At 31.4% G+C, this 60,948-nt stretch overlaps 7 protein-coding genes across 9 annotated transcripts in view; 4 read left to right on the top strand and 3 right to left on the bottom strand.

Moving 5' to 3' along the window:
• The first annotated feature begins 18,168 nt into the window (after window positions 1–18,168).
• LOC125849534 (probable methyltransferase PMT27) lies at window positions 18,169–21,742 on the top strand. Its single transcript, XM_049529621.1, has 8 exons — window positions 18,169–19,478; window positions 19,564–19,713; window positions 19,865–20,135; window positions 20,251–20,361; window positions 20,453–20,627; window positions 20,791–21,063; window positions 21,143–21,337; window positions 21,428–21,742. The coding sequence occupies exons 1-8, from the start codon at window positions 18,204–18,206 to the stop codon at window positions 21,642–21,644; spliced, it is 2,667 nt and encodes an 888-aa protein (XP_049385578.1). The 5' UTR covers window positions 18,169–18,203; the 3' UTR covers window positions 21,645–21,742.
• An 852-nt stretch (window positions 21,743–22,594) lies between these two features.
• On the bottom strand, window positions 22,595–25,339 carry LOC125849557 (glutaredoxin-C3-like). Its single transcript, XM_049529657.1, has 4 exons — window positions 24,820–25,339; window positions 23,274–23,347; window positions 22,952–23,050; window positions 22,595–22,836 (listed from the first exon to the last, which is right to left on the bottom strand). Exons 1-4 carry the CDS (start codon window positions 25,266–25,268, stop codon window positions 22,781–22,783), a joined length of 678 nt encoding a protein of 225 aa, XP_049385614.1. The 5' UTR covers window positions 25,269–25,339; the 3' UTR covers window positions 22,595–22,780.
• Window positions 25,340–28,808: 3,469 nt separating this feature from the next.
• Window positions 28,809–29,463, bottom strand: LOC125849560 (uncharacterized). The gene has a single exon (XM_049529661.1). The coding sequence runs from the start codon at window positions 29,384–29,386 to the stop codon at window positions 28,913–28,915; it is 474 nt and encodes a 157-aa protein (XP_049385618.1). The 5' UTR covers window positions 29,387–29,463; the 3' UTR covers window positions 28,809–28,912.
• Window positions 29,464–31,673: 2,210 nt separating this feature from the next.
• Window positions 31,674–36,008, bottom strand: LOC125849554 (aldehyde dehydrogenase family 3 member F1). Its single transcript, XM_049529654.1, has 10 exons — window positions 35,756–36,008; window positions 35,027–35,095; window positions 34,168–34,264; window positions 33,760–33,966; window positions 33,421–33,545; window positions 33,032–33,136; window positions 32,728–32,900; window positions 32,560–32,650; window positions 32,250–32,399; window positions 31,674–32,141 (listed from the first exon to the last, which is right to left on the bottom strand). The coding sequence occupies exons 1-10, from the start codon at window positions 35,945–35,947 to the stop codon at window positions 31,881–31,883; spliced, it is 1,470 nt and encodes a 489-aa protein (XP_049385611.1). The 5' UTR covers window positions 35,948–36,008; the 3' UTR covers window positions 31,674–31,880.
• Window positions 36,009–42,854: 6,846 nt separating this feature from the next.
• Window positions 42,855–60,948, top strand: part of LOC125848255 (PHAF1 protein At3g51130) — a 135,275-nt gene continuing 117,181 nt past the window's right edge. Inside the window, exon 1 of the mRNA XM_049528091.1 lies at window positions 42,855–42,858. The gene's annotated coding sequence lies outside the window, so the exon portion shown is untranslated. The remainder of the gene's footprint in view (window positions 42,859–60,948) is intronic.
• On the top strand, window positions 48,364–52,148 carry LOC125848259 (agamous-like MADS-box protein TM6). The gene is made up of 7 exons (XM_049528095.1): window positions 48,364–48,725; window positions 48,806–48,872; window positions 48,967–49,028; window positions 49,390–49,489; window positions 51,396–51,437; window positions 51,552–51,596; window positions 51,705–52,148. The coding sequence occupies exons 1-7, from the start codon at window positions 48,538–48,540 to the stop codon at window positions 51,876–51,878; spliced, it is 678 nt and encodes a 225-aa protein (XP_049384052.1). The 5' UTR covers window positions 48,364–48,537; the 3' UTR covers window positions 51,879–52,148.
• The window catches only part of LOC125848249 (uncharacterized), an 11,384-nt gene continuing 3,856 nt past the window's right edge, over window positions 53,421–60,948 (top strand). For all 3 annotated transcript variants that reach the window (XM_049528082.1, XM_049528083.1, XM_049528081.1), the window contains exons 1-8: window positions 53,421–53,706; window positions 55,556–56,441; window positions 56,627–57,462; window positions 57,557–57,718; window positions 57,813–57,867; window positions 58,248–58,396; window positions 58,940–59,026; window positions 59,712–59,840. In XM_049528082.1, coding sequence (XP_049384039.1) covers window positions 53,635–53,706; window positions 55,556–56,441; window positions 56,627–57,462; window positions 57,557–57,718; window positions 57,813–57,867; window positions 58,248–58,396; window positions 58,940–59,026; window positions 59,712–59,840 — 2,376 coding nt within the window. In that variant the 5' untranslated portion in view covers window positions 53,421–53,634. The remainder of the gene's footprint in view (window positions 53,707–55,555; window positions 56,442–56,626; window positions 57,463–57,556; window positions 57,719–57,812; window positions 57,868–58,247; window positions 58,397–58,939; window positions 59,027–59,711; window positions 59,841–60,948) is intronic.

The following is a 60,948-nucleotide window of genomic DNA, read 5'->3' as shown; positions in this document are numbered from 1 at the left end:
TTTTGCCATGTGATTCTCAATCCAAAGGATTCTAAGGATATTTAATAATGAATATTAATTTAAATATTTTTATAAAAATATAATAAAATACAATTCCAATTCTATAAATGTTAAATAAAATAAAATAAATATTTAGAATCATTGGCCAAATACGCCTCCTAAGACTGGATCCTAGGTTAAGATAAAATAATATTGTTAGTGCAACTAATTATTATTATATACCGAATAAGGATATGGTTCCATTTAATTAGTTGGGACAAATTGCGATACGTCTTTAAATAATTATTTTATGTGCCTCTATAAATAATTGATCATATGGAATATATTTTCATGCTTAGTGCCAACTTTGAATTCTTTTAAATGATTTTGGCCCCTTTATTTATTTCCAGTAGGTCATTGTTATTTCATTCAAGCTAGAGTATTATTGGTGATACCCTAAATATAAAACAAAATAGTAGCCTATATAATAGATTGCTACTTAACATTATATATACGTTTAAATAGTTGGTGCCTCTGCAAATTAACTGTCAATAATTATACTAATATAATAAAGGGCCAATCCTAATTCCTAAACAATATCGAAAAGGAAAAAAAAAAAAAGATTGCAAAGGAAATGACAATGACTGTTTATTTGAACAAATACATTTTTTGTTTGTTTGTTTGTATAAACGTTTTGTGTGTGTATAATTAGTCTATTCTTGGGTTGATCGATAATAAATGACTAAACGTTTCGCAAAATATATAAGAAATTATTAATTATGAATTACTGTAAAATGAACGTGCTACTGATCTCTAATGATGGTGCCAAATGAGGAATTTTCATAAATAGAGCTATTAGCATCCGTTTTGGCAAAATATAACCAATTTTTTTTTAAGGCATGACAAAATACGTTGTACCTGTGCCCATACAAAATCTTATTCTAACTTAAATCGTGTGGATATTGTATCTGATTGTAATTGTATGTGTGACAAACTGTTTTAAGTAAAAATTGGATGTACGCCAACAATATTAGTATGCAATGGCATAGCCAGAAATTTTATAAAAGGGGTCCAAACTTTGAATAGTAATTTTTTTTAAAACACGTTGATTTATAGAGATTCTATTTTTAATAATATTGTGATATAATTTGGGTAAATGTGTCTCATATGTATAGAGAAAGAAAACCATATTCCAAAAGAAAAATGTATTAAAATTTAAGAAAATCTTATTCCACAAAGGAAAAAGGTATTAAAATATAAGAAAATCTTATTCCACAAGGAAAATGTATTAAATTATAAGGAAATCTTATTCCACAAGGAAAATGTATTAAAATATAAGGAAATCTTATTCCACAAGGAAAATGTATTAAAATATAAGAAATCTTATTCCACAAGAAAAAGGTATTAAAATTTAAGGATTTTTTTTCAATTAAAACCTTATTCCAAAAGGAAAATGTATTAAAATTTAAGAAAAAAGGTATTAAAATATAAGGAAACAATTCAATTTTAATTGAAAAAAATATCCTTATTGGATGTGAGATTCGAACTTGGGTCACTAAAGGCAAACATAACACTATTTACTACTAAACTACTAAATATTTATGTTAAACTTATGCATGTTTATTTACTTACAAGCTTCAAAAAGACAAAATAATTATAGAAAATTGAAAACACTCATGCTGGGAATCGAATTGGGGTAGAGAGTGTGCTAGCGACAACTCTAACCATATCCACTACGGGTTACTTTGTTATTTCAGCATGTCCAAAATATCATAAATACCAATATAAGTCAAAACTTTATGTGTATATATCGTATAATTTTTTGACGAAGGGTGTTCAATTGGACACCCTGGGGACAAGGTGGCTCCGCCCCTGTGTGTATGTATGTATTTTCAAAACATAAGTTATATGCATGTGTATATATATATTTGAAGACATCAACTATAGTCTATATGTGTGGCCAACAGAATCCAACCTACGTGTTTTCAAATTGTACGTGCCCATCACTGGCTGGCTAACTGTATGTGATCGGAGGTTGTACGTTGTATTGATTCAGAATGCGACACTGAAAAGGTGAACGTAATAGCAGCCCCCACCATACTGTGTCACATCTCAAGACGATTGGAGCTCAAAATTATATTTAAAGTCAGGTGAAATCAGATGACTTTGAATGAATATTTAATTCAAAACTTTGTTAGTACTGTTGACGATATTCATATTCATAATATGGAATACATTACCAATTTCTACATCACTTAGCAGGTGAATTCAATATTTAAAATTAGTATTTTATTCTTGTAAGTATACACTTTAAATTATTTTTTTATTATATTAAACCCACAAAATTCATTCTAGATTCGTCTTTGACTCCGTCTCCAATCCGCTGCGTATATGCAACTTGAACTTGGACACATCCTCCACAGGCTGATTAGTCTTCCCTAAAACAATAGCCCTTTAGTCAGTAGCTGTCGAAACTTCTCAGAAAAAACTGACTACATTAATTTTTCTTGCCAATAAAAAGTTTGAAAGCTATTGATCTCATAAGATTTTGAGAAACTTGTATGGTAAATAGTCAATGCAATAAAACGTCCTATCACGAACCTTTTTTTAATGTTGTTATCAAACTTTTTTAGATTTGTATAGTAACTATCCAACAAAGGTTATGACGGAGTGGTCAGTACACCATTTTTAATCAGAAGTCTCAAATTCGAATCTCCTGAATACAAAGTCTCCTTTGTTAGGAAGCGTTTTACTTCCCAATATGGGACTTCCCAACACGAATTCAGATTTAGTCGGGTTTTAAAGTGAGTACCAAACACCGGTGGAAACCAAAAAAAAAAAAAAAGTAACTAGAACCACAAAACTCTTGCTCGTTACTTTTGCTCTGCTTTCTCAATATTAGTCAATTAGAACCACAAATCTGTGGTCCATTATTAATTAAATAAGTTGTTGACTTAAGAACACATCCAGGTGTGGAGATCAAAGGGTCAAAGTCCCTCAAATCTTCTTATTTAATTTTGTATCTATATATATAAACCCTAATAGATTGTCCATAAGTTATTTTGTGGACCTCTTTTTTGCCTTGATGCGCAAAAGTAACAATAGTGGTACACTAGATGAATTAAGCAAATGTTACGAGATGTCATACATATTGTGTTGGTCAATTTTTATTACTTATCCCTTAGCTCCTTGTTTTTTCCTAAATCTCCTCTTGTGTGATAGAGAAAGATAAAGAATATATAGGCTTTGTTTTCGATGAAATGCAATAGCTTTTTATAGATAATCATGGATATGTATATACATATGTATCCTCCCTACGATCGAAACTATTAATTAGGTATGCTCGAATTAGTTGTCATGTATGTTACGCTATATTAAAAATTATTTTTAACGGCAGCTTGTAATTAATTAACGACAATTAATTGTCTTTGTAAATGTCCTTAAAGCTTATAGCAATATTGGACCAAATGATAATAAACTAATGTCGATAAGAGTTTTAGTACTTTTTGTTAATAGATATATTTATTGTCATTAAAAATTATTATTATCAAAATATTAGTCAATAATACTAATTAGTAACCCAACTAATCAAACAAACACCATGTTCCATCATACTTCGATGCATTCACGAACCATCACTTGGGACTCATCATTACCCAACATTAAAGAATATGAATTTTTGAAAATAATAAATGTTGTACAATGTACAACCTTATTATATGTGTGGAATAAATAATATTAAAATATTTTTTTGACATGCTAGCGTAGAAAAGGTATGCTAGAATGATATCAAATTTTGTCTAGTATTTCTCGAGCCGTGTGTGTATTTGTTCCCTCTCGGGTTCACAGCACCTCTTTCCCCCTATTGTTTCTCTTCCTTCCTTTTTCTTTTTAGGTCATTCCTTAATATTTATCGTATTTTTTAAAAAATTATTACCTAAAATGAATGTTTTATTACTTTATTTTTATTTAAGTATATCTTAAGAAATGATCTTTGTTCATTTAATATTTCATTCATTTATATTATAATTGAGGTGTTTATATTCTTCAAAAATAATTACTTTCAAGAATAAAAAAAACTATCTTGCACATCTACAACGATAAATATTTTGAGACACGTATTTTTTTAATAGCTAAAGACGAACGTATTTTGAGGCCGAAAGATATACGATACTAATCCCCATTTTTCTTCATTCATCAAGAATTACTCAGTTAACTTTTCCCACTAATGTTTTTTAAGTATCTATTTAAAATCATATATTTTGAGTAACTTTCACATATAACAAACATAAAAATCATATTTGTATGTTATAGCTATAGTTTGCATAATTGAGCTCCATAGCAAATTTTATGTTTGCTATGAAACTTTTGATTTGTATAATTCTCTAAATACATCCAATTTTATATAAATTGTTCAGTTTTGTACATTATAATTTTTATAATAAGATTTGTATGTGTATAATTATAAGTGTATATGATGAAAATATATGTATTTATATTTGTATATACACTTTTCTCTCGCTTTATACAAACACAAACACATTTTATACAGAAATATATAAAATGACTAATAGTATATCGAATCAGATGACAAAAAAATAGGATGTTTTTTGCGAATTACAAATAAAATAAACTATGACAATAACATTTAATTTGAATTAATAATTTGCTATTTCATACAATTTTCCCTATTTTATATACGTGTTATTTTTAAACAAATATTAAGAAATTAATGTTGAATTCACACATATTTTAATTTTCTTGCTTGAATCTTGTCACACAACTTGAAATTAGTGAGAGAATATTGCTGCTATGAATATTGCTCCTAAGAATAACTGTTTATTTTCACAAGCACTTCTGTAAAATCGTTTTTAGAAAAGTATTTTTGTAAATAAATAATTTGTGTTTGGCTAATTCGTTTGATAAGTATTTTTTATAAGTAAATTGTAATTGACTAATCTTTTAAAAAAAAATCTTTTGAAACTCAAATTGCAATAAATGGCAAGTATTAATGTACTTTTAATATTAAAATTCTTTATAGAGAGAAACTAGTTTAAACATTTATTACAAAAAAATAAATTAATATTTTTATTAAATTAAAATATTCATATTCAAATTTTCAATCAATATAATACATATTTTGGTGGGTTGAAATCTTTAATAGTTTCTTTTTCTAATCTTGCAGCAATATTGTTGTTGTCTTTTTTGTAATTTTGCAAAATAATACGCAAAATAATAAATACATAATAATACATAACGTAAAATAAAATATATAATTTATTATATAAAAATAAAAAATAAAATTATTAAATTGAACTTACCCAAACATGTGAGTTATGTTAATTAATTAATAAAGCGATATGTTGATAAATATATATAAATCAAAGGGATATTTTAGTTTGAAAAAAATAATTATCTGCGCTTCTGCTTTTTATTAAGAATCAATTTTTTTTTAGCTTTTTCCCAAAACAGAAAAATTGCTCCTACTTTTATTTAAAAAAAGTTTTATAAATTTATCAAACACTAATAATATTTTTTTCTCAAAATAAATATTTCTGAATTTACACTAACAATGTCAAACAAGCTCAATTTCTCTCCCAAATAAGGAAGCGTCGGTGGCATATTCTGTTCCATTTTCTAAATATAGTACACATAACAGAACACGATAAGCCATTCACAAACGAACAGGCCAGATGAGACTTTGGGTGCCACATCTAGTAAATGGAAACACTATTAAAAAGTGATGACATATTAAAATTTTGAATATTAATTATAGGTACAACTTCGAAATTTTATCATAACTCATTTTATTTATACAGTTCGAACTCAATTATTTGCTCCTTTTTTTCTGAATATATGAATATGCTTATAAAGTTTAAACCCAAGCCAAACCTACTAACATCAGATGAACTCTAAAGTCCTTTAAATCCATCTACCACGTAGATAAGAGATAGAGGCGCAGGGCATCAGAAATTGAAATTTATGAATTTAAAATTTTAATTTAAAAAAAAAATTAATAGTTCATGCATAATCAGTGGCATAGCCACAACCATTCAAGGGTGTCTAACTTTGTTGGAAAATTACATAAAATAGTATATAATGACAAACTATTAATTTAAATTAAATGTTATAACTACAGTTTGATTTAATTGTTCCCCGTAGCAAACTGTTGTCAGTCGCCTCTCTCCCTTAAACTCTCGCTCGCCACTCTCTCCCTCGCCTCTCTCGCCTTATACAAACATAAATATATAAATTGTGTTTTTGTTTGTATAAAGCGAGAGAAAATTGTATATACACATGCAAAAAACATATATCTTCGTCCTATACACTTAGAATTATACAATACAAATATTCCCCTACCCAATTTTTTTTTGCCTTTCTTTCTTTTTCGCTTTATACAAACACAGATTATACAAAATATAAATGTATAATTTATGTTTGTATAAAGCGAGAGAGAGAGAGAGATTTTATATATAAACGTTTTATTTCGATTCAATTGTATACAAATTCAAAATTTATACAGCTATACAAACACATAAAATTGAATTGAGAGGATGCCAATGATTTATACCAACGAGAGGTAGACAACAATTTATACAAATGATTTGCCAGCGAAATTATACAAATCTGAAGAGGAGCCAACAACTTATACAATTGTTTCTTTTGTATATATGTATAGTGAAATAGCCACTGCCTTTTGTATATATGTATAGCGAAATAGCATAGCAAAGTTTGCTATTGAGCGCAATTATGCAAACTATAACTATAACATACAAATATAATTTTTGTGTTTGTTATATGCGAAAATTGTTCTTTTATATGTGTGAAATTCGACATTTAAAGGATATATATTTAAAGTTAGACACTCTTGACAAAAGCAGTGGGTAATGAGTGTCCATTCAAATAAAGGAGTTTTGGGTTTGAATCCCAAACAACACAATATTTTTTTATTTTATTTTGACAGTCACACACTATTATTCTTGAATACCCTTAGTAAAATTTCTGACTCCTGCCACTATGTATAACTTATAAATTTATTAAAATAAATATAAAATTTGAATCAAAATTATGATGAACCGATAATCTATACTCTAGCGCTCTGACCCTTAATTAGAATGAAACAATTAGCCAAAATAATTGAAGCAAAATAATTGGTGTTGATGGAGGTGTAAGTCGGTGTCGGTCACAAATAAGAGGACTTTGATATTGATTTGCATGTGAAAAGGTAAAAAGTTTATTTAAGTAGGTGGTCTCCAAGCTAGCTAAAAGAAAAATGCATGCCCATTCATCAAATAAAAGGGGCTAAATTTTCTAATCATAAAAAATTATGACCAACTCAATTAAAAAATTATACATAAAATAAATTCAATTGGGTATCATATCTAAGCTAAGGTATAATATCTAAGCTAAAGTCACATGCAAGGTTCAATAATGGACCCACTAAATCCTACTTTATTTTCTCAGATTTTAAGTCACTTAAATTATAATGTCTGCTTGCTGGCAAAAAGCAGTAAAACTACTACAGTACAAGCAGTTGGAATTAATAATCATATAATATAATATATATATATATATATATATATACTCAAGTACGGTTAAGTAATAAAAGTAGCAGCCGCAGTTTTAATTCAATTTGGTACCATATTATTTGGTACAAAATCCACGAACTTTTCTGCCATTTCATAGTTGATTCTTCACATCCTGGCTTATCAACTGTCCTACATAAATTCACATAGGCTATATTTTTTCTGAAAAACAAATCTTAGATATTTATAAAGCGCTATTAATCCTTTCACTAATGATGTAAAAGAAATTTTCAAATTAAATTTTCTCATTATAGAAAAATGACATATTTTAGATAAATGAAAAGAAAATATGTCTCATATAAGTTACGTAAAACAATGGGAGTATTATATTGAAATGTCATTGCAGAAACATTAGGAAATGTTATATTTTTGAAGATCGTATAAGAAAATAACAATACACGTACATTATGTCTATCAATATAAGATACTTACTATTTCTCGCATGTCTAAAATTGATGATTCAGAAATGTAAATGGATTTAATACTAACAACTTGTTAGTAAAGTTTACTTTGAACCTAACGCAACTCTCATCCTATAAAATACTTAATTCACGAGTCGAAAATTGTCAAAATGATATTAGGAGACAACAACTCGTTCTTTGGACGTCAACTCAGAACTGCCTTCTTTCTACCCTGGTTTAATGATATTATGCTAAAGGCATGATACATGATAACATGACCTTTAACTTGGCATCAGTTGATAACTATGACCTTTAACTTTGGGTGTGCATGAGTAGGCACTTAAACTTATATAAAATTGAACAAATAGACACATTCGTCCAACATGGCACCCTACATGGCAAGTTTATGTCCTACGTGGCGTCCTACATGTATTATGCCATGTCGGACGCATGTGTCTACTTGTTCAATTTTATACAAGTTTAAGTGTCTACTTGTTCAATTTTATCCAAGTTTAAGTGTCTACTTGTGCACACTCAAAGTTGGAGGGCATAGTTATCCGCTGAAACCAAGTAAAGGATCATCTTTATGTATTATTTCTTATACCTAATTTATGCAACACCTCTCATCTAAATGAAGTGCCTAACTAATTATATTAGGAAGAGATATGTTGTACACCGAATAATTAAAATTAGGAAGAGATATGTTGTACTACCGAATAATTAAAATTAGGCAAGGACCAAGTACGTATTATTGTTAATCAACTCTTAGCTATATTCGTAGGATATTAATCAAATCAAAAAAGCACATGTAACTTAATAGGATTTAGTTTCCAATTGCCAATGGGATAGTTGGGATTGTAATGAAATTTTCCCTAAAATGAATAATTTTAGTTATTCCAAAACTCATTGAATTGGGATTAAGAAAATCATCTGCAAGCATTCAACTACAACAATTACATATTTGATATAATTTTACAAGTGTAATTTGAAGAGGATAAAATATACACAGATCTTAATATGATATAATTTTACAAGTGGAATTCGAAGAGGATAAAATATACACAGATCTTACCTCTATTTTTATGGGATAGAAAGGTTATTTATGATTATAGACCCTCAACTTAGAAGATCAATATATAATCGAAGCAGAATTAAAAGAAAAATAATGATATCAAAATAGAAAGATAAACAAAATAAATAAAGCAACATGGAGTAGTAAAAATGAAGATTAAGATACTACACAGATGCTAAATAATACTTTATCCCTCCCAATTTATGTGCATATATTTATTTTTGTTCATCTAAAAAAATGTCACATTTCTAATTAAAAGTAATTTAATTTAAAATTTTATTTATAATTTACAGTGACACAAATAGTCAAGAAGTATTTTAGCCCACAAATCTCAAAATTATTTTTTTTTCCTTAAATATTTTATGAAATTAAACGATATCACACAAAATGAGATACATAAAGTCTACTAAATAAGGAGAAGATGAGAAGAGGAGACTAACCCGGCCCCTGCCTCTCTCATATAAGAGTAGCACAACACTTAACTACTTACTATTCCATTTTAATCATTGATAAAGTTGGCCTAGTGTTCACATAACCTCACATATACAAATTGTCTTATGTTAGACTGGTCTTATTCTAGCAGTAACCATCCTACAAGGAGACCATAAAGATATATACATACAACAAATAAATGCTAATAATATTATTTAAAAAGAATCTCAATAATATTTTGGACAGGTCAAACAAGCTGTTGAAGTTTAATTAACCAAAATTTCGACCTATGTATTAAAAATGAAAGAAAATACAAATATGGAAAACCAAAACCGTATGCATATTCCTCAACCTAGAAACTAGAAAGCGATTAACCAAAAACAAAGGGCCTACTATATATACATTGTGTTATTTTAAAATTTTGTTTTTTATATACTAAAAGCATCCCTAGTAATGAATGCAATATATAGCTTCTTATTTTCCTTCTCAGTCAAGCTTTCAAAAAAAAAATCCTTAAATAGCGAAGAGGGATTTTATAAACATAATAAATATATTCATTTTTATTTTCTATTACTTGTGGCAGTGAGATATATTTTCTTTTATGATACTATATTGAATTTGTGTATCATCTCATCGAAATGCCTAAGTTGATAATTAGAATAAAGACGTTTTTATTTATTTAAGTATACTCTCAACTGTTGATATATGTATATATTTGAGTCAAGTTTTGAATGTTACTAACGTTAAATAAAGAAATAAATTGCTCGGTAATTTATCAACCTTTTAACTTTACTATGTCTTCAACTTTATACTCTACAAATCTTTCCTCCTAACATTGGCACAACTTACTACCAATTACTAATACATAAAATTGGACTAACAATATATCACTTTTAAGTCAACATTTCATTAATGAACATCGTGTCGTTATCAAAGCAATAAACTATTCAAAGGTTCTTATAATATTCTAATTTCAACACAATAATTCAGTACTTTGTTAATCATAACATGACTAGATACACTATATGAATTAGGACTAAATAAAGATTAATTAATTGATAGGTGAATGATTATATGCTATTGCATTATTTGTGAGAGTTTAGCCAATTTGAAAAATAATAAAAAGATTATACGAAGTGCTCCTAATGCAGTACGTGATGTTGACAAGTTGAAGTGCGTAGTTGAGATGAAACTTATTGCAACTATGCTAATCGCAAATGGAGTGTTCAAGCACTGAGTTTATTTGAATGGAGTACTTTTGACGCAGGAAAAAATTGTGTAGTTATCGATTAAAATTACAAATAGCATGTTTGAATGATTATAAAAACATACAATATGTTTGAACTTTTAACTCATAAAATTGAAATCTTGTATCTAAGTACCGAACCAATTGAAATATACTGGTGAAAGAGAGATTAGTGCGAGAGGGGGATTTAGTAATTTACTTATTACTTTCAGCATAATTTGCCTTCCATAATATAAGTAAAATACCATGGAAATTAGATAGTTGTGCAATAAAGGTGATGGTCCACCCAAACGAGTAACCCGGCCCAATTTTTCACTTTATTTTATGATTTTTAAAAAAATATAATGCCTTATCTATTACTAATTTATTTGTCTGGTTTAATTTTGACACGAGTTTTTAAACACTAAAAAAAAATAAAATTGAATTTTGTGGTATTAAATAAAGGTAAGTGAAATGTATGAAAATGTCTTTTTAATGTTGTGGTTCTAAACATATTATGTAGAAAGTTAGAATTAACGAGCTATAAAAAATAATAATAATTTTGATAAAAGTAAAGCAAACAAATTGAAACGATAATTTAGAAGGATCAAAAGCACACAGACTTTATACATTGCCTAACTTGACCCTTCATAACTATTTTTAAGGCAGTACTTAATTAAGTGCTTAATAAATGGTAATTTTAGAACTTCCATCATATTTTTGTTTTTTTTTAAAAAAATATACAGAATACTATTTTGGGATCGCTTGGTTATCTCTTTACAAATTTTTATATTAAATTTATCTCATATTTAATTAAAGATACTAGCTAAAAATCAATATTATTTTTAAATGAAATAATTGTTATAAAGTATGAAGAAATTAGTGAGATCTTTAATAAGTGTTGAGAAAACAAACCTTAGCACAAGTGGACATTTTGTTTTATACTGCACTTGTGAGTTGTGTCTAACAATAGTCGATATCTTTTTTTCTAAATTTTTCAGACAAAAGTCAATAACCAAATGATTACTACTATGGTTTTATGTCTTTTATAAAAATATAAAGTGATAACTACTCATCCTATAGAAGAAATTATCAAAATGGTAACACACTTTTCGTTTCTTTTTGAGCAATTGATTCACTTTTAATTTCTTTTTGTGACCCATTAAACTCCAGTGGGACTTTATTTTTTTGGGATAAATGGGGTCAAGTTATAAGGAAAAAGCAGATTAATATGCTACTAAAATAACAAGTACGAAACCGGAGACAAAAATGTTTTCAACATAACTATGATGATGGCATTGACGTATTTTTTTAAAAAAAGGAATACAATTTGGAAGGTTCTAATCTTTATAGGATTTTAATTAAAGTTTTTTTTCTTTTTTTTCATGTTTATACTTTCTTTTTTTTATTATTCTTAAGATGTTCTCACTTTCGGTCTCAAAGAAACACTTTTGAACACATTGGCCCATTACATTTATGTTTTGTCAAATTGCACTTTTGGAAGATAATTTCCAATTGTCTATTCGTAATCTTTCTATCTACATCAGACAACTGGCCATCACTTCGAGTGGAATTATTTTGTTTCAAATTATAAAAAAAAAACAAGAAAAAAAAAGAATTTGAAGAAAACAAAAAATTGAGCCAACAAGAGGCGAATTTTTAGGGGATACTTCCAACATTTTGATGATTGTTGCCTTTTTTAAAAAAAAAAATTAATATAAGGACGAATCTTAGGATTTTAATATAATTTTGTAGTTGTGGTAATGTGGAGTACAACTGCTTACTTTTTTTTTTTTTTCTATAACAATTGATAAGTTATGTTAGATCTGTTAAAGAATGATAAAAGTCCCACATTGGTGGTTAATAAGATGAGTGGACTCCTTATAAGGCTTGGGCAATCCTCCTCCCTTTGAGCTAGCTTTTGGGGTGTGAGTTAGGCTTAAGACCTAATTTAACATGGTATCAGAGCCGGGCCCGTCTCACCCGATGTTGGGGACCCAAAAATAAAAAATTGTCCACGCACCAGATGCTAAGCACTGGACGTGAGGTGGGCTGTTAAAGAATGACAAAAGTCCCACATCGGTGGTTAATGAGATGAGTGGACTCCTTATAAGGCTTGGGCAATCCTCCTACCTTTGACCTAGCTTTTGGGGTGTGAGTTAGGCTTAAGACCTAATTTAACAAGATCGATCTTGTAAAAAAAAATTACGCTGATAATGTAGATTGCCGTTGATAATATGTGAAACTAATAATATATAATTAATTTGTTACAACTAATTAACAATAGTGAGATTTTTTTACTGTATATGGATAGACCAATATCTCTCTATATAAAGTACTAGTGATCACATGAATTGGAATTAGTTCTTGGATAGGGGTAACTCAATTAATGGATTTGCAAAATATATACACTTCGATCGTTTTAATTTATGTACTATTTCTATTCTTTTACGTTAGTCTAAAAATATGATAAGTATATATATTTCCTTATTATTAATAATTTGAATTGAAACTATTTAAATTATTCCTAATGAGACAAATTGTAATTAATTTTTTTAAAAAAAGTTTTATATTCAATCAAATAAATTCATATAAATTAAGGGGATAGAGTATATGAGGCAAGGGCATAGCTACTGTGTTGATTACGGATTTGAATGAACCTAATCACTTTGATTCAATTTTGAAATTTATATTAAGAAAATATTATAAAATATATAAAAATTACTCTCTCTCTCAATTTATGTGATACTTTTCGTTTTTCGAGAGTCAAACAATTTAAGTTTGATCGGAAATTTGCGCATGAAATCTTCAATTTTTTTGAAATTAAATTTATATATTTGTAAACTACGTAAAAAAATCTATGAAAATATTACGATCAAATATAGACTTGTTTGAATTTTGAAATCTAAAAAATATCACATAAAATAGGATGAAAAAAATATTAATTTAAAATTTAATAACTTAAGAAATATATATTAATATTTTATATAAACTTCAAATTCTAGTTTCGAGTTTGAATTACGAAGAAGGGAAACACGAGAAATGATTTGGGAAGCTAAGTTGGTTGGGATTTGGGAGAACAGTTAGAAACAAAGATTGATTATGCTAAAACCTCAGCCACATATTATATATATATGTGTGTGTGTGTGTGTGTTGACAAAAAGAACCGACCATACATTTGGATGAGAATCATCATATAAAAATCATACTAGTAGCTAATTAATCATCATCATCATATATCTGCAAAAATGGGAGTATATATTTATTGTAGATGTCCAAATCATATACTATATGTTAGTAATAATATAGTATACTTTTAATTAATTAAAGGGACCCATGAAAAAATGTAACATTCGATCTGCTGTCACCTTCTTGTGCATGTGGCGGGGCCTCTCTATTTTATTTTGTTTTATAGACACTATTATTTGATTTTAATTTTACAAGCCAATCAAATAATACTAAATATTATAAATATATTAGGGTTTTTCTCATTTAGAAAGCTCACTCATTATTGTACTCCTAGTTAGCTGACAGTCTTCACATTTTAGAATTATACTCACGTGAGAGCCCCCCTAACCTCAAAAAAAATTAAAATATATTGTACAACTTTTTATCATTTCCCACTTGTTAAACCAACCATATGTAATTAAACTTTATATTATTTTTTTAATATTAAGTAGTATTTATTATGGCTCTAATTTTTTGCTAACTTTATAAATGTCGTCGTCATGAGAGACAGTATGCATTACGAACGCACAACAAATTATTTTAATCTTCTTCTTTTTTTCTATTCTCTCTGAACAATAATTAATAACAATAATAATCAAGCATGGGTTGGTTCAATAAAAGAACAATATTTGTGTTTTTTTGTACTCATATTTATTTTTCTTATTAATTATGAATAAATAGTGAAAGACGTGTGGGTGAACACAAAATAATACTGCTTTTGTCCCCATTTAAAGTGATGTCCTTTTTTTAAAATATATCCGTCTAATAAAAATGTTAATTTTATAATTAGAAATAATTCTATTTTAAAATTCTCCTCTTATAACCCTTTTAGCACGTTTAGTACTATATAAATAAGGGATAACTAATTCTGAGCTTAATTTCATAACTAATTTTCCTCACATTTGGTTAGGATCAAATCAGCGGGATAACTTATTCCGAGATTACAGTGTTGGAATAATAGTCATGTGATACTAATCCAAAAATAGCTTGTTCCTCAACTATAATGAAAAAATTCATAACACAAATATCTAAGAATTTTCTCAAAAACTTAAACTATTGCAATTTCAAAGATCTTTTATTTTTTTAATTAAATTTTACTAATTTATCAAGTAAAAAAATGTCAGATAAATTGAAGCGGAGCGAGTATATAAGTTAGTCCAGCTTCCTCCCTAAGATCGAATTAAGTGCATAAAAAAGTCGTAAAGAATTAGGCAACGAAGAGTACCAATTCATTAAAAAAGAACGAAGATCACTCTCTCTTTTTTTTTTGTCCATTTTTTTTTTTCATTATGACATTACTTCTCAATTGACTTTGAAATAGGGATTTATTTTTTTTTATAAAAAAAGAAACATAATTGGTAGTACATACGTGTGTTATGAATTTCAGAGTAGAGATTCTTTGTGTGTTGCTCAGTTTGATGTTGAAACAAGTACAGAAGATTAGACTTATGGAGACAAAAATATATTTCAAGAATTACAGATTAGACACATTGGACTGTTGCTGGCTGGGACATGGCATGTTAAAAAAACTTTATGCATATTGGATTGACAGATGTGAAATATGGGTATGTACAAAGTTTCAATAGTCAGGCAAATGAAGACTTGAATTTTTTCACGAGCATTTACCTACCTAGCTAGCCTACATGATACTTAATTAAAGAAGCTTTGGCTGCCTAACTTCTTTTACGACTTTCAGACGTCTGGAATACATAAATACCAATTATTGTAATTGATTGAGCATTTTTTATCATCGATTAAGGATTCGAATCATGCTAGGTAGTCAATGAAAACACTATTGATCCTCATGATTAAATGGGGTAGAAAAAAAAGTTTTTATAGTTTACTTATAGTTTATTCTAGATTATTACAGTTGATACTTATTAAATAGAATCATTTGCAATTACCTAATTAATCTTATTATGTAAATAATTTTGAGTTTAAGTTTTATGCATCTGATCTGATGATGCTATTTACTATATAATTAGGTCACTTAAGTAAATATCTTTGATAAAAGTATTAGTAACTAGTAACCTGATATAAATGACAAGTTATGTGTGTGTTATTATGAGATGTTAAATTATATATAAAAAAATAGCATTAAAACCAGTAGATAATTGAGAATTTGATAATATTTCTGAATTACTATAAGATCCAGCAGATGAGCGGAAGAGTTGGATCTGGCCCAGTCATTTCCATCAGAACAAGTCAATAACATCCTTTTGTCTTGCCATTTTTGGGCCTAATAACAGAGAGGGCCCTCTTTCACAATAACCAAAAACATAGGGCAAATTCATTAGCTCATCTTTTTTCTTTCATCATCTAATACTTTTTTGTTTCACATACCGTAATTATGAAAAATATAAGGAAAATTGTATATAATAGCAAACTATTAATTCAAATTAAATTCTATAAATATAGTTTGATTTAATTGTACCCCATAGCAAACTATTGCTATTTAACCTCACTCCTGGTGAATCTCGCTCGCCACTCTCGTTCTCTCCCTCGCCTCTCTCGTTTTTTAAAAACCGCAAATTGTATAAAATGTGTTTGTGTTTGTATAAAGCGAGAGAAAATTATATATATATACATATATTTTCGTTCCCCTCTCCTAGATCTCACTGGCCACTCTCTCAGATCTCGCTCTCTCACTTCCCTCTGTCACTTTATACAAAAATGCAAATGTATAAAATGCGTGAAAATTGTATATTATACATATATTTTCGTTCTCCTCTCTCCCCTCTCCCAGATCTCACTCTCCACTCTCCCAGATCTTGCTCGCTCACTCGCCTCTCTCACTTTATACAATTGATCTTTTTGTATATGTATACCAAAGCAGATTATACAACTGCTTTCTTTGGTATATGTATAGCGAAATATACATATTTATATTTGCTATGGAGCGCAATTATGCAAAGTTTGCTATAGCATACAAATATGAATTTTGTGTTTGCTATATGTGAAAGTTGCTCAAAAATATAATTGTCCCAAGATCAACTCCCTTTAGCCAAAGGTATAACGTTTTTCTTTTTTTGAATTAAACTTGTACGTACTATTGAGTAAATAATATATTTTTCTACATCATCAGCGTAATTTTATTCGGTTATGATATGTTAGTATTACTTTATTGTTCAGGTTACTACCGTCATGATAGATACGGAGAGACCGAGAGAGTGAAAATTTCTACAATATCAGCGAAATTTAACCAGCTATAATAAATTATTCCGTCTTTTATCTGATCAGATTGCGTGTTATTCTTTATCAACTTCATCCGATAGTGTAAAAGAATATAAACACAACTTTTAAAATGTTTATACAATTATCTACTTTTTCGTTTGATAAAACATAAAATTCTTTTTGTTTTTCATTTTAAATGAATAAGCTTCCTCTCGTGTCGTCATATGAAGCTGAACGAGCAGTACAAATTTTCAGAAAATTCTACTCAATAATCTTAAAAATGAGTGGTATTAAATTTGAGACTCCTACTTAAGGGGAAAAATTTTCAAGGTTACAAGTCAAAATTACTGTCCAAAAAAGCAAATCAGAACAATATGTGGCAAAACTTATTAAACTTTGAAGAAGCTGAGATCATTCTTATATATCACCCAACAGATTTATGCGCTATCCTATTTTAATTTTTCCACGTTAATCCACTTCAAAATAACTTCATATATATGTATATATTATGTGAAATTCCCCATTGGCTTGTTTTGAGTTATTTGGACGGCAATCTTGGGCCATGCTAGATTTTCCATTTATAACTCATCAATTGTTTCACTTGTCATTCTAAGTATAACTCAAATTCAAATATCCCCTTATTTATCTTTTCAAATAAAAAAATTCCCCAAACCCCGTTCAAGGAGTTAAATGAGGAATTCATATATTAAACAACCTAACAAAATCAATACAAATTTTTAAAAAAGTAACTAAAATATTTTTGTTTGACTGCTGCCAGCACCAAAGAAAATTATTCTGATTACTTATAAAAATTTGTTAAGTTGTTTAGTATTTATATTATGTTGGTTAAAAAAAGTTAAATGAGTGTAACATGTTGTTTCCTTTTCCTACTCTGTTGGATCATTGATAACAAACCAGGTTGGACTATTTCTCTCTTTCTTTGGCTTTCATCTCCCTCCACAAAACAAACTGAATCCTCTCATCTCATTTTTTTTCACTTATTTCTTTTACCAACTTCAACATAAAGGCTAATGCAGAACCAAAAGTAGCTTAAGTTACAAACAAAAAAAAATATATTGAATGTAAACGAAAAAATCAACAAAAATATGCCAACAACAAGAGCTCGTTTGGGCAGAAGACCATCCTCTTCTTCCTATTCATCAACTATTACTACTATAGTCTTTGTGTCATTATGTGTGTTGGGAGTATGGCTTCTCACCTCCACCTCTGTTGTTCCTCCCAAATCCACCACTCGAACGTCCACGACCGATTCAACCCCTTCTACTACTTCTTCTTTTACATCCACAATTATGAATGCACACAAGACCATTTCTAACACTGTAAAACCAACTCCTGTTTTCAAAGACTCACAAGGAGACCTTCCTGATGATGCCCTTAAAACTGGTGACACTAACCGGCTTCAGGATACTAGCGAAATTGACAAGCTACAGACAGATGTCTCATCAGATATTACGAAGGATTCTGGAGGTGGAGGAGATGCTTTGAATGTGAACGTTGATCAATCATTGCAAGGTAATGAAAATGTAAAACCAAAGGAGGAGAAGAAAAATGTGAATCCAGTTGTGGCAGAGAACGCTCAGGGATTGCATGGAACCGAATCTGTTGACGAGCAAGAGAAGCAGAAACAATTGGAGACACAAACGTCTGAGGAAAGTTCCATCACTCACAAGCAAGAAGCTGAGCAAATAACTGCAGCAACAGGAAAGACAACAACCGGAAAAGAAAAGGCTGAAGAGGACGTTTCTTTAGATTCAGGAAATGATGCCCATGGAGTTGCAACAGATAACACGAAGAACATATTGTCAGATCACGAGCAACAAAAACGACTTGAGCAGCATCAACAACAAGAAGATGACCAAATGCAACAGAAACAGAAACAACCAGAAGAACATACTCAAGGGGTAACGAGTAAAGATCAAATCAAACATGATGAAGCACCTTTAGTAAAAGATATTAAGATTCAAAATGATCACAAGGCTCCTGTAAACTTAACTAATAACACACCTGTTCTGAAGAATGAAAATCACAAGACCGAAATCATTGTACCAAAAGAATCTAAAGAATCAAAGAAGGCCTGGTCGACACAAGCTGATCAGTCAGTGAACCAGAAAGAAAGACGAACAGTAGGTAAAAATAACCAAGACAGCAGCATCCCGGAACAGAATTGGCAGCTATGCAAGGTGGAAGCCCTTGCAGACTACATACCATGTTTAGACAACGAAGATGCAATAAAGAAGCTAAAAACCACAAAACATTATGAACATCGTGAAAGACATTGTCCTCAGGAACCTCCTACCTGTCTCGTCCCCTTGCCTCAGGGATACAAGACACCAATTGAGTGGCCTAAAAGCAGAGATAAGGTAGTTGTCTACTTAAACTACTTTGTTAGTACTTAATATGGATTGGGAGAATGTTTATCTTATGAGAATTTCTGCTTTTATCCAGATATGGTACCATAATGTGCCTCATACATTGTTAGCAGAGGTGAAGGGGCACCAAAACTGGGTGAAGGTTTCTGGTGAATTCCTTACTTTCCCAGGTGGAGGTACTCAGTTTATCCATGGAGCATTGCATTACCTGGATTTTGTACAAGAGGTATGTTATCCATCACCAACGACTACAAAAACAACATCATAGAATGATCAACCCGAAAAATACAAGAACATTTTAGAACTAATTACTATACTATATACTACATTAGACTATTCATTGCTGCTGCTGATTTATGTAAATCAACTGGTTGTAGGCAGTTCCAGAAATAGCATGGGGAAAGCGCACTAGAACAGTATTAGATGTTGGCTGTGGAGTCGCTAGTTTTGGTGGTTATCTTTTCGAGAGAGATGTTCTTGCAATGTCTTTCGCACCTAAAGATGAACATGAGGCACAAGTTCAATTCGCACTGGAAAGGGGAATACCTGCAATATCTGCTGTGATGGGTACTCAGAGATTGCCATTTCCAAGTGGAGTTTTTGACCTTGTGCATTGTGCACGCTGCAGAGTCCCTTGGCATGAGGAAGGTGTTTCCTAGAAATAATATATTTTAGAACTATTTAAACATTCAAGTCCTCATTTTGACTTTGCCTTTGAGTTGTGCATATGAATTCCTTAATAAAGTTTAAATTTGCAATGAAGGTGGTGCTCTTCTCCTGGAACTGAATCGTGTCCTTCGCCCCGGAGGTTACTTTGCCTGGTCTGCAACTCCCGTCTACCAAACTCTGGAAGAAGATGTCGAGATATGGAAGGGTAAGGCCTCATTTGTTTCTATCCTTTAATGCCATTAGAGTAAAATTGACACGTTTTTTTTCCTTCCCCTTCTTCGGTTATCTATTACCAGAAATGTCTAGCTTGACGGTGGCCATGTGCTGGGAGCTTATCACAATAAAGAAGGATAAACTAAACTCTGCTGGTGTTGCCATATACCACAAATCAGACACAAATGAATGCTACGAACAAAGAAAACAAAACAAACCTCCAATGTGTAAACAAGACGATGATCCCAATGCTGCCTGGTAAGCTCATTGTTCTCTGGCAATTTTTTTGTTTACTCAGTGAAATCTGCCTGCCAATGCCATTTGCAACATCTACAAAGAAATAACTGTAATTCCCACATATTTATTCGTTAGAAATACTTACCAACTTTTAATGAGATCGGAAATATTACACGTGTTTCAGGTATGTCCCCTTCAATTCATGTATGCATAGGGTGCCAAGTAAAGAAACGGAAAGAGGATATCGGTGGCCTGTAGAGTGGCCTGAGCGACTGCAGACACCTCCATACTGGCTAAACCGATCACAAGTTGGAATTTATGGAAAACCAGCACCAGATGACTTCGCAGCAGATTTAGAACATTGGAAACGTTTGATAAGCAAGGTGTATATGAAAGGACTAGGAATTAGCTGGTCAAATGTGAGAAATGCCATGGACATGAGAGCAGTATATGGAGGGTGATTAACTTCTCTCTTGTACCTTTGCTTATGCACCAAAAAAGAATACTAACAAAAGGCTCCTCCTATTAATTAACAGGTTTGCTGCAGCACTTAGAGATCTCAAAATGTGGGTTGTGAATGTGGTGAATGTCAATGCACCAGATACACTTCCCATAATATATGAACGTGGTCTTTTTGGGATTTATCATGATTGGTGTGAATCATTTAGTACATACCCAAGGACGTACGATCTTCTACATGCTGATCATCTTTTCTCCCAGTTGAAGAAGAGGTATATAATACTACAGTAGTTTTGTTTACTTATGGAGTAGAACCATTGTAGTCAGTGGACTAACTAATGACTTTCATGTGGCATTTGTAGGTGCAAAATTGTTGCTGTAATGGCAGAGGTTGACAGAATAGTTAGACCTGGAGGTAAATTGATTGTCCGCGATGACTCTGCTACAACTAAGGAAGTAGAAAACTTACTCAAGTCTCTGCATTGGGAAATCCGGAAGACCATCTCCCAGAACCAAGTTGGAATACTAAGTGCACAGAAGACTTTCTGGCGGCCAAACGCTACTGCTGCACCTACATGACTACACACTCAACTCATCTAAATCTGTAGCAACCAATTCTTACTTCGTAGCCTAAAGGTCTTCATGTACTGCTTTCAGCAGGCAAAGAAGCAGTTGTCGTAGCTCTTGTTATTTATTTTTCATTTCTAGTTAATTTATTTATTTTTTTGATAGATAAAGAAGGCAAAGTGCTGCAGGGGTAAATGCCGTAGCTGTTGTTATTGATTAATTACACAATTACTATGACAGAGATCTGAAGTTCACTATCTCCATCTCTTCATCAAGCATGTCCCCCAGCCCTTTCATTTTTCTCTCTCTTCTTTGCCATTTTTACTTTTTTCTGCGCGGATTGTTCGTATTTTTATTTTTCGACTCACGAACTTCATATTTGTCCAAGACAACTACTTGACAAAGATAGATTAAAAGACACAACAAAAAATTCTTTAATAAGGATAGATTAAAAATCTGACATATTTGAGTTAACTAGGCATGACACTTTCAGTCGATCCTAAGACTTAATCTACCCTTTACAAATCATTCTATTCACATGTGAATGGTTCTGCATCAGTGCAGAGCTCATGAAAAAAAGGTATTAATCAAATGCAACAGATTAGGTCAACTGGATATTTCGTTAAATGATTGAGTTATCAGGTCTCCTTATGTGCCATTCATGGCATCTCTTCATTCTTATTTCTCTATACACAATTTGGATCTACACAAGTTTTTCATCATGCCATTTGCTCAGAAGATCTATCCACCGGTTCTAGAATTTAGATGCGCACTTAAAATTGCATACCAAATTTTGAAATTTGAACATAACTGAAACAGGAGCAAAGTGTGTACTAAACAATTTCTCTAGTTCAACGCTTCTGTGTTATCCCATTCCATTTTACTTTGTTCATTTGTAAACAACCTATTAGCACTGCACGCTGAAAGTTATAGCAAGTGAAGGTTATAAGCTCTGGAATGAAGTTCAGATCCCTTGTTTTTTGTCCAAATACCATATTTTCAGCATAAGAAACAAACAAACAGCATATCAGCATACAAATATTTAGCTTACACCTGGACCTACCAAACTTAACTAAGCTATCCATGAGCGCATTGCAGCTTCAGAACTTCAGGAAAGATGCTTCAATCTCTTGACTTTCAGTACAACTTTACTCTTTCTTAAGAAGACTTTGCAAACGCCCACTCTCAACAGCATTTCGGAGATCTAATAAGAAGCCAACACACAGATGAAAACAATTAAAAACAAGAAGAATCAAGTGTTACAAGCTGATAAATATTTCAGAGAACAGGAATCGGACAACTGAAATCGCAAAGCCTACCATCTGAACCACCAATATGCTTCCCATTCACAAACACTTGAGGGACTGTGCTGCGACCCACCAGATCTAGAAGGACATCTTGTATACGAGCGCCATCATCTGAACTGATATATCGTTAGTTTGAAACAATTCCATAAACTTCCATCACTAGATGTCACAATCAATGTAGACTAAGTATAGCTCTTACGAGGAGGAAACACAGATAGGCAATGAAATAGTCAATGAAAATTGTATGTACCTCCATGAATAGTTTTCAAGTACTGTACTTTATTTTTATTTCTTTCTACAGGTATCAGGGGAGGGGTTATAGACAATAAATTACCTCTAAGATCAAGCTCCACCACAAATGGTTGTTCTTGAAGTTCATTAAAGATGCCTTTGGCACGCTTGCAGTACCTATTGTCGAAAGATAATACAATTTAAATGATAGCATGAGAAGGAACAAACTTCAAAACATTAACATGCACTTAAAGCTTTTGTGATTCTCAGATGCAAGGTATTTTATGATTCTTCTTCTTTTTTTATAACCGTGGTGTCCGAACCAGTTTGTGCGCACCAAGACTAATTCCATGGGATACCAACCAGGCTACCACCTCCCACCAGCAACAAGTAGCAATCAATTTGCGTCCACCTCGACTAATTCCATGGGATACCTACCAGGCTGCCACCTACCACTAGCAACAAGTATCATATAACTATGTCCACCAAGGTTAGAACAGATGGGAAGAAATCACCTAGTGTTTTTCTTTGCTAGGAATTGAACGAGACCTCATGGTACTCAATCCACATAATTGACCACTAAGCCACACCCTTGAGTGCTTCTTTCTTTTTATGGTCAAGATAAATGTGTGATCCAGCTGAGAATTAAATAAAAGGATGCATGGCATAAAAATCTGATGGGATACAGAGCACCGCCACATTCTATGATGCTTCAAATCCATTATCTTAAATCTTATTCATGGATATATATATATATGTATATATATATACATATATATATATATATATATACTATATCTTAGCCTTACATAATGTTTATTCCAAGCAGCACAGAGAACATAAGAAATTAAATGCTCAGCTATTACATAGGTTGGTTTCTCAATAGCTTCCTCCTTTGCCAAAATGAAAGGTCTGGTTTTAAGACCCTTTGGACTCATAACTATTATCTAACGCAGATGGAAAATGATGTAAACTTCTAATTGTGGTGTGGGATCTTCATATATGCATACCAATTATTTTCAAATTTCGATAATGAAGAGGAATAAAAAGAACTTGATCTCTAGAAGATTTGTCTACGGCTACAAACACTTGATGTGATACCAAATTATAGTGGAAATGATATGGAATTGATCAATTAAAATAAAGAAAGCAATGTTATCAGTCATCCTCTTTAGGCAACCAATAGAAACATACATAATATCTCCTACTTGGAACCAAGATGAAACCAATGTTATCAGTCACCCTCAAGTAGAAAGCAAGCCACGGTGAATTCAAATGCAACCAAGGGGTTTAAACCTTCAATCCTCATAAAAGTTTCATTAAAATCATCCAATCTCCTGTAAATAACTAACAACTTACAATGAGCTAATCCCATGTAAATGACTAAATTGGCCAAAGTCTAAATGCAGTAAATTAGGCTGGAAATAGAGAAACTAACCCCTAAAACTCTTAGTGATATTTCTAAAATTAACATGAAAGAAGATAAAACGCGGCAGAGAGAAAATCAGTACAGTTAACAAGCAAAGCAGAACAGAAACCCTAGAAAGCAAAGAAAAGATGAACTCTTTCCTCAGCAAGCTTTGCAATATGCTGCGAAAGTTCACAATTTTCTAATCAATCCTTAGTTTTGATCATACAGAGATACTTACGGACAATAGGATTTGGAAAAGATGGCGATCTTGTTAGAGTAGATGACATTTTGGACAAAAGCAGAAGGAGAACTAGAAGCTAGGGCTTCAGTTGGACCTTTCACTATCGCCATTACTCCAAATACAGTAAGCATCAGAAGAAGATTACGCTTGAAACAACCATTGACCTCCATTTTCTCCCTTTCTATTACACGAACAGTGGATCGCTCAAAAAACTGTTGAGTTTTGGACAAAAACGAGAGGAACACGGGTTTTAATGTCTCGACATAAACCCGAAGATTGATACTGCCAATTTTCACTAGACGATTACAAATTAACAGCGGAAATTTTGGAGAGATCACTGTTTTGGAAGAGGAGAACCGGAAACCGGATTTAGAAGAAAGATTGTAATATTGTCCAAAGCGACGGTTTCCTATTTTGGTTAAACGACCCGCCGGGTTGATCTGCATCGTCACGGAGGAGTTGACTACTATTTTCACCGTAGAATCGAAAGCGACACCACAAGATTAACCATTGGACTTTTTGGATAAACAAAGTACACATTTTACCGTAGAAACTTTTCTATTTAGAGTTAAAACTTTTCATTATATTGATATTAAAAAAATTAGTACAATTTATAGTTAGTATAATTAAATATCTATATTTTTTTTGTTTAAATTATCAAATTAATGTAATTTAGTTTAACTTTGAAAATTAATTAATTAGTTAAATTGGCTTTCAAAAAACAACAAATAAAAGTGGACGGAGAGTGATAATTATGTAGTATTAATGACTCATTATTTGAGTTATTTTCGATCTTCATATTTATCTTTTTATGATTGAACTTCTTGTTATACACGTAATATTTGTCTTGGCTTTTGTTATAAAACGGCATCAAATATAGGCATAATACATAAATATGATCTTTAACTTGATGTCAGCGGACAACTATGACCTTTAACTCTGGGTATGCATAAATAGATACTTAAACTTGTATAAAATTGAACAAATAGACACATTCGTCCTACATGACACGTTACATGACAATTTTGTGTCCTATGTGTATTATACCGTAGGACACGTGTCTCTATGTGTTCAATTTTATACAAGTTTAAGTGTCTACTTTGGCACACTCAAAGTTGGAGGGCATAGTTGTCCGCTAAAGTAAAGTTAAAAGTCATGTTTATGTATTATGACAATTTTAATCTTTGTTAAACAAGATCTCAAAATAATTTACAAGTTGCTTTCGTATCTTTGCGAGTTTTTGGCTAAAATTATCTCTGAAGTATGTTTTAAACTAAAGTACATCCTTCTGTTATATAAGTGAACAAAAAATACCCTTGCACTATCTAAAAAGTTACAAAATTCATCCTTTTGTCTACTTTTTAAGAAACTCACGCCACCAACAAAAAAATGTGTCAAGTCGAATGAATATATGTACACGTGGTTAAGCTAGTCTAGTTGGGTGATTTTTCAAATTTTTAGAAATTGAAGGTTTAAATCATATTCAGAAAAAAAAATTCAAATTCTAAATATTTTTTGTAAAAAGTATGGCCAAATACTACTCCAAATACAAAATTTTCAAATAGAGTAATTACTTTTTTATATTCATAACTAAACATCTACGTATTTTCACTAAATTTCCAACATTTCTGTACATTATATAAAATGTGAATTGCATTGTATATAATGTACATACATACTAAATATTTTATTAAGGGCTAACCCATCGGTGACCACCTAAAGTTGGCATCAATTTTCACTTGGACACCTTAACTAGACTTTATTCATTTTAGACACCTCATGTCATCCCCAACTGTGTCATTTTGACACTTTTTCGACAATCTGCCAAATTTGTAAGGTGTGTGTAACACACTCGCTGGTGACATGTCAAAGTGGCGAATTAAATAAAGACACGTGGCATATATAGAAAAAAAAATTATTAAATGATGAATCTTGAATAGGAAAAAAAACTACCAATGACTCATTGACATGTGTCATTTCTTTAACTAAATAATTTTAAAAAAAACACTTTTCATAAAAAGAAAATTATACGCACACCACCCCAAATTGTCTTCTCTACTACCCACCCCCACCTCAAACCCCAACCCATCTCTCTCACCCAGATTTTCTTTTCCACCCACTAGCCGCCACCACCCCCGACCCTCCCTCACCCAAATGTGTCAAAAGAATAAGCTTTTTTTGTTTGTTTTTGTCACTTTGTGAATATTGTGAAATAAGAACGTCTTTCTTCTAATAGATTGATGTTTGAATGCTTGATTTGGTGAATGTGGTAATGCATTTGCTTGACCTTTTTGGGATTTNTATAACGTAAATACATACTAAATATTTTATCAAGAGCTAACCCATCGGTGACCACCTAAAGTTGGCATCAATTTTCACTTGGACACCTTATTTAGGCTTTGTTCATTTTAGACACATCATGTCATCCCCAACTGTGTCATTTTGACACTTTTTCGACAATCTGTCAAATTTGTAAGGTGTGTGTAACACACTCGCTGATGGCATGTCAAAGTGACGAATTAAATAAAGACATGTGGCATATATAGAAAAAATAATTATTAAATGATGAATCTTGAATAGGAAAAAAAACTACCAATGACTCATTGACATGTGTCATTTCTTTAACTAAATAATTTTAAAAAAAACACTTTTCATAAAAAGAAAATTATACGCACACCACCCCAAATTGTCTTCTCTACTACCCACCCCCACCTCAAACCCCAACCCCTCTCTCTCACCTAGATTTTCTTCTCCACCCACCAGCCACCACCACCCCCGACCCTCCCTCACCTAAATGTGTCAAAAGAATAAGCTTTTTTTTGTTTGTTTTTGTCACTTTGTGAATATTGTGAGATAAGAACGTCTTTCTTCTAATAGATTGATGTTTGAATGCTTGATTTGGTGAATGTGGTAATGCATTTGCTTGACCTTTCTGGGTTTTTTTTTCTTCCTTTTTTTTGGATTTCTGGGTCAATGCAAGTCAAAAATTGGGTCTTTGGTACATAAATATGGAGTCCCAAACTTTCTACTAAAAATTATATAGCTTATCTATTTGATTTGGACTTTTAATGTGATTATGATGTGAGAAGGCATACAAATGGATTGGAACGCTAAAATTGTTTGTTGTGAATGTAGGATTTGATAATTGAAAATATGATTTCTTGCCATTTCTGAGTGTTTTTTTCTTCTTGAAATTTCTGTTGATTTTCTCAAATTATTTTGAGGAGGAAGAAGGACAACAAAATAAGTGAAAGTACTTAAGCTTAAAATTCATGGGTGCTAGAATTCACTTTTTGTTTGTGGCATCGTCAAATTTATTTCACCATGGAAAGAGTTTAAGCTTGGAAAATGGTAGCCAAAAAATGGGGAAGAAGAAGAAGAAAAAAAAATTAAAATTTGGTAAAATGAGGCTCTCATGCGCGTCCAGTGAGTGTATCACACTTGCTATGCCATCTCAGCAGAAAGTGTCAAATTGACACAGCAAGACATGACATGAGGTGTCTAAAATGAACGAAGTTTAGTTAAGGTGTTTAAGTGAAAATTAGTGCCACCGATGGGTTTGCCCTTTTATTAAAGAAAATCTCTAAATAGTAATTGGGCGTAATATTTTTAAAATGATTTTTTTTACATAATCTTTCTAATGATGAGAACCTATTGTATAAATATTTCAAGACTTGTGTATTGTTGCAACTTGCAAGTCAATTTACTTGATGATGCAAAAAATATATAAACTAACAACACACAAAATTTAAATTCTAAGAATCAGTTCTTGATGATTAATTTTTTTTTTTATTGGTTCAATCAGTTTTTTAACAAAAATAGACTTAAAGGATGGTTCTTGTTATTTTTTGAATAGTATAAGAATGTTTTTTTGCTCACTTAGATAGTATGCATTAGATTTGAACGATATGATTTTAGCCAAAAACTCGATCTTTGCTTGCATTATTTGCCAAAAATAACAACGGTGAAGTTTACAAAGAATCGGTCTGCTCGTAAATCTGTCTTGAATAATTTAATCATGAATATAATATAACAAACAATAATTCATATGAACACAGATGAATATATGAATTCTAGATTCTAAACAAATCTAAGAAGGCTTAACATCTGGATCGCTCGGGTAAAGCTTATTGTATTCCTCGAGTTCTTCATAATACATGTCCCAAACGCATCTAACACATCCACTCCCGCAACAATCGTCCGGCAGCGGCTTCTCCGGCGGCGGCGGTGGTATGGTAACCTTTGATTCTTCCTGTTTCTTCTCAGATTCCGTTTTGTTATTCGTCGTTGACTCTACGGTGATCTTGTTATCCATCGTTGACTCTACGGTGCTTTTGAGATTCGCTTCCTCGGCCATCGGACTTTTGAGTGCAGCAAAATTACGGCTCGATGGAAATCTAAGGTGATGAAATCGGATCAGATTGACAGTATGGATTCGTCCAAAAGTCAAATTTTTTATAGGCATGAGAAAAGCAGAGACGCGTTGGACATTTTCCGGTGGCCGATGAGGAAGATTGGTCCTCAATGGCGTCGTTTTGGACAAGGAGAGGCCAGAAAGGGTCATTCCTCATATAACCAATCTCCGCGTGCACCGTTTGTGCCAGTCACGTGATGAATAATGTGTCTGATTTTTAATTATAGAAAAACAAAGGCAATTGTCTGGCTGCGGACAGCTCTTTTCGCCTCCAAGCCTTTTTCGTCAACTTGACAACTTTTCTTCTGTGCCAAATTGCACTAAATATTTTTATTTATTTTTCCAAAAAAAGTATACTTCCTATTTCAAATTATTTTTTGTATTTCTCTTTAAATTACTTTTCGTGTTTCTCTCTTTACCTGTTTTATAAAAAAATAAAATTAACTAGAAGTAGATCTTATCCTTATTTATATTTGAGATATATTTTTATTTTTCATTAAATATTTACTTTATAATTAATTTATTATAGTCTTCAAGAACATTTACGGCTTAATGATAAATAAAAAGAAACAATTATTTTTATATCAACTTTCTAACAAATAATCTGAGATAATTATTTGTAAAAATTACGATAAATAATTTGAGTCAAAGAGAATATAATACTATCCGTGATTAGAATAGAATGTACTTATTCACCTGTTCAAAAAAATATTTTATCAATGATGTGTTTTGGACAATTAATTGGTGAATTACCTTTAGCGAGCTTGAGAAATGATTTGAACAGAGGGTATCTTTTTACTTAGTACGCGTTCGACCATGCGATATCATATCACGATATAGTATCGTGAGATGAAAGCAGTGTTTGCAGTGGCGGATCCAGGATTTAGAGTCCGTGGGTGCCAAATAGATTTATCGATTAAATTAATATTATATTTGATTGAATTATTCGTCTTTTCGATATATATCATAAATCAATCAATAAAATATAAATAATAAGATATTACACTTTTATTGAGTATTTAATCAAATAAAAGAAAAGTCAAAAGAGTAATAATGTAATTAGTTTAATTTAAGTCAATAACAATTATAAATATATATATATATATATTGTGCCAGCTGTTTTTCCTTAAAAAAACGTCCTTGGAGCTTTTTTTTTTCTTAAAAAACGTATGCAGCAATTTTCTCAAAAAAATAGGTACAAATGGGATTCAAACCCGCAACATCAGCCTTCTAAAGTTGCCCTCCTACCGTGGCACCAGAAACCAATTTTGTTCTGTGGGTGGCACACTTTATATTTATATAACTATTATATATATATATATATATATATATATATATATATATATACCTATGTATATATAGAGTTTCCGTCGAAGTTCGGGGGTGGCGTGGCACCCCCACAACCCTTCATAGATCCGCCACTGAGTGTTTGGACATGTGATTTTATGCTGATTCCATCTCATGATTCCATATCATGAGTTGTGATTCCATATTCTCCAAAAATCATGATATGGAATTATATGATAATTCCATATCATGATTTGAGATATTTTAATACAAAAATTGATCCACGAGTTTATATTTTGTTAAAACAACCCCACGTTTATATCTACTAACCATTTATTTCATATGTAAATAAAATTTATAATCACATCATTACTTTTTAAAATTCATTATTCTCACCAACATATAATCACTTTAACTCACACCAATCGATTGTTAAAGTGATGAAATATTTTTGGTCTATGAGCATGAAAATATAGTTGCGGATGATATTGACCAACAAATGGCTCAAAGTAACAATGTTGGTTCGTCTTCTCGGTCACATGATGAAGAAATGCAAGTTCAACGTGAGGAAATTGTCCGTACTATATGGGAGGATTATATTAAAGACTAGTACACTACAATTTATATTCATTTTTTTTATTAAATTAAAGTTAGATGAAACAATTACTTAAGTGGAGAACAAATAGCTTTGTAATAATTTATTGTGCGATTTTATAAATTTTTGTTTATTTGATAAGATTAAATAAACAATTGGGGCTATTTTAATAGTTTTTACAACTTATGAGATTTTTATGTTTATGAGTAAATATACAACACAAAAATTTTATATCACATGTCCAAACAAAACTTCAATTTCATCCCATGATTCCATATCATGATACCATATCGCATGCCAAACGGGCCCTTAATTTATAGAGGATTTGCTATGTTACTTTGTCTATGCTTCTATTAAAATGAACAAAATCCTAATTCCAAATTCCTGGCAGCAATCTATTCAGCAAGCATGTTTCTTTCTTCAACAGGTGTGATGAATCACATCAGAAAGAGAACTGCAATTCTAGTAACTTAACAACAATTAATAGTTCGTCTAAGTCGAGAAAAAAAAAAAAAGGGACAACAATTTACAAGTTACTCAATTCTGTAGAACGATCATTTTCATGAATATTCATTTATTTTGTTTGTAATATAGAAACAAATAAGACAACTTCAATTGATTTCTGGATATAAATAATAATTCTTAATTAGTTTCGCACTCTCACTGGAGAGAGCAGTGACAACATTAAGTTGTCTTAATAATTGGTAAGACACTTTTGTATGATGGATTAACCTTTATTTGAGAGTGAGAAGAGTTCATCTTCTACTGCCTTCTGTTTGTTCTGAATATTCCTCTCAACCCCAGCAAGAGCAGTATAAGCCCAAGATAGTCATAGTCATAAGCCAATCTGACAAACTCCAACTTGAAATTATTCCATGGAGGATACCTTGATTCCAACTCAATTAATAAGCTCCTATGTAGAACTGCTTTTTCATGACTGAATGTGTCAAAAGAGAACTTCCCATGGTAACGTCCATAGCCACTCTGACCAACGCCTCCAAATGGCAATGTATCACATAAAAACTGAAATTGCAATATTATGACAAGTAAATTAAACATCTCCTTTTTTTCTGCTTATATTTAGCTGAGGGAATGAGGATACATTTGAAAAGAGGAGGTGGATCCTCATACCTGAATCATAGCATCATTAAAAGTCAGACTTCCGGAAGATGTTTCCTGCAAGAGTTTCTCCTTCAACGAATCATTCTTGGTAAATGCATATATTGCAAGAGGTTTTGGCCTTGAGTTTATGAACTGAATGCTTTCTTCGATATTGTTTAGCTGTTAAAAGAACCACTTTCTTGTCAGACATTTTCTTGAAAGAGATTCTCTGATGAAGTGAATCGAGAGTGAAGTCCTTTTACTCCAATTGGAAGCATAGATCAACGTTTCTCAAGTAAAACATAGGAACGAATTTTCTTGAAAATCAGTTTGCTCTTACTGTGATGATTGGAAGCAATGGGCCAAATATTTCTTCGGTCATGATATCAGCATCAAGTGGAGGATTCAACAAGATTGTTGGTTCAATGACCCTAAAAGATGCATCAAATAGAATGAGGAACAGGGTATGTAAGCAATAATAGAATAGGATATAGGATACTGGGGTTACATATTTTCCTCATCTACTGAGCCTCCATAAACAACAGATGCTGCAACTTTTGGATCTTTCAGAAGATTGTGTACTCTATCAAAGTGGTGCTTGTTCACTATTCTGGCAAGATTTCCCAAAGTTTTCAAGTTTTCACCATAAAATGTCTTGATGATTTTCTCCAATAGTTCAATCTGAAATACCAGAAACTACAACATAAATAGGTGGCTACACTATCTGCCTCAAAAAGACAAATAGAATTAAACTTTTACTGAGAAAGAAAGAGGAAAAAGATAAATATAACAGCTCATGCTGCCATTAATACCAGAACCGGAGCAAATTGTGTTTCCACTAGCACATAATCGATTCCTATGCATGCTTGTCCATTGCATGGTCCCCACTTGCCCCCCGCTATCCTCTTGACAGCCACCTTAAAACCAACATCGTACTGTGAGCAAAATGTGAATACGGCCTTGAACAAATTATATACTCTACTCCTCATCATAATGCCACCTGAATTTTTTGGTGAAATATACTATGACAAAAATATCCAATTGTACTCAAGCTATATGTCGATTTCCTTTCATTTGCCACAAATAAAGTTGTCCCGTATGGGAGATGTTTTAGCCCTTACAGTTTATAGCTTAACTTTCTTTTTAGATGAAACGTGAAGTAATAATTATTACATTAAGAGGATATTTAACCATAGGGAACCTGTATATCATAGGAACTAGATAGCGTGTCCAAGATGGTAGGACATTTTCCACCAAGCTCTAGAGTCACAGGTGTTAAGTGCTTCGCAGCTGCTGACATTACGAGGCGGCCAACTCGTGGACTACCTGCAAAACAGGAAGCCAGAATTACATCATCAACACAAGTGGCTGTTCATAACTAACAACTCTTTTTTTTTTTTTTTTGATGACAAACATAACTAACAACTCTTTCTTCTAGGTCATTCCTTAATTATTCTTATTGCTGAATGCCCTTCTGCAAATTAAAATGCTCCTCCCAAACATGAGAAAGATCATAGGAAACAAAATGGCTAGGTTATACCTGTAAAAAATATCTTATCCCATTTTAGCTGCAGTAGTTGTTCTGATACATCTTGTCCACCTTCAACAACTTTAATAGCTTCTGGATCCAAGTAACGAGGTATTGTATTGGCCAGAATGGAGGAGCATTTTGGTGCTAGCTCTGAAGGTTTGAGGACAATTGTGTTACCAGCTGAAATTGCTCCAATCGCTGGGTCTAAAGTTAGGGCTGCAGATGAAATAACAGACTAATAAACACAAAGCAACAATTGTGGACAACCAGCTAAGAACGTAAAATCCACATTAGTTTGGCTCCTGATGGTCATTTTGTTCAAGGAATTAGTTTGATTCTAGGATGGTCAACATTTCTCCGCAACTAGAAAAGAAGAGATGGGACAGTTGCAGTATTAGTCAAGAAGATTTTACTCACAGATGGGAAAATTCCAGGACACAAATATTAGCACTACTCCCAGTGGCTCTGATACTACTGCTCCTCTTGCAGGAAAGAGAACTAATGGTATTGGGGCCTGCTCATATTGCATCATTAGTGGCTGCTCAACACCTTGGTTTATAAGTTATAGATAAACACAAAATAGCTGTCAAATGACTGAGCAACATGAATAAAAGAACAATTTTAACTTTCACTTGCTGGTTAGATGACCAAGAAGCAAGTAAACATAAAGAGATATTTACCAGCTTTCACAAACAAAGAGTAAAGAGCACTTTGATGTCTCAATAAGGTCATAGTATCACAAGGTTTACTTCATTGTTACTTCTGGATTGATTGCTACTGAACAATTCATTTGAACTGCAGATTGTTTTATGTACTATTTGTTGTAACACTTTTTTGTAGGATGTGATGCAGCTCCTGTTGCTACTACTTAACATATTAGTAACAGAACGGAACAATTTTAATCTGTTCCATTCTAAGTCTATTTCAACCTTGTCAAAGTTTTACTGGCCTGCTTGTATCTGTAAGACTGTTTTGGACAGCAAAACTTGGGCAATTCACCAGTAAGACGATACATAGAAATCTTAATTCTTAACAAGGGCAGTTGTAAAAATGAATATACTTGTTTCTACCATAGTTAACATACTTATTCAAGAAAGAAAAGAGAGGAGCTGTTACAGCCAACATTCAGAATGTGTTACTTCGTTAAGGATAATTCAACAAAGATGTTCTTTTGATAACTAATTTCAACGAAGATATTTGCAAAGAATGCTCAAACAGTTGAGGATGATTTTATTTATTTCTCAAGGGGAAGGGGGGAGGAGTAAGAATTACAAACCTTTTGAGGGGCCATCCACTTCTCAACACAGCGCAAAGCATTGGTAGCTGATTTCCTCACCACACCAACCTGAAATGAGTGAAAAACCAATCCCTTGGTCATGCATTGGATCACTAAATACACCATTTTTTGTTGTTTAATTCGTTTTGATCAAATATGAATTTCAAGTGTATATGCCATTTCGCTGACGTGATAGGTTGATCATTGCAGCAGTAAATTCTTGCAACCATCTCCCAAAATCAAGAGGCCGTTTCCTACTGATCAGGGATCGTTTTCAATCCCTAGCTATTGGACCCTCCGGGTCCTCTAATAAAAGGGGACCTCAGATTCTTACCCAGCTACACTCTATCGCTCACTTACACTTTTGCTCTTAGCTCAGCTATTGCTACCACTTTTATCAACGCCTCTATGCTCAACTTGTTTGGAAGCTTACAAACGATCATCAATAACATCTATCCAGCATTTACTCTCTACTTTTTTCCACCTTTTTTCACGATTAGCTTTCTATTGAAGCTGCTAGTGCCCTGTTCTTCGTAATTGTAGGTTTTTAAAGCATCCACTTATCACATCCAACGAATACAACTTTCAATTTTGATAAACAGTGCTACGTATATTACTGAAGCAGAAATTTGGTTTATAACTAATATGAAAAATTAACAGTGTACGAAACTAAAGCAGCAGATGCATAACTCAGTTTAAAAACCAAAAATGGAGAAATTAGGTACTCACTTCATCACGATAAGATTCAACGGGGTGCTTTCCGAGATCCTGTTTAAGTGCTTCAAAGATCTCCTCTTCATTTTCATCAAGGAGTTTGAGAATTGCTTGAAGCTGTGCTTTCCTCCATGCAACACTTCTGGTTCTTCCACTCCTGAATGTTGTTGTCAGTTCACCTAACACATCCTCCTCAACTCCATTCATGGCTTCAATTTTACTACTCCAATAACAATCTTCTTCCCCCAAATCAAACTCAAATACAAAGCCCTATTACACACTCTTCCACATGCTCTGTTCCTTTCTCCCACTAAATCTTGCTTTTACTGTTGCTAACAAATACTCCTATCTTGCAAGCATTAAATGTTGCGTTTCCCAATATAATTCACGTGGCGATTGCTCGGGCCTTGATTTCAACTCATTTGGGTAATAATTCAATGCTGCTTTAAGATGATGTATGATGCCAGTGAATAAATATAAATACTATATACGACAAATTTTCAAAAAATTATGAACCAAAACTATACTATTGTGAATAATTACAACAAAGTAGTATATTTTCAATTAATAAGATGCGGAACCAGAAAGATAAGTGCCGTTAAGACATGATTTTGAAATTATTAATTTCATTTGTTTAAATATTTATTTGGACATATAATTTAGATCTCAAAAATGTAAACATGAAAATTTTATAGTTTCTAAAAATTATTAAAATTCTTCTAGGTTTTACTATCTTATCAAATGAGGAAATTATACTTCATAACAAAGTATAATATATATTACTAGAAGGAGAGGCGGACCCACCCCTCTAGGTTGGGGTGCACGTGCATCCGGTAACTTTGTAAAAAATAATATATATATGTATATCTATTTTGAAAAACTGACAGAAATTAAAATATAACAAATAGTGCACCCATAAAAAAACGTAGGAGTGTCATTGTGCTACTTGTACAAGGTTGAATATCCACTCGTGAGACCTGAGTTCGAATCCAACTAGAATGCTATTTTACCTGAATTCGCCTCGGACTAGAAGACCCTTCTAAAAATTATACTCCCTCTATTTTAATTTATTTGACTAGTTTTAATTTTTACACCAAGTTTAAAAAAGTAAAATAAATAAATTGAATCTTGTTATTTTAAAATATTCTTTAATTTTGTAGCTTTAAACATTTCAGGTAGAAAAATAGATTTACATAGTCATAAAATAAAAGATATGAAACGGAAGTAGCACGTTTTAAGGACCCGTTTGGCCATAGATTTCCCAAGTAATATTTGGGGGAAAATTTGGCAAATAGTGTTTGTCCATACAATTTGCTATTATTTGGCAAATATCCCACATTTCCAAATACTAGATTTTTCTAGTATTTGGGCTAAATCTCATTATTTGGGATCTTTTAAAAATTGAAATTTTACACCAAACTTTTATCTTTTATAAAAACACCCTCTAAAGTAGTTGTTTGTGTTGTATTACATAATTTTTTACGCGATACCAGAGTAGTGATGAAATATTCAATAAATATGAAAGTGATGATATGGTTGTGGATGAAAATAATGAACAATCGGCTCAGGGTAACAAAGTCATGTGTTTTGTCTACTTCACGATATATGGAATGATGTTTGTTGCACTCACTCTAAACTACCACACTGCTCTAGTGTCATGGACACTACTTGTTATTTGTTGCAACGAAAATCCAACTGATTTGTAATACAAACTTATGATTAGTTTTGATAGTTTTTAAAACTTATGAATATAAATTATATTTTTCTAAAAAGGTGAAATATGTTTCTTAAATATTATGATCAAACACATGCTAAAATTTCACCCAAATAATATTTTCCAAGAATATTTAAAAATCTATGATCAAACGCTAGCTAACAAATAGAACTAGACACGGTTTGGTAAAAGTATTAATAGCAAGATCAAATCCGACGTGGACAATTCTTCTTAAACTCTGATAGGTGATGGGCCTCTCCAGCAATTATTAGTCCCACTTATATTCAGGAAAGAAAAGAAGTAATATTGAATGCTTTAAACTAACTTGCTTGCTCAAATTTAAAACTATCATAATTGTAATTAATACTACAACCGGTAAGAAGATATTAGTTGTTTGGTCGAATTTAAATCTCTCATATTTAATGATCTTTTTGCTTTTTTTTTTAAGTTTCTTTTCCTTTGTAGTATTATTTAAATTAGTAGTAGTATTTATTAGTTTAATTGAGGAAATTTCTTAAAATCTTATAGTCTTTTAAGGTAAAGATATATTCTCGATGCTCCATTTTAAGTGTCTTTTAATCCTTTTAAATTTGATCCATATTGAATGTATCGTTTCAAGAAATCAAAACCATTACAATATTTTCTTTTTCCTAATGTATTTGTGTTTTAATATTTTTTGAACTGAAAGTCTATTGAAAATATCATTTTTATCCTATAAAAGGTAATAATAAAATTTATGTGTGAAATTAGACTAGCTATGTTGTTATTGCACATCTATGTTCTTATAAATAAAACACTTATAGTTGTGAGTGATTTTTTGTGAGAAAAACCCTAGTTGAGTGATTTTTGAGATAAACTTAAAATTGAGTGACTTTTTGTGAAATATTTCATAGTTAAGTGATCTTTGAGTTAAAAATCAAAACTGAGTAATTTTTTGTTAAAAAAAATTCATAGTTAAGTGACCATATGAGATATTATCTCCTTCACTTGAATAAACATGTTTCAATGGTATTAACATTTTATAGTAGTTTTAACTAATCCAACCATAAAAAATATATATATACTTTATGAATTGATATTTGTATAATTTAAATTCACACCCATTAAATGGAAAGAAATCAGACATACTTAATAATATTTCCATTGTGTACATTATCAAATTATTATATCCTTATTTATATTTGAAGATATAATAACTTAGCATTGAATATTTATATGTTATTTTTTCATAACTGAGGTTTTTCTAGTCTTTACCAGTAACAAAGTATTATTATAAGAGTAATTGAACTTCTAATTAAACTATGGAATATGTCCGCGTTTCACGCGAGGATTAATAGATATGTGTTAGGATATTTTTATTTTAAATTAATTATATCATTATATTATTTGAGCATATCATTATCTTTTCATTTGAAATGATGATACATAATGAAACTTATCAAATTTAGTATCTATTTAATGTGAATAATACATTCTTAATGAATAAGTCAGAATATATACTCTATTAAAAAATACTTTATTTTCATTGCTAAAATATATAAATACATCAATAACGGCCCAACATTCTTTATTAGATTGATGTTTAGAGAATATATTCTCTAATCATAATTTATTTCAGCTCCCTACTACATAGAAATCAATACATGAAAGACATCATGTCATTCTTTGTTTGTTTGATCTTGTGAAATTCCTCTGTATATATATATTTTCAATTACTCTTGTTCCTTTTTGAAATTTGCAATTCGCTCTTGCATAATATTTTCACACATCACTTTAACCGATTTGCTTGATTGTTCAATTGTATCTGTATTCAAAAATAAATATTTAGAAGAACAATTTAATATAGTCATGAATATTATCATTAATATTTTACCTTGACAATTCTCTGAACTAATTATTTGGGGCCGATCCTTATATTTTTTTATCCATTGTAATACTTATGTATAAGTATTTGTCAAAGTCAAACTAAAGATAGAGTATTGCAATAAATGGTAAGTTCCATATAATAATATTGGATATTGAAAAACTAACCTCAATTAACCACTATGAGCCGATGGTGACTATGAAGATAAATGGTGTGTGTGGATCTTTATTATTTTGTTTGTGGTATTTATACCTCTTTTTTGATTTATTGGTTGTGCTGCCATTTAATTGTATGAATTAATTATTTGAATTTGTTAAATGTTTGTGTAAAGGTAAGTGTGAAAAATTTGTAAATAATTGGAGGAAAGTTGGGGATTTGTATTGTTTTTATTTATTTATTATGAAATTTATGGTATGAATTTATTATGGAGATATAGTAAATAAAAAGGTGCAGAGGAATATATATAGATAAGTTTTCACATTGATCATGTAGATCAACATGAATATTTTGAAATAAAAAAATAAGTGTATTTTACAACTTTTTTCATTGGTTGTGATCTCCATTTATTCTTTTAAATAATGAGATTATTTATGAAATTGTTAAATCTTGATGTAAAAATAAGTGTAAGACATTTTGAGAAAGAATAGGCAGAAAGGTTGAATTTGTATTTTTTTTTATTAATTCGGGTAAAGTTGTAGAGAGTATCGTGAGAGAGCTTGAGAGTCTTTGTCAGGGGGTAAAATATGAGGTACGCACTTGCTTGTGTTACTGATTTGTTATATAAATAAAGGGAAAGGTGGACAAAAATTGCTTAGTATGGTGTTATTGTATATAAAGTAATCCACTCATATTAGATCATGATATGACGCTACATAAATCTTGGGATTTAAAAGATTTTTATAGATTTGATTAAAAATACTACTAAGATTTTCAATGATATCCCTGGATGTAATTTAACTTCAAGCACTCATCCACATGAAGACACCAACGGCATGAACATGAAAGAATAATTATATGTTGATATCATTATTTTAAAGTTATAACTGAAGATTGATGTCTCAATTTAAGAAAATATATATTTAAAATATCTTATTTTTCATCTCTCCTCGTCATTGCTACTACAATTTATTACTTTTTCTACCTTCTATTTTTATAATTCTTAAAATAATTTTTTTATTTATCTCTCCAGTTTATTACCATAATTAATTATTCTTATTCACAAAATTATCTTTTTCCTTAATAAGTTTTTTTCCTTTAATTTATAAAATTTGAATAAAAAATAAATCTCAGATATTTTATTTTTCTTTTTTCGTGATATTACTGCAACCTGTTATATTTTTTTATTTCTTCTCATTGTTACTATTAAAAAAAAATAAAATTCATCAACCCACCTTCTATTTCCAAGGTTTTCTAAATAAAATCTTATTTATCTCTCATTCTTATTATCATAACTATTAAATTCCTATTATTATTATTCTCCAAATTTCTCTTTTTTTCTTAATTTTTCTCTCTTGACCTATAAAATATATATAAAAAAGAATAAAAAATATCTCTTTAAACAAAAATCATAGTTCTCCTTTTTCTTCTTTTCTTGAGTTTTTAAATATTTTTTAATTTATATTTTATGTTAAAAGAACTCAAAAGAAGTTATAAAATAGTGTCTAACTTAATATTTTTTTAAGACATAGTTATGATACTCACCTTTATATTATTAATTATGATAAATATATTTACCTTAGTTATCTCTCTTCTCTTTATTGTCTTTCATCTCTTCTTATCATCAATTTACTCATTATTTTTTCGTAAATTTGTTTTTTAGCCTTTCATTTTTATAGTTATTTAAAAATCAAAAATCTTATTATCTCTCCACCTTATTATCATAAACTCAAAAAATTTACAAAATAGTGTCTCATTTAATACAATATTTTTTAACATAGNACATTTTCTATTTTCTATTTTTATAATTTTTAAAATATTTTTTTATTTATCTCTCCAGTTTATTACCATAATTAATTATTCTTATTCACAAAATTTTCTTTTTCCTCAATACGCTTTTTTCCTTTGATTTATAAAATTTGAATAAAAAATAAATCTCAAATATTTTCTTTTTCTTTTTTCGTGATATTACTGTAACCTGTTATATTTTTTTATTTCTTCTCATTGTTACTATAGAAAAAAAATAATTTATCTTTCCACCTTCTATTTCTAAGATTTTCTAAATTAAATCTTATTTATCTCTCCTTCTTATTATCATAACTATTAATTTATTATTATTATTCTCCAAATTTCTCTTTTTTAAAAATTTTTTCTCTCTTGACCTATAAAATAAATATATAAAAGAATAAAAAAAAAATCTCTTGATCAAGAATCATAGTTCTCCTTTTTCTCCTTTTCTTGAAATTTTAAATATTTTTTAATTTATATTTTATGTTAAAAAACTCAAAAGAAGTTATAAAATAGTGTCTAATTTAATATTTTTTTAAGACATAGTTATGATACGCACCTTTATATTATTATTATGATAAATATATGTACTTTATTTATCTCTCTTCTCACTATTACTACAATTTATTGTCTTTCATCTCTCCTTATCATTACTACAATTTACTCATTATTTTTTCTTAAGTTCGTTTTTTAACCTTCCATTTTTATAGTTTTTAAAAAATCAAAAATCTTATTATCTTTCTACCTTATTATCATAAAATCAAAAAAGTTATAAAATAGTGTCTTATTTAATATAAAGTTTTTTTTAACATATTTATGATACTCACCTTCATATTATGATAAATATATTTACCTTATTTATCTCTCTTCTCATCATTATTATGATTTATTGCCTTCCATACCTCCTTATCATTACTACAATTTATTATTATTTTTTTATTTTTTACCCTTTTTAGTAGTTTTTAAAATGAAAAATCTTATTATCTCTCCTCCTTAAACATATCTTTATTGTCATGATTTATTATTATTATTCACAAAAAAATTCGTCTTTTGATCTATAAAATCAGTTTAATTTTTTTTTTTTTTAAAAAAAAACCTTATTTATCTCTCTCCTCATATTACTACTATTTATTATTTTTTCTTAAATTCCTCTTTCTATCTTCTATTTTTTTAAAGTTTTTGAAAGAAAAATAATATCATCCATCTCTCTTCCTTATTATCATAATTTATTATTATTCAAGAAAAAAATTATTCTTTCCTTATTTTTTTTCCTTTTGATCTATAAAATTTGCCAAAAATATCTCTTTGACTAATTATTATAATTAGTTTTTTTTTCTCCTATTCTTGACTTCATATTTTTTTTTGTTATTTATGTACTATCTTAAAAAAATTCAAAAAATACTATAAACTATAATCTTATTTACTTTTTAAGTAGTTATATATATTANCCTATTCTTGACTTCATATTTTTTTTTTGTTATTTATGTACTATCTTAAAAAAATTCAAAAAATACTATAAACTATAATCTTATTTACTTTTTAAGTAGTTATATATATTAAGTTTAATTGATATATTTTTATAATTTCATATTTCAAATGTTAAATAAAAAAAAGTAGAAAAAGAGAGAAGTGACTACAGATAAAGTAAAATAAAAAAGTAACTCTTTTAACTTCTTTTCCTTTCCCATGTTTTCTTTTTATTGTAGTTCTTTTAAATTTTTTTCTTTTCTTTTACTTTTTACTCAATTTATTACCATCTTCTTACTTTTATCTATACTTTTTACTGTCATAAAAGAGAATCAAAAAATTATTTTCATTTTTCATATCATTTCAGTACTCTCTATACTCATTATTTGTAAATAAAAAAGATTAGAATGAGAGAAATAATACTTCATGGTGGGCATCATTTTCACGATTCGCAAATTAAATGTTAGAGGATATTTTGATGTCTTTAGATCTTTGGTATATTTAATTCCTGAATAGAATTTCGTTCTTGTTTGGCTAGATTTGTCTATAATAATTCTTAATCGACACATGTATATTCTAATGAATTCATTTATACAAACAAATCAAAAAAATCAATTTATTTAAGGTAGTAAAACCTTCTTTTGCTATGAGTTCTCTATTTTATCTCTTGCATAATTTTTATTTATAAAAGAAAGCAAAATAAATTTAACTGAAGTAGTAAATCTTTTCTTGTAATGATTCTTCCATTTTGTTAATTTACCTGTGCATTATGTGCTCTTTTGCCTAATGTCATTTGTATAAACAAAACAATTTTTTTATTTATTTGAGGTAATAAAGCTTTTCAAAATTTTAATTTACATGGAGTAAGAAATCTTTTCTTGCAATGATTCTTTCATTTTGTTAATTTACCTTCCGCTTATGCGATTTTCTGCCTAATTTTATATACAAACAAATCAAAAATTCGATTTATTTGAGACAGTGAAGCTTTTAAAAATTCAATTTACCTTGAGTAGTACATTTTCCCTTGCAAAAATTCTTTCATTTTGTCAATTTACCTTCAGATTACATGGTTTTTATTATGTGCTATTCTACCTATTTTTTTTTATATAGTTTTTTAATTGGTTGATTGCAATAAGTTCTTGAAAACCGTTACAACTCTTCATTCTCTATTACAACAATAAAGATATTCTTTATGTTAAAACTTTTCATTATCCTCTTTAATTGTAGGTTAATGATGCATTAGAGGTATTTAATAGATTATTGAAATGAATAAAAAAAATTCAAAAAATTGAGAAAATAAATAAATAAGAATGGTGGCCATAGAGAGGTGCCACATAAGATTGCTTAGATTCAACTTTAGGGTTAAATTTTTAAAAATCAGGATAAATTATTTGAGATGAATATAACTTAGATCTATGTTCCTGATAAGCTAACAATCTTAGTTGCTGTGAGTTTGCATGTCATTCATTACTAATGACTTAATTACTGTGAAGTGTGAACTAAATAATGTCCAGAGACATTAATATTTCTTGTAATAAATGAAGATTTGATATGTCTCGAGTTAACTATACAACTGGAAATGCATGCCACTCTGTTATAGTATATGAAATAATTGGGCCAGCTCGAGCATGTAATTGTCCTCCTCTAGGATAGCAAAATTTGCTCTCTTCATATCACGTTATAGACACTTTAATTATAGTAATTGCTTCATGACCTTGATAAAAATAATGCCACGAAGTTCATGTAATTGAAGAGTTTGAGGTTTTATCATATATATACATAAATTAAGTGTTCAGGTTAATTTTCATGTATTTCAATTAATAAGTCTATTGGGTATGGGTTATTTTTCATTAATATAAGTATCAATCCGACAATCTCGTTTTTAAATTATTTATACTATTTTTGGCTTATTTTTTATTTTACTCAATTTTGAACCTAAAACATATGATATGCTTAATTTACTTTAGTAACTACAGTATTAAGTTACACCCTTGAACCTTGAGTGCAACTACTTATGATTTATGAATATGGCACTATTAGCGGCAAGGATCAATGGTGCCGATTAATCACTTCACTAAAATTTTGTGTTATTTTATAGAATTAGAAAGTTACATTGTTTTGCTTCTTTTGCCTAATTTGTATGCCTAACTAATACAGTAGCATTCAAAATTCTCTTATTCATGTATTGGTTCCCTAGCACTTATAAAGCATCAAGAACTAAAATTTTAGGGGCCTAAGATACAAAGGTAAAGTTATATGTGATATATGAGAAGAATCCACATCGATAAGTTACTCTTTTAAGACAATCTCCCCCTCTTTAAGTTAATTTTTAATTCAATTCAAAATCTAGTTTTACATGATAGTCAGGTCCTTCGAATGTGGTTCCCCTGGGTCGTTTGATAGAGTGTATAAGAATAATGTTAGATAGAATGTATTGGTAATGCTTGCATTGATATACATAGACTAATTATTATGCATTGTTTGGTTTGATGTATTAAAAATATCACGTATTGCATAAAAATATTTATTTACAAAGATACCCTTCACAATTATGGTGAAAAAAATGTAAAAAAGCGTTTGAGGGACAATTGAGTCTTTAACTATGCTAATACATATATTAAAAATAGGGAACTTTCGCAAATAGCCACTATAATAAACTTAATTATGCTACATAGCTATAGTTTGCATATTTACGGGCTGCAAATACAGTTTATGCTGCCTCGTTTGTAAAGTTCACAGGTTTGTATAATTTACGAGTGCATTTGTATAATTCAGTTATTTTTGTATAAACTGGAAATAACAAATTTATGCAATTACAAACATCAGAAGTGTAAACAATATACAAATATATTATAAAAATTTTGAATTATACAAAAGTTATACAAATTATATTATACAAATTCCGAATTATACAAAAGTTATACAAATTCCAAATTATACAAAACTAAAAAGTTGCACCACATAATTGTAGCTAAAAGTAGGTCGTGAATTGTAATTAAGGCAAACTATAGTTATGTTAACTAATTAACTAGTATAAGTTTGCTTATACGCGTAATTTTTCCTATTAAAAACTCTTGCATCACTAATACCTAACAATTCATGATATTAGTAATACACTCCTTAACTAGAGCCATCAATATGGGTTAGGCTCGTTGGGCCGGCCTGGCCTAACCCGTGATTTGATAGGGCTGGACTACGATTTTTGGAGCCCATTTTAGAAAAGAGCCTTTTAGCCGGGTCTGAATAAACTTGTCGATTTGTGGAGTTTGAGAAATATGGATAGGGCCGGCCTGTGGGCCAAATAAAAATTAATTAAAAATAAAAATAAAATAGAGTATTAAAAATAACTGGAGTCTATACTCAAAATCTATTTAAAGTTTGAATTATTATAATTTAAATACAAATTATGTTTATAAAATATGTACTACATAAAATAAAGTTCCTAAAATTTCTAGGGAATTACTACATAAGCCATAGCCTGTGGAATATTATCATAGTTTTTGTGTTTTATTATGATCATTGGAAAACAATTAGGTTAATATTTCTATTTAGCTATTTATGTTTTTACTTGAAATCAAACTTCATAAATATTATATAAATAATTTTATTTGTGTATTTGATTAATAAGTAGCAACACTAGTCGATATTTATGATAATATTTTTAAATTATAATTTAATTTTAAAAATTATAAAAAATATACTTTTAAGAAAAGAGGGTAGACCCGGCAAAGCCTGTAGCCCACACACTTGTGAGCTGGGCCGACCATTTTCTGACCTACATAAAAAATGGGTTAGCCCGACCTGACCCGTCAAATTGCAAAGTCTGTATGGGTTGGCCCGGATAGGGTGGGCCAGCCCATATTGACAGTCTATCCTTAACACACAATAAAATATATAAATAACGCAAATATTAGTTATAAATATGGATAAAAGTCTGAAAAATATCTCAACTTTGGTCGGATTTGTTGTTGCGATACTAAACTTTCATAAGGACCTATTACCCCCCTAGACAATTTAATACTGTATTTTTTACCCCCTGAACTATTTAATAGTGTATTTTAAAGGTATATATATGCCCACGTGGACACATTACTATTTATAATTTTGCATTATTTTTTATGTCCACGTGGGCAAATATATATGTTTAAAATACGGAATTAAATAGTCTAGGTAGGTAATAGGTTCTCATGAAAGTTTAGTATCGCAACAACAAATCCGACCAAAATTAGGATATTTTTTAGACCCTTATCCCTTATAAATAACATGAAAAAATGTACCAAATAAAATAATACTAATACAGAGAGTTAATGCATGCATTATTTTACTTAGGGAAAATACATAAAAACCCCCCTGAACTTGGCACGAAAACTTACTTTAGTACTTAAACTTTACGGGTAATTATTTACCCCCCTTATCTCTTTTAAAGTGAATTTAATATCACCCAAACAGCTGACGTGGCAAGTCAAAAAATTTACTGCGCGTAAATATCAAAAATTAAATAGAAAAAGAATAAGTGGGCCCCATTTTTTTCTTTTTAGCCAATAATCTTTTTTTCCTTCATCTTCCTCACACCCCACCACCCCTCTCACCTTCAACCACCATTTGCACCACCTCTTTCTTCTTCGTCGAACCCCCCACCTCTTTAATTTCTCCTTCTTTGAAACCCCTATCTCGACCCTATTTCTCCTCTTAGAAGCCTCACCCTCTTTTTTTTTCTCTTCATATTTGCAGCCTCAATCATCATTGCATCGCCTTTTTCTTCTTCTTCTTCTTCATTGAACTTTCCATCTTCTTTCTCTTTCTTTGAACTGCCCCACCCCACCTCCATTTCCTTTGGATCTGTAAAAGGGTGTGACGAATAGGGAAAAAATAGAAAGCCAACAATTTGTTCTTGCTTCAAAATTATTATTTATGGTAGTGTTTGAATGTGATGAACTTGAAGCTCTTTTTAATGGAAAAATTATAATTTCTTAATTTCAAATTAAATTTTCAGTCATTAAAAATTGAATGTGTTTTTGTGAGAATGATTTTGACATTTTGGATCAATCTTTCAATTGTGATCGAATTTGTTCAATTGCAATCGTGATTGAGTTGAGGAACATGGCTCTTATTTTTTGAATTTTTTTTGCTTTCTAAAATTATGAATANTTTATGTCCACGTGGGCAAATATATATGTTTAAAATACGGAATTAAATAGTCTAGATAGGTAATAGGTTCTTATGAAAGTTTAGTATCGCAACAACAAATCCGACCAAAATTAGGATATTTTTTAGACCCTTATCCCTTATAAATAACATGAAAAAATGTACCAAATAAAATAATACTAATACATAGAGTTAATGCATGCATTATTTTACTTATACCAACTATCCTTGAGTCCGGAGGAAATGAAAATGCCCTCCATCTCGGACGGCCTGATTGAACGGGTGGGGCGGAAATATCCCCAGTACATGAATGTGGATGCTGATACGTGGATGGGGAGATGATGAATAGAAAACGGAATTTACAACCGTAAAAAAAAAAAAAAAACCCTTAGGTAATGGTGAATAAGGAGTTGTCCTGGTCAAAGAGCCGACATCACACGTTAAACAGTAAAGATAATGAAAGACACAGAGACTTTCACAAAATAGGCAAAAGCTTATAGTAGTGCAGTTACTACACTTCTATCTTTCTTTTCCCGATATAGTTTCTCTACTAACCCGCCCATCTCTCTTCACTTTTTCCTCTCTTTAACTTCATCATTCATCAACAATGAACATGACCCTTGTTTCATCATCTCCATTACAACAATTTCTACTTCCTCCAGAATGGGTCGTGGAAAAATTGAGATCAAGAAGATCGAAAACTCGACAAACAGGCAGGTCACTTACTCCAAGAGAAGAAATGGTATTTTCAAGAAAGCTAAAGAACTTACTGTTCTTTGTGACGCTAAGATCTCTCTCATCATGCTATCAAGCACCAGGAAATATCATGAGTACACAAGCCCAAACACTACGTATGTTATGTTCTCAACACACACACACACACAAAAATTACTTTATTGAAAAAAAAAGAGGTTTAATGTTTATTTTCTAGGACAAAAAAGATGATTGATCAGTATCAGAGTGCACTTGGAGTTGATATTTGGAGCACTCACTACGAGGTATAATTTCTTAAATTTTGTGGTTGAACTTTGATTTAGTATACTCTTACCCTAGAAATTGAAATCAATTTGTAATTTGAATGTATGTGTGCAGAAAATGCAAGAAAACTTGAAGAGATTGCAAGAGATCAATAACAAGCTAAGAAGAGAGATAAGGTAATATTAGGATCATTATTTCGTTTTCGTTACTGTTCTTTCTTGTACATATTGTGTACTACTCTGCATATCATTGCTGTTACTTCACCCATATTTGTATTCCCTTTTTCAAAACTATTTGAAAATGCTTTATCCTTATGAGGTAGGGCTAAGATATGTGTGCACTCTACCCTTCCCCTAAACCCTACTGGTGGATTACATTGAATATGTCGTCGTATTAATAACATAGCTTTTAACTTTCTAATTTGAGCAATTGAAGGATGGTTAATGAGTTTTATCATGTGATCATTTTTATTTTTGTTTTTGGTATGTGTAATCAAGCAATGATAATGAAATGTCTGATGTTGGTGTCTGTTGATAGGCAGAGAACAGGGGAAGACATGAGCGGACTCAATTTGCAGGAACTATGCCACTTGCAGGAGAACATCACTGAATCTGTAGCTGAGATTCGTGAAAGAAAGGTTATTATTCGTACCTTACTCTTTACATTTTTGGGGTTATGCTAATCTAGAATAAATTTTATCCGTTTGTGAAGCTAAATGGACCTAAATTAAGTACTCAGGATAACTTTAACTTTTATCAAAAAATTAAGTACTCAGGATATCTTCTTTTATCAAAATTGTGAAATAGTGTATATTAGATGTTAGGCAAAGTTCACTTTATTTTAATAGTTCTTCAAGCTGGTCTTGTTCTACTTGCCAAAAATGCCAAACATTTTGTGACAGGTGAAGCTTTGAGCATTCAAGGTTAGACTCAAGGTTATTTGTAATACGTTAAGGTCAAACCATGAGTGTCTGGGTGTCTAAATATGCATTTATAAAATTCGTGACCACTTCTATCACAAAAATGATACGTTTGAAAGAATTGCTACTCAGTGACTAATTGATGAGTCGACTTGCCTAAATTAGGTTTGTCACTCTTAGAATTCATTTCAGTTGACTAACCTGAGCTAGTTGAGTAATCTATCTTCGTATTATTAGTGACAGAGTGATATGTAGACCTACTAGAGGCAGGTTTGTCACTGCCAAGGTTTTTACTGGTTGACTTCATATCATGATTCAATTGGTTAGATCTGATAGAGCTATGACCGAAGGATTTGCGCTTGCTATTAAGTTGCATTTGCAATTCCTGAATATCTTCCTGAAGAAAATTCTTTTCTATTCCACATATGTACTTCCAATATTTTTCCAACTCTTTCTTTCCAAGAATAAGTGTAGAGCGTTCACATGCAGCCGTTGAGTAAGTCTTCATAGTCTTCAATTGGACTTGATTAGCTTCTAGAGTTTTGGCGAGAAATATGTGTTTTGGTACTTGTTTCCATAGAGGTCATTTGATTACTGCCTTGAGATCTTGAGCTTTAATAAGTGCAGAATCTTCTTATTTAATTTTGCTCACTCGAGATGATTCTTTCTTTAACAGATGTTGATTGAGTTCTTCCCATACAGGTATATTAGCATATAGCTATTTTACTTGACTTCCCTTCATATGCTTCTATGTGTTAAGCTGCGTAATCCTGCATACATAGAAAGCACTTACATTAAGCTTGTCATCATTAAAACTAAACCCTAACTGTAGAAACTTTAAAATAGAAGGAACCAATGCTTCAACCCCTTGATCAGCAGCAGCATTAGTGTCCACAACAATTTTTGGAACCTCTCCAACATCATAATCACAACACACTTCAAATACCTTTTCCATAAGCCATGTAGCTAGTTTGTGCCACACACAATGCGTGACACACTTGATCTTTCAAACATAGCCCTCTGCTCAACCCTCAATCTCCAGAAGCCCAAATCATTGGGTTTTCACTCAACAATAGCAACTCGTGCACCAAAACATTCACTAAGCTTAACAAGCCTTTTAAAACGGTTGGCGACACTACAAGTACGTTGAGGCCCAATTCTAGTTGTGTTGAAGCAGTATGTCACATTGCAACATAAGAAAGTTCATTTAGGCGGTTGATGGCTGTGTTAGTCAGGGGATGATACCATTAGGGCCTGTTGAAGAGGCTTAGTGCAATCTCAAAAATGGTCTCCGTCTATGTAGGTGGTAGCCATGGAGTGAGCTAATGTGCTTTCTTCTGTACCTGGATGGCCTTTCATTGCTATAATTGTTTGCCTTGCTATAAGATTTTGCTCCCCCATTTTGAATCAGTACTTGGTAGAGAAGACCATTGAAACGAAAAGAATAGTACAGTAGTAATATTTTGGTGACTCATTCATGTAATTGATCATAAGATAGGTCGATCAAACTACATTTTAGTGTTCTCTTTTTGTGTTTTACATCGTCATCAAATAAAATTAGAATTAGTTTTCCACATATATTATTTACGTTCTTAATTATAAGAGCCTCTATGATTTCCTACAGTACCACGTTATCAAGAATCAAACAGACACCTGCAGGAAGAAGGTAAGTTTTTCATTGTTAATTCTACTTTTTAATATTTTAGATGAATTCCTTTCTTTTCATTTTGCCTGGGACATATTACAAAGTGCAATGGGTTCTTCTATATGACAAAAATAGGTGAGGAACTTAGAAGAGCAACATGGAAACCTCGTACTTGACTTGGTAAATATCTCTTGACAAATTCAGTTCATATGCTGATTTATTTGTTTTTGGTTGATTAATGGGGGAATTGTTTACTAACACAAAAAGTACGTAATTGCTTTATCAAAGGAAGCAAAATGTGAAGATCCGAAGTACGGTGTAGTGGAAAATGAGGGGCATTACAACTCTGCTGTGGCATTTGCGAATGGAGTACACAACCTTTATGCTTTTCGCCTACAACCATTGCACCCCAATCTTCAAAATGAGGAAGGATTTGGTTCTCGTGATCTACGTCTCTCCTGAAGATATATCAATTTGCAGCAATGACGGTTAAACCTTAAATGCTGAGTTACTTATTCGAATCAACTTCCCAAATTATATCTTATTACTAAAAAAGTTAACTGCAAACACTACTACTTTATCTAATTAATTAGGTTTTGCTCTGAGTCTGGATTTGGTTCCTGTCCTATTTATTGTATTAAGCACTTTATTATTCTAGGTGTTTCAACTCCTATATATATGGGTGATGCCTTGAATGTATGTTCAATTAATCAATTTTCCATTTCGACATGATTGTTAGCTGTCCATACCACTAGGTTCTTTTTAGAATGTTATGCAATATGTATCTTCATATGTGAATCTAGTTCTTAATATTTTGTCATCAATGGAGCTAATCTGTTAAATTTAACTTAAGATCTATATATGTTCTACTTAGGTCATTCTGAATTATCTGATTCATCAAATTTTTTCCCTGTACTTGTTATCTTAGATCTACCACACATAGATTACATGTCAAAAATGTATGTATTAGGTAGCTGTATCCAATTGTAACGATGCACTTATAAGCTTTGTATATTATCATGAATTGTTATAAATATGTGCATCCACATTTTTTCTTCTAAGGAAAAAAATTAAAGAGGATCTTGCAGGGATAAAGGTATCAACAATACAACTTTCGTTTGAACTGGCATAGTCAAATAATTCCCCGAATATGCTTTTGCTTTAGATCCGTTTGGCACTATGGATGCTATTAGGAAATTGTGTGGTTAAAGATTTATCATCTATTACATATGCATAAAAAAAATATTGATTTCCTTATAACATGATTTTCTATAGAAGATATTTAGTTGAAAATTCCTTCATTGTCCTTGTTAGAAAGTCGACACATAATTAGGGAATTGTGTTCTTTAGAACTTTGTTTTGGAAGAATTAATTTTAGAAAATAGTTGTGTTTGAAAGTTGTTTTACAACATTTATGAATTATGATTTTCATTTAAAACTTTGAAAAACATATAACAGAGTTTGAAATTTTTTTAACAGTACTGAATTTATTTTCATTCAGCTGAAAATTAAATGAAATCTGAATATTACAATACTTATATGTTCTCTCAATGAGGCTTAAGGCCAATGGAAATATTTCATAATTGGAACGGTAATACCAAGTTCGTTTTACAGATTACTTTTTTTATTATTATTATTATTATTTTATTTTAAGGATATAAATATTTTTTTTAATCTTTGTTATAATCTCTAAATTAATTAAAATGAAGAAGAGATTTGAAACTTAATAATTTGAGTATTTGAAATTGTTTTAGACATGTATATTTTTGGAAAAAAGTTTAAAGTCTTACGAAAGAAAATCTCAAAACTTCAAAACAGGTATAAACCCACTTTTAAAAACTTGAAAATAATTAAAGATTTTAAAAAAATCTTTGACCAATGCAAGTTCCAAAAATTGAAAATCTATGCAAAAAAAAAAAAAAAGGGACGTTAAAGTATTACGGTAACGGCGAAAGGAAAAATCAGTATTCCGTGAAGCATGCTACCCACGCCGTGACAACGCTTCACAGCAAAAAAAATAGAAGCTATAAAAACATTTCCCAATCCGCAAAATGTCACTCTGTCACCCAAGTTAGCGATTCCGAACCATCACCGTGAGTTTAATATTCCCCAATCCACTTCTAGAAATCAGTTTTCTCGCTTTCTCGAATCAGAATTGAGAATGATATAACTTCCTGGCTATGGAATCAACCTGAATTTTAGGGTTTACAAGTCGGAGATGGCAAATTCTGCTCCACTTCCTGTTTCATGGATTCCTGAAGATGACCTCCTTCTAAAGAACGCCATTGAGGTTTTTCTCAACTCGATGTTATTTTTTTCGCATGAATCACTGATCGTTCTGTTTTTTAGGATTTTGTGTTAATGTTTCTTCAAATTTTCAATGTTTAAAACACCTCAATCTATTTTAACATTGGAAAATTAAGTTGATAGGATGATATAGGGATGTTAAGACTTTTTTAGATAGTCTAAGGTAGATAATTTGCCGGAAATGCGAGGTACACAGACTGACAAAACTCATGCTCTTAAATCTTTTTGCTGAAATTGTGGTTAAAGAGGAGAATACTGGGTTGTAACAAATCAATGCGAGAGATTCCGCGAATTTTAGGTGTTTTTTGCTCTAGCAGTTGCTTATTCCGTGATTGGATGTTTTAGCTGCAAGCAGACTGGGAGTGTGAGATGTGTGTAGAATAAAATGATCTAGTTCTTTTGTATATTTATAGATCATGTGATTGTAGATACTTGTACGTCATTATTGTTTGAAAAATGTTCCGAAAGACACTTATGCATCATTGTTGTTAATAGCTAAACATTGATTGCTATAGGTACTCCAGTTCTTCGATTTGATGATTGGCTTTGGGCCTCGTTGTGCCTCTTCACTGTTTTACTATGAACTAGCAGTTTTCCAATTTGTACACTGAAGACTAGCTTTGGAAATTTTTTAGTTTGTCTCTGTGAATCGGATCTTCTTTCTATATTCTTCTTAATTTCCATCTAGGCACAATTAATTTCTTTCTTTCTTTCTTTACCTTGGCTCACATATCAAAAAAATAAATAAAAAATGGCTGTCTTCTGGTTGGCTAGTTGATAGAAATACTTCAGTTATTTTCTTTGAAGTAATGTCTGTCTCTTATCTTTTCATCGTCTTACTGTTGTCTTGAATATACTCAACATCTATTTTTTTTAATTAGCACTCTAAGTTGCTTCATAGCTTAGTCTTATCAACAAGACTGAATAAATGCACGGCTAACTTAGTCAACATAGGAAGAGCGAAATCGATGTGAGATTAGACAGGATTGCGGTACCCAAATACAAACAATTCAGTGTTTAGGTAGTCATTCTCAGAGAATGAAATGATGATGAATATGTTACACATAGAATCAAAATATGATGGCTCAACATGGGTGTCATGTCATAGCAGATGCCTACCACAATGAAAAGTAGGTTTAGAACAGTCATAAGAACAACAATTTTATATGGGAGGAATGGTGAACTGTTGAAGTTCCACACATCTCAAAATGTCGCGCAGAGATGCGGATGCGAAGATGGATGTGTGATTATACAAGCCTAGACAATATTAGAAATGACCACATTCGCGAGAAACTAGTAGCACAATTTGAGTATAAAATGAGAGGTCACTTGAGATGGTTTGGTCATGCCTTGCTTCGACTTCAAGATGCACTGGTCCATTAGGTATGAAACCATGATGCTTGAACGTGTTAAAAAGGGATGAGATAGATTTAAAATCACTTGGCAGGAAGTTGTCTCGAAGGACTTATAATCTCTTGGGATTCATGCAGATTTAGCGAAATATATGGCACAATGGAAGGAAAAAATCTATATAAACGATACCTATTAGTTGAGAATATGTTCTAGTCATGTTAGCACTTTATTTTACACCCTATGCCTTTCTAGAAATTGTTTAGTGTTCCAAAGATTTATATATCAGTAAAAAATATAACAAACTTCTATTACTTTTTATCTTATTATTATTTTGTATAATATTTGCCAGAGATGAGTTTATATAAAGTAACATGGTCAGTGAGGATTCATATAAGTCAACCCAACTTGCTTTGGATTGAGTCATAACTGTTGTTGTTGATTTTTAAAGAAACTTTCTTAGTTTTCCTTGTATGCTGCAGGCTGGTGCATCCTTAGAAGCACTTGCTAAAGGAGCAGTACGATTTTCTCGCAAATTCAAGTTGCAAGAGCTGCAGGATCGTTGGCATTCGCTTTTATATGATTCAGATGTTGCAGTTCCAGCTTCTGCTCGCATGGTTGAGCTTGAGCATTCAGGGATCAATCCATTGTCAAAGTTTAACAGATCTGAAAATCTTAAAGGAAGCAAAGATGTTGCTGGAAAGAGGAAAGCAGACAGCATTCGTAGACGATACTATACTATGCGGAAGAAATTTCGAAGTGAATTTTTCAATTCCACAGATCTAGGCTTTCTGGATGAGCCAAATCTACATGATTGCAATGGACATGGAACTGATTTTAGGCAGGATGTAAGAATTGAAGCTCAGGCTCGTGATGGGAATTGTATGCTTGGGGATTGTATCTCAGATGATCTTGGGCTTCAAGAATCAGATCTTGATATCTTGCGCCATGCTTTCCCAGAAGAACTTGGAGACATGCCTGTCTCCCCTGCCATCACTAATTCTCATATAGCCTACAATGGTAGGTGTTCAATCTCAGTAGACGATAATGGTCCAGATGCAATTCTAAGAGAAAGTAGGTTTCTGGAGGGGCTTTCTACTTCATTAAGAGAGGAGAGGAATTCTTTTCAGCCTGATATGGAAGATAGAGAAATTACGGATGTTCTTAAAGATAATTCCATTGACTTTGAAAAGTGCTCGGCTGTTAAGAGGCCTCGCTTATCACAGTTATCTCCTGAGAGAAAGATCTTCAGTAGTCCTGAAGGAAAACAGTTGTCCACCTTCCGTTCAAGGAGTGATAACCATCAAAATATCTGTAGTGGTCCTTGTGGATTTGGAAGTAGACAGCATTCTCGCTCCCCAAAATCAGGTGAGAACTATTTATTTCATACACTGGAATTTCCATCTGTTTAGTCTATTCTCCTCCTTTGGAACACAGTGGAAAATGTAGCAGTATGAGTCTTGGAGATATGCAGTAAGCCATTAACAAGGGCATATCCTGATGATGGCAATAGTAATGATAGTGTTCATGTGTGTATGTTGTTGTCATTTCAGGAACTATGTTGGGAGCCCGGACTGGCAGCACTGATTTTATTGATTCATCAGCTACCTCAGATGGTGAGTTCGCGGATCTCCCAGATTCCCTCTTAAATCTTTCAAATGAGGATGACGTCCTTTTGGAGGTAGATGGCAAGGATTCAGCGGACAACTTGTGTAAAGAGAATCTTAAGTTCCTCCCAGATTCTCCTTGTGATATTCCAGAAGGCGGTTCAGATGACCATGAATCTGAAGTAATCAAAGAATCAAACACAAACATTACAGATCCTGATGATTTCAATCCTTTAGGATCAGAAATGGAAAATTCTTCTCTACATGGTCAAGATGTCAGAGCTGATTGTGAAGTTAATGTGCCATCCACATCAGCATTAAGTCCTGATATAAAACAGCCTCTTGATGGGAGTAAGCTTTGTACACTTAACACTGAGGACACAGAGATTCCTTGTAATGATGATATCTTCTTGCTTATCCACCCTTCCACATCATTTGCTTCTACCACCACCCAATCAGTTGGTCAAAGTTCCATAGACCTGTCATCGCCTTGTAGTAGAAGTGAACAAAGAGTCAACTCCTTCACTCGTGGAAAAGATTCTGGCAAGTCTTTTGCATGGACTAATAAGGTTGTACCAAACGTATTTGGAGAAGCACGACCAGTGCAGCCAGCCGTTGGTAGTACTGCCCATTTAAAGGTGTCTGTTACTACTGCTTTACCTGTCCTTCCTGGTGCTGCTAACAAGGGTGTGGGAGTCGCAGGTCAAAGCAAATCATTGCCTGTAAACCCAGTAGTATCTAAAAATGATGTGCTAGAGGAGGATATTGCTAGAGTTCAAGGGGTATCAAAACATGAAATATTATCTATACTTTCTTCCATAAATTGCTTACCTTCTTCATATGGAACCTTTAGAGCTGCTTATTTGTTGGCAGCAGGTGGGGGACACTCCAGCTACTTTCATCGAGGCACCAGAATTTGGTGAATCAAGTTCTGTCAGGGTAGCTGTTACAGTGCCAACAATAAACCCTTCAACATCAGAAGTGGAAGATCCTCAGAGTGATGATGATGTACCATGTTTTTCTGATGTTGAAGCTATGGTAATTCTTGAAGTTTCCTTCTTTAAGCTAATCTTATCTGCAGAGTTACCAAATTAGATATAACATTCTTTGATTTTGCGATTTCGCTTTTCAGATACTAGAGATGGACTTAGATCCACATGATCAAGACTTATATGCAATTAGGCAAGGTAAGTTCTTTGAAATTGAATGGAGTGTGTTCATTTATAGCTTTTACTGGGGATAAATCATGTGCAGTACCAGATGTGTAAAACTTGATGTTCCTTCTCTGTGGTATCACTCTTACATATGTTTGTTCTTCTTATGATTGATGTGCCAATTTTATACAAAGATTACATCCTTATTTGGTCATCCATGCATTTAAAGGCGTGCAATTATTTAATGCTGTAATTCACATAGCAAGAAAAAAGTCGATTACCAAACGTTGCCAATGGGTGCGTTATATTGTGAAGCCAATATTTTTATGTTAAAATGAAACAGAAAATGCTTATTATTATGCTAAGTGGTGTAGATTTTTATAATCTTGAACTGCTGGGTATGTGATATTCAGAGTCCAAGTATCAGTCTGAAGACTTTAGAAGGACAACCATAAGATTGGAACAGTGTAGTCGTTCTGGTGTGCAAAGAGACATGACTTCTCGAGGGGCCTTTGCCATCCTATATGGTCGTCATCTGAAGCATTACATCCGAAAGACTGAGGTAAATATCCCAGATTGTGACCTTCTGCATCTTTTGTTATTCAATTGATTGATTATATTGATGCTTTCTGCGTTCTCCTTTACAGCTGCCCCCCTACCCCAACCCCACACCAACAGTCACTCACACTCTCTATCTATCTATCTATCTATCTATCTATTTGTCTTGTTTCTGCTGGGGAAATTCTCTTCCACATCTGTCATTTCTATTTTCCACGTAACTGTTCCTTTTGAGGTTTTAATTTTAATAGTATAGTTGATATCCGACATTTTCATGTGGCTGTTCAATTGCTCCCTTTTGGGACTATCTTCTTGCTCCTAATAATACAATGAGCAGGAAAAAGTCCCTAGGTCGTATATGCACCAAAGAAGCTACATAAGCTCCATTGCAAGATTATAGTCTTCCTCCTATTAAAGTAATAGATACAAATAATATATACGGATAAATTTCTTCTTCCTATGAAGAAACTAAGCTTGTGTAACTGATCATTGCAATTCTTTCCCATTTTGTGTGTGTATTGTTGACCAAGGCAACTTGTCTTTGTAGGTCATACTTGGAAGATCCACAGATGATGTTGAGGTTGACATTGATTTACGAAAAGAAGGCCGTGCTAACAAAATATCTCGGCGACAGGTAGAATTATTTAGTAATCATCTTCTATTGCATGCTATGACTTTGTTAAGAAGGATGTTAGTCTACTCCTTGGAACTTACTTCTGTGTTTTTGATTTTATGTACTCTATGAAAAGGATACTTGTCAAACAATACGAGGCATTGTGTTGTATCTTTGTTTTAAGTGCCTTTTGACGTTACACCTTGATGTTAAAGCTCCAGTGAAGGAAGATTTTGTTGGCACTTTTTCATGCTTTATGTAATAATGTACGAGCATAGAAGTGGTGCCGCCAAAAACACACAAAGGATATTAAGCTTTCTTGCTTAATAACCTTTACTGTGTTATTAAGCATAGGACGTCAACAGTGTTTGACTGATGATGTCTTAAAAAATTTAAGGGTTACTCTTACGGAAAACAAGGTAATAGCACTTGGATGGTGAGAAGACAAGGTGATGAAATTAATCCTCTGTTCTCTTATACATATTATGAAACAGTCAGTTATAAACAATATATTGCTTTTTTCGTTGAAATCATTTTGGTGGAGTTAGATATTTGAAACGTTCTTTAGATAAGATTGCCTTCTATGTCAGCTTATAAATTTCGTGGAAAATATAGTCAGATTGCCTTCTTTAGTTAGATATTTCCTTATAGTTTTGTATTAAATGGAAGGCCTTTTTAGGACATTTCTCCATGTTTTCTTACTTAGGCAAGCATCAAGATGGAATCGGATGGATCCTTCTGTCTGAAGAATCTAGGGAGGTGCTCAATAGCAGTGAATGGCAAATCTGTTGATACTGGGCAGTATCTGACCCTTAGCAGTAGTTGTGTGATAGAGGTACGTCACTCTCCTTACCTTTAAGGGACAAATTTTCTTGCAGATTACCTACATTTAGGTCTTGGAAGTTCTGCTTTGTGGTCAATAATACTTCCTTCCTATGAGTCTGGTTTCTTATTTATTTAATTGTCTGAGATGTTATGTAAGCAAATATGACACATCGCTTTTCATGTCAATGAAATAAGGATGTTCAAACCATCCAAGGTTATTTCTAGAGATGAGTTGAGGTATTATAAAGAAAAATTACATAGCATTTGCTGAAAGTTAGTGTATGAAACACATCTTTGATATACTTATGACAGAAAAGGATTGATTGTTAGGTAGTAGGATTTTGATGTGGCATGCATCTTTTTTGTCATTTTGGAATTCAACATTTGTAAATCCTTTATTTCCAACATATCTAAATGTCCAATGTTCTATATCATATCTAAATGTCTACTGTTCCATATCATATCTAAATGTCCAATATTCCATGTCATATCTAAATGTCCAATGTTTCCATATCATATAATACAGAACCACAAAAGTGTCATTTTAAACAACTATGGGGTCTCAGGTTAAAACTGGCCTTGGTGGATAGAATTATTTTGTACTTGTTGCTGGTGGGAGGTGGTAGTTTAGTTATAACATTGAAGTAACCATTACTAGTTTAAAAAAAAAGGTTATAATATTGAAGCAAATAATCCCAATTTATCTCCTCATATTTAAAAATATTTATATGAAAAATATTATAGTTATGTTACACGGTTTTAAGTAAGGAAATGATTTATATAAGGTAAAATGTAAATCAATTTGAAGTCTTAAATATGAGTACTTCTTACCTAATTAAGACAATGGAAGATATTAAGAAGATTTTAAATTGATTTCAAACTCCTAAGTACCCAAAATTGGTTGACCAAACCGGGTATGGATCCCACATCCACACCCATGTCGTGTTGACACGGGTGCAACACCGAAAGTGAAGAGTTTGAGCAACTTAGCTTAAAACACAAGGATAGATTGGAGGAAGGAGATATGAGAGCGAGTGCACAATGAATTAGGGAGGGAGTGGAAGTGAAACAACAAATATAGGAAGACTGGATCTGGGTTGTGGGTTAGAGGAAGCAGG

This window comes from Solanum stenotomum, chromosome 12 (genome assembly GCF_019186545.1).
Source record: "Solanum stenotomum isolate F172 chromosome 12, ASM1918654v1, whole genome shotgun sequence".
NCBI lineage: Eukaryota > Viridiplantae > Streptophyta > Magnoliopsida > Solanales > Solanaceae > Solanum > Solanum stenotomum.
This window is presented reverse-complemented; position numbering and strand designations above follow the sequence as displayed.

Coding starts and splice junctions, on each gene's coding strand:
- LOC125849534 (XM_049529621.1), top strand. CDS start 18,204: ATGCCAACAACAAGAGCTCGTTTGGGCAGAAGACCATCCTCTTCTTCC. Junction 20,136..20,250: donor AGTCCCTTGGCATGAGGAAG/GTGTTTCCTAGA, acceptor TTTGCAATGAAG/GTGGTGCTCTTCTCCTGGAA. Junction 20,362..20,452: donor AGATGTCGAGATATGGAAGG/GTAAGGCCTCAT, acceptor ATCTATTACCAG/AAATGTCTAGCTTGACGGTG.
- LOC125849557 (XM_049529657.1), bottom strand. CDS start 25,268: ATGCAGATCAACCCGGCGGGTCGTTTAACCAAAATAGGAAACCGTCGC. Junction 23,348..24,819: donor TTTTCCAAATCCTATTGTCC/GTAAGTATCTCT, acceptor TTTCGACAATAG/GTACTGCAAGCGTGCCAAAG. Junction 23,051..23,273: donor GGTGGAGCTTGATCTTAGAG/GTAATTTATTGT, acceptor ATATCAGTTCAG/ATGATGGCGCTCGTATACAA.
- LOC125849560 (XM_049529661.1), bottom strand. CDS start 29,386: ATGACCCTTTCTGGCCTCTCCTTGTCCAAAACGACGCCATTGAGGACC.
- LOC125849554 (XM_049529654.1), bottom strand. CDS start 35,947: ATGAATGGAGTTGAGGAGGATGTGTTAGGTGAACTGACAACAACATTC. Junction 35,096..35,755: donor TTGAATCTTATCGTGATGAA/GTGAGTACCTAA, acceptor CACTCATTTCAG/GTTGGTGTGGTGAGGAAATC. Junction 32,400..32,559: donor CATTGCTTCCAATCATCACA/GTAAGAGCAAAC, acceptor TTCTTTTAACAG/CTAAACAATATCGAAGAAAG.
- LOC125848259 (XM_049528095.1), top strand. CDS start 48,538: ATGGGTCGTGGAAAAATTGAGATCAAGAAGATCGAAAACTCGACAAAC. Junction 48,726..48,805: donor TACACAAGCCCAAACACTAC/GTATGTTATGTT, acceptor TTTATTTTCTAG/GACAAAAAAGATGATTGATC. Junction 48,873..48,966: donor TTTGGAGCACTCACTACGAG/GTATAATTTCTT, acceptor GTATGTGTGCAG/AAAATGCAAGAAAACTTGAA.